Source organism: Trifolium pratense, linkage group LG4 (assembly GCF_020283565.1).
Source record: "Trifolium pratense cultivar HEN17-A07 linkage group LG4, ARS_RC_1.1, whole genome shotgun sequence".
Classification (NCBI taxonomy): domain Eukaryota; kingdom Viridiplantae; phylum Streptophyta; class Magnoliopsida; order Fabales; family Fabaceae; genus Trifolium; species Trifolium pratense.
The window spans coordinates 31,862,436-31,934,524 of NC_060062.1; the positions used below are offsets into that span (position 1 = coordinate 31,862,436).

At 32.8% G+C, this 72,089-nt stretch overlaps 2 protein-coding genes and 1 long non-coding RNA gene across 6 annotated transcripts; all 3 read right to left on the reverse strand.

The window, feature by feature from the left end:
- Positions 1-29,159: 29,159 nt before the first annotated feature.
- LOC123919589 (senescence associated gene 20-like) lies at positions 29,160-30,023 on the reverse strand. The gene has a single exon (XM_045971542.1). The coding sequence runs from the start codon at positions 29,969-29,971 to the stop codon at positions 29,501-29,503; it is 471 nt and encodes a 156-aa protein (XP_045827498.1). The 5' UTR covers positions 29,972-30,023; the 3' UTR covers positions 29,160-29,500.
- Positions 30,024-36,049: 6,026 nt separating this feature from the next.
- On the reverse strand, positions 36,050-55,878 carry LOC123919590 (E3 ubiquitin-protein ligase listerin-like). Of its 4 annotated transcripts, XM_045971543.1 has the most exons (16): positions 55,590-55,878; positions 55,397-55,523; positions 54,042-54,104; positions 52,820-52,897; positions 52,446-52,537; positions 51,756-51,858; positions 50,422-50,574; positions 48,347-48,999; positions 47,754-48,228; positions 46,639-47,168; positions 45,034-45,724; positions 44,042-44,723; positions 38,876-39,909; positions 38,044-38,502; positions 37,175-37,405; positions 36,050-36,879 (listed from the first exon to the last, which is right to left on the reverse strand). In XM_045971543.1, exons 1-16 carry the CDS (start codon positions 55,643-55,645, stop codon positions 36,652-36,654), a joined length of 5,655 nt encoding a protein of 1,884 aa, XP_045827499.1. In that variant the 5' UTR covers positions 55,646-55,878; the 3' UTR covers positions 36,050-36,651. The 4 variants fall into 4 exon arrangements, with proteins under 4 accessions (XP_045827499.1, XP_045827502.1, XP_045827500.1 ...); XM_045971546.1 differs by lacking the exons at positions 52,446-52,537; positions 52,820-52,897; positions 54,042-54,104; positions 55,397-55,523; positions 55,590-55,878 and having other exon boundaries at positions 50,422-50,519; positions 51,766-51,858; XM_045971544.1 differs by lacking the exons at positions 52,446-52,537; positions 52,820-52,897; positions 54,042-54,104; positions 55,397-55,523; positions 55,590-55,878 and having other exon boundaries at positions 51,766-51,858.
- A 10,924-nt stretch (positions 55,879-66,802) lies between these two features.
- On the reverse strand, positions 66,803-70,420 carry LOC123921365. Its single transcript, XR_006814050.1, has 3 exons — positions 69,546-70,420; positions 67,211-69,317; positions 66,803-67,109 (listed from the first exon to the last, which is right to left on the reverse strand). It is a non-coding gene; the product is annotated as an uncharacterized LOC123921365 (long non-coding RNA).
- Positions 70,421-72,089: the final 1,669 nt, after the last annotated feature.

Below are 72,089 nucleotides of genomic sequence, written 5' to 3' on the forward strand. Positions count from 1 at the left end.
GTGAGAGTTTATTTCTCTCTACTGAAGGATGAAGCTAAGTTGGTTATGATTCTGCTGCTGTGTATGCCTCTGATGATTTATGGTAAAGTTTATTTCTTTACCCTGTGCGTTATTTTTATTTGAGGAATTATTTTGGAAGTAACATAGAAGATGTTCTACCTTCCTTCATATTTGTGTGCTCACGTTGACTTGAAGGATTGTATGGTTTTTAAATCTCTCTATGCTAATTAATGGGCTGAAGTTGTTTTAGCCAAAAATTGCCAAAGGGGGAGATTGTTGGATATTTGTGTGTTGGCCTCATTTTGCTAAAACAAATATACAAGCAAGATGTTGGACCAAATGTTTCAACATGTTGGGTACAAAAGATGTTGGACCAAATGTTGTAACATGTTTGGGTACGACAGTCAGATTGCCCAAATCTCGCGCATTTATTACACGTATCTGCTATATATGGAAATCCACTCTACAAACGTGTATATCAAGATTTGATCTGATCAAGGCGTTATCAGTGAAGATATGTTCTTATCAAGACTTAATGGAATGATTCAACACATTGTTTATTTCCTAAAGAGGATCAACTATTTTAGGAAAGTTTTTATTAAGGTCTGATTTGCTTAGCTGGACGTGACTCAAAGACCAGCTGTGTTCTGAAGCTTATCTTGGAAGATCAGGAGCGTGCTAGCTCTGTCTATATAAAGAAGACTCAAGACCATGATTTTATGAACCGAAACCATTGTTCATCAAAGATGTAGTCTTTAGGGTTTCGTGTCTTTAAGCCACTCTCTAGGAGAGTTGGTGTAAGTGAACCACTCGGGTTGTGAGATGGTCACTATGTCCTCACTCAGAAACCTTTAGGTAATGAGTAGAGTATTGTAATATCTCCGAAGCTTTTAAGCAAGGAGATAGTGTTTGTGAGCCTCTCACGTATTGATTTGATACTTGAGTAGGACTGTGTTTTATTGAGTTGTAATGTTTTAAGGTTACTCCTAAGCTTTGAAGTACGGAGTTAACTGTGTGTGATTTACTCGAAGCTTTTAAGCAAGAGTAAAATATGTCACGGTGATTGTCGCCACATTTTATTCAACATTATATGAACAACACAGGTTGTGTTGGCTGTGTGGAAGTGAGATGGGATCTCATGTCTAGGAGTTCCTAGGCAGAAGTTGCATGAGTAGTGTCGAGGTCATAAGGCGTAAACCTAGGATTTGCTGGAGGTCTTAGTGTAAGACGTAAACCGAGGGTTTGCTGGAGGTCTTAGTGTAAGACGTAAATTCAAAGGGTTTGCTGGAGGTCTTAGTGACTAGAGCTATTAGTGGATTTCCTTCCTGGATTGGTATCCCCCAGAGTAGGCAAGTTGGCTGAACTGGGTTAACAATTTCCTGTGCAGTTTATTTACTTGTTGATTTTATTATGTTTCGTAAGATGTTCCCACATTAAGTACGACATTCTCTTTAAGTTGAATGTTGGAACATCTGATCAAACATTATTCCTCAGTATCCGTTTTAATGTTATATGCCTTGCCGTGTTATTCATGTCAGACCAGATGTCTCGACATTCTATACAACATCTGGTTCTGCTATACCAGAATTTCACAAGTGTTGTCCACGATGTTTAGACACTTGTCCTAACATTTGTCTTAACAGAGAGAACAATAAAGCAAGACATTAAAAACAGATACTGAAAAGCATAAACAACACACAGAATTGTTAACCCAGTTCAGCACAACAGCCTACTCTGGGGGCATACCAAGCCAGGGATAAAGTCCACTAAATAGTATCAATTCGGAGCTAAACTCCCCTGTTTACAACTCCTCACTTAATCACTACCCGTGCTATACTTTCTACCTAAGACTCACCTAGGTATGAGGCCCTCCTCAATCCCTCTTCAATCACAGACAGCGATTGGATCAACGGAACAATTCTGAACAAAGTAGAAGACACACTTCCATGAAATTACCACCTAGCCAACGACTAAGTTCACAATTTGGAGTTGCTTAAAAGCTTCCTCCAAGTACAATAATCAACTCATTACCTACAGGTTTCTGAGTGAGGACATAGTGACAATCTCACAACCCGAGTGGTTCACTTTACACCAACTCTCCTAGAGAGTGGCTCAAAGACATGAAACCCTAAAAGACTACATCTTTGATATTCTATTTTTGCTTCAAGTTTCGGTGTATAAAACAGGGTTAGCAGCACCCTTTATATAGCACAGCCTCGTGGGCTTTTCACAATGCTTCAGCTCCAAGAAATCTTCTAGAGGAAAAATATATTTTTACTAAATCTTTTTTTGCATCAAAATATTCCTCCCATAAATATATTTGTTGTAAATATATTTTAAAATTAAATCTTCTAATCTTCTTGAAGCACAAAGATTTATTTGAAATAAATCTTTTATGTTTTCTGCAGCAATCTTCACAAGATATCTTTTTGAAACAAATATTATATTTTCTAAAAGTTATTTTATTCCTTTAGAAAATTGAACTAGGGTTCGGCTGCCTTCAGAAACAAAGACCACGTGCGCCTTGTTGTGTAAGAAACCACGAAATAATTCTTCAATCAAATCTTCGAAAGATTGAATGTAAAATAATAAACCAGCTGGCGCGCAATCAGACACGCAGGTGTTGTTCCAATGTGTACGTACATCTGTCTCAACACATGATATATGCACATATGTCTCAACACTTGGCTAAAAGATGTTTTTGCAAAATGTAGCCAACATACAAAAACCCAACAACAATAATTAGCATACATAATATAACATGTTAGAACCCTCAAAGCCATTAAAATTTCAAAACAACAAAGTGTTGTGCTGTCACGATAGCTGAGCGAGCCGTAGCGAGATGTAGCGATCAACAACGGAATATTTCAGTCATCTGGCAAGGTCTAGCGAGCTACTGTCGCTGAGCGACCATCTAGCGAGCAGTAGCGACCGTACCTAAAACAGGGTACTCAACATCGCGATTTTGAGCTCAAATCGACCCAACACCCCATTTTTTATGTTCCAGATCCATAAAAATGATGTTTTCACATATATATCACACACATAAACATGAAAGTACAATTTATTTCGTAGATCTACATCAAACACATCAAAATCATGAGATTTATACACTTTTACTCAAAAACTCATAAACACACATGTTCTTGACAAACATCTACAAATTTCCTCATTAAACCCCACAAATTCGTTCATACTATTTGTTAAGAGTTTATGAAACCTGTTTGGATCAACAATTTCACTTTTATTAAGAAAAGTCATCCCAAAACCCAAAACAAAAATGAGTGTAGAGAGTTTGGGAATGGAAGAATCAACATCCTCCCCTCTCCATAATCACTCAAGAATATGTAATATAACTCTCTTACCTAGATTCGACGAGATCTCGATGATTTGCTCTTGAAATCTCTACCCAAGCTTTGCCCTAGCTCCCTTGAAGCTCTCCCTTCTCTCTTCATTCTCTATCAAGACCAAATAATGGTCTCACTCTCTCTAACTTGGGCTTAAATAGCGCCCCCCACTCAAGAGACAAGGTCCATTGGGCCTCAAGCACAATTGCTCGGTCTAACTCGCGTTAACTCTCACTAACTCGCTTAATAACTAAAGCTCTCGATAAATAACTATTCGCCACTAACTTAATTAAAAGTCATCGCAACAATTTAATTAAACACTTAAATAGCGAATAATAAAAATCGGGTCGTTACAACTCTCCCCCACTTAAAAGATTTTCGCCCTCGAAAATTACGTGACTAAAACAACTCCGGATAACTCCTTATCCATTTTCCAACAAGACACTCCAAACGCTACACAAAACTAGTTTTGACAAAATTAGTTTATCCCATCCAACACAATTTTTCTCTATTATCAACAAGAGATCAAGGACGGCCAGTTCCTCAATTTGTCGATAGATAGTCAACAATCATGATATCGGCACAAACTATTTTTATCAAACCGCTAAAACGTCTACTTCGCACGAAACAGCTCGGGGAGGTATAACTTTCTCCCCCACTTATCGCAAACTCACCCACACTCTCCTACTAGAACTTCCGGTGCTTACACCTAACAGTTCTATCATTTTCTAAACATATTCTTCTCAAGAAGAAACTAGTATCGACGGCGTTTATACGCACGTCGCATACAAGGTGTAAAACAAAAACACGATACCTAAACATGTACACATAGATATTCAAGTAGCATACATCTACAAATCCTATTTGAGGAATGATAAACATCGCTTAATAAAGAATTCTAAAACTTCAACAATTCACATACGCATATTATGCAAAGCACAACACATGTCAGACCTATTTTAGAATTCACTTTCTATTACTAATTCCTATTCTTAGAAAAGTAGCATAGTCTCCTACTATAACTCACATAAAATAAAAGGAATAAATCAAGTTTCATGGCAACAATCTAGTACATGTTATCAACAAAACATATATACCAACACATACTAGAATGAGCTAATATTCTACTCTTCTTACTCTCATGAAAAATTAGTTTTCACATACATCAAAAGAAAATAATTTCATATTTTCAACAAGATCCACAAAAGGACATGCATACGGATACGCATAAACCCTACTACAATAGTTCAATTAACTATTAGCGTCATCAACATATTCAAGTCTTATTTGAATCTACGTTGCATAAAAATAAATTTCAATTCATTCTACACAATTTATGTTGTTAACAAAACAACCACTACATTCACATTTAATTTAGTCACAAACAAACACAAGAAGACAAGAATCTCACATTCAAGCAACTTAGCACAAAACATCAAGTATCATTAATCAACAAGAATGCCATCACATCATGTTATAAGCGTTTAATCCCACTTAGAACATCAGCGAATAAAATTCGGGTTTGGCTTCCTCGCTTAGCGAGAGCTAGCGAGCTCCTGGCGATACAAGTCAGAAACTTTCCCAGGATTTAGCGATACTCACCGAGACTCAGAAAGGTTCATCCATCACCTAGCGAGCACGTCCAAAACTTGGGTGCTCTGCTACAGTTTTGAACTTACGCTCACTAAAATCTCGTTTTCTCGACTCAACGATCCATAAAATCCAAAGCTTCAAGCATAAAATATCATCAATGTCTAACATCCATATTTATCTTCTATACTAACATGAATGCACATTCATCATCAATTACACACAATTATATCATGTTATAATTCACTCAACATCATTGAACACAAAACAACACAAGAAAAATGAATATTGCATAGCAACAATTCATATTCACATACACCTGTCATGCAAGAAATAATTAGCTCAACATGAGAATTCACATGGTACCATAAGGTAACCAAAACATGCGTAAAACATTTACCAAGTTCATTAAGAACACCACGTAGTCATCTACTATGACTCACACGAACAACCCAAGATACTAGTAATAATCTAGCACATGTTATAAACAAAGCATGTAACAAACACATACTAGGATCCATTAACATCTTACTCTTCTCACGTTCTTGAAAAAATAATTTTCACTTCCTCAAATGAAAATAATTTTATATTTTCCACATAATCTTCATCATTTTATTATTTTAATTGGTTATCTAACGTCAATATCATCTTCACATGCAGTTTTATATCATGTTGGATCGTCACATGCTGTTTTATATCATATCGAATCTTCACATGCAGTTTTTTATTATGTCAGATCGTCACATGCAGTTTTATATCATGCTGGATCGTCACATGCAGTTTTATATCATGCCAGATCTTCACATACAGTTTTATATCATGTTGAATCGTCACGTGTAGTTTTATATCATGCCGGATCTTCAACAATACATAAACAAACCACAACAACCGAATTTAAACCACACAAAGGTTAAAAATTTAAGCATTCACAACTATTATAAACATAAAAGTATAGCATTCACATCAAACACTCAACAAAAGAATGGATAACTTAATTCAATTCACATTACCTACGGTTCATGAATAAACAACACTAAGTAAATTCATAAAAGAAACACTTCAGAACTCATCATTGTTTATGAAACTATAAATTCATAAATCAACACCAATTAAAACACATGTCTCATGAATTAAGTAAAACAACATGTCCACAAAATTCATGAAACTTATCATACATTTGCAAGATAGATAATTAGTGACTAAGGTCAAGTGTTTCTACAACATTTAATTCACAAGAAGTTATGACTTACAGACAAACACGACTGACACACAACGCTTATTAGGCCTGACTGCACATACCTGCTCTGATCGACACATAACACACACAGTCTGAAGACAACGGGGCTCTGATACCAATTGTAACACCCTAACCCATTATTTAGGTAACTATAACTTTATATAAAAAAACATAAAATCTTTTTCTCAAAGTTCGCAATGGAAAATCACATTTTAATTTATAAGATGTTGGTTCAAGGTATTACACTCCTCACTACAATAATGATACTAATGTATTTAGTAAAACCGTGTTTATACAAAATAAATCCTCTTTATGAAAAGGTACATTTTTTCCAAATAAATACAATAAGTCCTAAAGACTCTATACACTAAGTACACCATTTTCCCTTGTCACAATCAGAGCGGAGCTTCACCGAAGACTCGACATCGATAAACACATAACCTGTGAAATCTGGTCTCAAACCAGTCAAATACACAAAACGGAGGGTTAGATAACATAATCAAATATACAGTGTAAGTAAACAATACTTAAACACTACAATCGAACATCAATCCATCAAATAACAATTAGCACACTTAGCCAAAATATGCGTCACATACCAATTATCACATAATTGCACATATATCCTAATGCATTCTAATGCTTCAATTTCATGCTATGTCACCCTAGACATATCTAATGCATGTGGCACCATTTATTCATTTATTTTCGGATACATAATCCATACAGTTCTAAGTCATTTAGGACACTACTCGTGTTCAGATTTAAGTCATGGCGGACTCTGCATTGTTCAGATTTAAGTCATGACGGACTCTGCTCATTTATTAAGACACATCAACAGATAGATTTAACACTAAGCTCGTCAATTATAAATGTGGAACACTATCCAACATTTCGTCTTTATTATAGATAACACTATACCTAATATTCGTCTTTGATATTTAAACAAACATCATTAAAACCATCAACAATCATCAACATCATAATTATTCCTATTAATAATTATCTTCTCATTAAAATATTCATTGCACAATCCAAATAGGATACACACACATAATTCAATTGCATACATCATCACAAAAGCATATGATTAAATCATGTTACCAACACATATTCATCATTATCACAATCATATTTATTCTCTAAGATTACTCAATTAATCTCATACAACATGTTCATTATCCATATTATAAGCATATATGTCTATTACAATAATTAACATACATAATATAACATGATTGAACCTTCAATGCCATTAAAATTTCAAAACAGCAAGGTGTTGTGCTGTCACGGTGGGTGAGCGAGCCGTAGCGACAGGTAGCGACCAACAACAGAATATTTCAGTCATCTGGCGAGGTCTAGCGAGCTACGGTTGCTGAGCGACCATCTAGAGAGCAGTAGCGACCGTACCTGAAACAGGGTACTCAACATTGCGATTTTGAGCTCAAATTGACCCAAAACCCCATTTTTGATGTTCCAGATCCATAAAAACGATGTTTTCACATATATATCACACACATAAACATGAAAGTACAATTTATTTCGTAGATCTACATCAAAGACATCAAAATCATGAGATATATACACTTTTACTCAAAAACTCATAAACACACATGTTCTTGACAAACATCTACAAATTTCCTCATTAAACCCCACAAATTCCTTCATACTATTTGTTAAGAGTTTATTAAACATGTTTGGATCAACAATTTCACTTTTATTAAGAAAAGTCATCCCAAAACCCAAAACGAAATTGAGTGTAGAGAGTTTAGGAATGGAGGAATCAACATCCTCCCCTCTCCATAATCACTCAAGAATATGTAATATAACTCTCTTACCTAGATTCTACGAGATCTTGATGATTTGCTCTTGAAATCTCTACCCAAGCTTTGCCCTCGCTCCCTTGAAGCTCTCCCTTCTCTCTTCATTCTCTATCAAGACCAAATAATGGTCTCTCTCTCTCTCTCTCTCTCTCTCTCTCTCTCTCTCTCTCTCTCTCTAACTTGGGCTTATATAGCGCCCCCCACTCAAGACACAAGGCTCATTGTGCCTCAAGCCCAATTGCTTGGTCTAACTCGCGTTAACTCTCACTAACTCTCTTAATAACTAAAGCTCTCGATAAATAACTATTCACCACTAACTTAATTAAAAGTCATCGCAACAATTTAATTAAACACTTAAATAGCGAATAATAAAAATCGGGTCGTTACAAAGTGCACGAAGTATCGTCAAGTAGTAAAAATATCGTCCACAGGGATTGTGTCAATTCACGCAATAACAATCGTATCTAAACACTTATAAAACTTTAAAAACATGATTGGGGGAAAGATTTCTTTTCAAATAGTAACGCAAAATTAAGGCAAATATTGGTAAAATCAAGTAGGAAAATTAGGCTAGATCATAGATAAGTCATCGAATAATGCAATTCCACATAAACAACTTTGATGCAATACAAATTCCTCAAGTATTACGATAAGGCTAAATTTGGTGATAAACTCCAATTTCTTGATTAGGTCATCCACACCATTGAACTTAGATTCCCAATTTCTTAGTAGAACTTATGATCAATGGAGGAATTAAGCTTGTTAACCTATGAATCACACTAATTCAATCAAGATCTCTCAAGATTAAACTAGTGCTCAATGAATTTCAGTCCAATTCCATTTAATATTCTCATAATAAATGCAATCTAAAATCAATTTCAATTGTGATCAATAGTGAAAAGCATTAAACTCACAATTCATTGAATAATACTTGAAATGAGGAATTTATTACATCAAAAGAAAGTTACAAAAGGAATTAAATTCCTAATCTAGATCCAACCTTGAAGCTTTTAGTTCTTCATGTCAATTTGAGCTTTCTCCATCACAAGCTTATGTAGAGAAGGATCCATGGAGGAATTAGCGGAAGAATTCGTCCACAACACCAACAAGAATGGGATTAACTGCTCTAAGTACTCAAAAATCCAATTCTCAGTAAAAATTCTGAACCTCTCAACAGGTGCAAGAACCAGTCTTTTATACTTTTTCCTTTCCGATCTGCACATCATGCATCCCCGACCTTTGCATCATGCTCCTGCTGACGTGTCGTCCACCCATTGGTCCAAATCAGAGAACACCACTTCCTTCATCTCCTGCGCATCATGCGCCGAATACCTGCGCATCGTGCGCAAATTCCCGAGGCAACCCTCAACTTAAGCCTTTCTAGCGCATCGTGCGCCACTTCCAGAGACAAAATGGTCTTCCTTGGTTCCTGTCGCATCATGCGCCACTTTCTTGCGCATCGTGCCACTTCCAGAGACAAAACTCCTATTTTCTTCAAATATCTTGTCTTGCAAGTAACCTTAACTTAACCCTCATTTTTCCTTCACTTTAGGTTCCAAAGGCTTCCAATTTGCTTTAATCTTACTCAAATCAACTTAAATTGACAAGTAATGACGCGAGTTTATCAGTTTTGTTCAGATTTACATATCTGCTTCATCCAAATTCTGTGTAAATTCAATGACTTTAGCGTCTTCAATATTTAATATCTGGAGGAAGACTATTTCGGACATTTAAATTTTTTCATATCAATTGTAGACTTTATCAATAGGCCTATCTATGTTATTAACTCGGGTATTGTAAAAAAAAAGGGCTAATGCCCAGCTGATGTACTTATTTTTATTTATTTTTGGGTTATAAAAGAGGGCTAATGCCCGCCTGATGTACTTATTTTATTAGTATATGAATTTAAGATTATTACAAAAGGTTAGTGTTAGTGCTTAAAATTATTAAAAATTATAACTACCGTCAGACAATATTTTTTAGAAATAAATTAGTGTAACAAGACAATGAACCATATTCATAAATAATCCATTGTAAATTATTAAAAATTCTAATGGTGGTTGATAATATTTGTTAGAAATAAAAATTCACGGAGGACGTAGTTTCAGCAAGTGATAACCTTGATCACGTTGAGCAAGATGGAGAATTGGATGAGGAGACAATGCATTCTTTGGCTTTGGTTGCTCTTCCAAATTCAAATGTCAACAGAGTTGAGGTTGTAGAAATCGTAGAGGAAAGTTTGCCTAAAGAAGTTATTCCTAATCAACCCAATAATAATGTTTTTTCGTTACATTCAGATTCTCACGATGACCAGGGTGAGTTGGACATATATGATAATGGTTCTTTTAATAATAGTCAATTTATTTCTAGCCCGGTGGTCAATAGTGTGGAGAAAGGTACAGTTAGCAGTGAACCCAATGCTAACAGTCCAGTGATGTCCAACAACTTGAATTTATCTTAAGAAAGGGGAATGGGTTGCAAGCCAGTATCTAAGGGAGTCATGGGATGCACTAATTCCATAGGTAATTCTAAGCTGAATCCTATTCTGGAGCCTATTGTTTGTGTTGCGCAGGGAGGGTTTTAAAAACAACCCGAAGAAAAAAAACAATGGTTTGATTAAGGAGAATAACATAATTCATCATCGCCCCCCTTTGTATGACACTAGTAGAAATAAAACTTCTACTGGTTTATCTGCTAAAGGTCTCGAGGTTAAGAACAACAAGTGCACGCGTAATCCTGTTGGAAAAATTAAGAAACCAAATATTACTTCCAACTCTGTTTATTCAGCAGGCACAGTACTTTGTTGTAGCTCCTTGCAATCGTCAGATATTAGAAATTATAACAGGGTGTTTTTAAAGAATAGAGAAAAGGAAGTTATGTCAAAAATTTGGAAGGGGGCCAGAGACTTAGGTGTAAGAGGATAGGAAGATGAAGATGTTTGTATTCACCACATTCACAATAATGAAAGAAGAGATGAGGATGGTAGAATTCTAAGGGCGCAACAGAAAAAGAGTGCCAAATGAAGATAGTATCCTTGAATATGAGAGGGTGGGGGGGAGGGGGGGGGGGGGGGGGGGGAGTGCTAAGAGGAGGAAGTTGAGTCAGTTTCTCAAAAAATGTATGTTTGATTTATGTATGTTACAAGAAACAAAGAGAGCACATTTTGATGATTCTATGATTCATATATAATTTGTGGGGGCATCAAGATGTTCACTGGGCGGCAAAGGAGGCAGTAGGACCATCTGGAGGTATTTTAACAATCTGGAACTCTGACTTATTCAAATTGCTCAATATATTTTATGGTGACGGTTTTGTGGGGCTTTGAGTTGATTGGGAGGGTATGAGGGTGAACATTGTTAATGTGTACTCTCCTTGTAATTTAGCGGGCAAAAGAAAATTATGGGAAGACTTATTGAATCTTAAAAGAGGTGATAGTGGTGAATGGTGTATTGGTGGTGATTTTAACGCTATTCTTCATTTATCCGAAAGAAAAGGAAGTAGTGTTGCTACAAGGAGGAGTGAGGTTAACTTTTTCAGAGAGTTTGTGGATGACATGGAGCTTATTGATATACCTGTGCTGGGAAAGAAGTTTTCCTGGTTTAGCCCAGACGGTATAGCTATGAGCCGCTTAGACAGGTTCTTGTTATTAGAGGGCTTCTTGAAGAAGAATGGTGTTAAGGGGCAATGGATCGGAGACCGTGATATATCTGATCATTGTCCAGTTTGGCTCCTCATCTCGTCGTGTAATTAGGGCCCTAAACCTTTTAGGGTGATAAACGGTTGGTTAGAACATCCAGAGTCTAATGGTTTTGTGGAATCAGCATGGAAAAGTTACGATATTAGCGGTAAAAAAGCTTTTGTCTTGAAAGAAAAACTAAAACTTCTTAGAGAGAGTCTAAAGAAGTGGAACAAGGAGGTGTTTGGTTATTTGGATCTAAACATAGAGAAGACAGTCTCCGATATTAATGAATTTGAAGGCCTTCTTTCAAGTACTAATGGGGATGTTGATTACCTTATGTTAGAGGGCCTAAATAAGGATTTTTGGAAGCAACTTCATTTTAAGGATAGCTTACTTAAACAGAAGTCCAGATCAAAGTAGATTAAAGAAGGGGATTCTAATACCAAAATTTTTCATCGGACTTTAAAGGGTAGAAGGAGGAATAACCAACTAGTGGCGTTGAGAGATGGTGACAAATGGGTTCAAGGGGTCGATGAGATCAAGTCTTTTGTAAAAAATTATTTTGCTAATAACTTCACCGAAGAATGGCGTAACCTTCCTACTCTAGATGGGCTTTCGTTTAACTCCTTGTCGGAAGCAGATAATTCTTCTTTATTATCTCCCTTTTCGGTTGAGGAAGTTAGAGAGTTTGTGTGGAATAGTGATGGCAATAAGTGTTCGGGTCCTGATGGGTTTAACTTTAACTTCTTGAAGACTTGTTAGGACATCCTAAAAACAGATGTTATGGAGTTTCTGAACGAATTTCACAGTAGTGCTTCCCTTCCAAAGGCGATCACTGCATCTTTCTTGACACTAGTACCAAAAAAGGACCATCCTCAAATATTATCAGATTATAGACCCATTTTCCTTGTTGGTTGTTTGTATAAAATCCTTTCAAAGGTGTTGGCGGCTCGTCTAAAAAAAGTTATCGGTAAATTGATCTCAGATTGTCAAACGGCCTTTGTTCCTAATCGTCAGATTCTGGATGGAGTTTTGGTAGTGAATGAACTGATTGATTTTGCCAAGAGAAGAAAAGACAACTGTTTATTATTGAGGGTAGATTTTGAGAGGGCGTACGATACGGTAAATTGGAATTTTTTGGAGTATATGATGCGGAGAATGGGATTTGCACAGAGGTGGCTGAAGTGGATGAGAGCTTGTATTTTTACTAGCTCAATGTCTGTGCTTGTAAATGGTAGTCCTACGGCGGATTTTGTTGTTGGTAAAGGGCTGAGACAAGGGGATCCGTTATCTCCCTTTCTTTTCTTGATAGTTGCGGAAGGTCTCACTCGCTTAATGCAGAAGGCTGTTGACAATGGCAAATATCATGGTTTTAAAGTTCGTGATGACTTACAGTTTCACACTCTCCAATTTGCAGATGATACAGTTCTTGTGGGTGAAGGAAAGTGGGAGAATTTGTGGTCGCTTAAAACTGTGTTGAGAAGTTTCGAATTAGTATCGGGACTGAAGGTTAATTTTTACAAAAGTAAGCTCTATGGCATTAATCTTGATGATAATTTTTTGTCTGCAGCGTCCTCCTTTTTACACTGTGAAGTAGAATCGATCCCTTTTCGTTTTCTAGGAATTACAGTTGGAGCTAACCCAAGGAGAAAGGTCACTTGGAATCCTATAGTGGAAGCTATGAAGAAACGACTTAATACTTGGAGTGGTCGAAATTTATCATTTGGCAGAAGAGTTACACTCATTAATTCGGTACTCTCTAGTCTCCCATTATATTTTTTCTCTTTTTTTAAGGTACCGGTGTGTGTGTTACAAGAATTGATTAGTATCCAAAGGAGAATTCTTTGGGGAGGATGTTCTGATATTAAGAAAATTTGTTGGGTTAGTTGGGACATAATTTGCCTCCCAAAAGATAAAGGTGGTTTGGGTATAAAGAATCTAAATTATTTCAACCAAGCTTTACTTTGTAAATGGAAGTGGAGAGGTTTGTGTGATCATAATACCTTATGGACCAAACTATTAGAGCATAGATATGGGAGCTTGGCTGATAATTTTTTGCACTCTAATCTTAGCAATGTCAAAGGTCAATCTTTGTGGTGGCGTGATATTATGAAGATTGGGGGTATTGAGAATGATGCGTGGTTCAGGACTAATGTGAGCAATGGCGCAGATAGCAGACGATGGGGGCTTACTCAATCAGGTATTTTTTCGGTGAATTCGACTGACGAGTTCCTTCACTCTCGTAAAGTTGTTGTGGCTATTGATGAAAATGTAGTGAAAGCTTTACAACAATTATGGTTAAATGATGTTTCATCCAAAGTAAGCATTTTTGGATGGAGGTTATTATTATCAAGGCTTCCAAATCGAATGGCCTTGGCAAGAAAATCTATCCTTGTTAATCTCCATGAGCAATGTTGCTTTTTTTGTTTTGAAGAAGAAGATGAATTATCTCATCTGCTCTTTAATTGCTTTTTTTCTCAAAAGTTGTGGAAGCGGATTTTTAAATGGATGAATGTGGATTTCATCTCTTTTGATTACGGGTGGAAACATTTTTCCTCTTTTGGAGCTTTATTGAAAAATAAGAAATATGAAAAAGCTCGTCACGTTATTTGGTTGGTTCCACTTGGTGTATATGGCGTGCGCGTAACAATGTGATTTTTAGAGGAGAAGCTATTAATTGGAAAGCATTAGAAGACAAGATTATTTATATTTCATGGTTTTGGTTTATAGGTAAAATAGCTAGTAAGTCTTCTTGTGTTTTTTCATATTGGTGTAAGGATCCATTAAAATACAATATTAGCATGTAATGGTTACTATAAGAATTGTAAGGGTTGAGTACCCCTTATACTCCTTATAATTCAATTTTTGCTTATAAAAAAAAAAAATATACTTTTTTTTTTTACAAATCTTTTTTTTTTGAAAGGCAAAAATGATATATATATATATATATATATATATATATATATATATATATATATATATATATATATATATATATATATATATATATATATATATATGATACTTACTGTATGTATTTATTTTGTTATGCTGAAAAATAGTACATGAATAAAGCGAGGAAATAAAGAGTTGTTATTTACACATAATTTCTTATAATATACAATATCTATTTGTAAATGAACAGTACTTAACTATATAAAGTGATTTTTCCAATTTAAAGGAGTCGGATCCATTCATTTATACACTTTCAAGAACATATTGCAAGAGTACTATGATCTAGCACATTCAGCTACACGATCGACATCACAACAACATTTATTATGATAACATTTGCCATGTGATCCATAGGAATAGGTTAAACATACCATACAACACTCGTAATCGTGATCAAGACAACCCGCCAACCAATCATAACAAACAAGATTTTCGGTCAAATTAATTCCCCCTGCTGATCAAAATTATCATTAAATATCGTATGCGCATTATAATTATGAATACAATAAATATTCAATAAATTTCTTTCAAATGTTGCTCATTGCTTGAATAGAAGCGGTTATATTGAGTTTTGTGAGTTTAACTCACTTGATAGGACATTGTATTATATATATGTAGGGACTGAGGTTTGAATTTTTTTATCCTACTTATTCACCTCAATAATAGAATTATTACTTGACCAACAAAAAAAATGGTTGTATTGCAAAAACAAGAACAACATGGATCTAAGCATATGAAATGATAATTTATTTGATAATAAATTTTCATATTTTCTAAATAATTTAATTTTATTAATAAACTTAAAATATGATATATTTTCTTGAGTGATATAAAATCTAAAATAAACTTGGAGTTGTGAACCTAATAAGCACTAAACAGAAAATTGCTTTTACTGATAACACAAAGTAGACATAGGTGAAATAATATTTAAGAAAAATAATTTATATGCATTTCAAATAAAAAAAATATGAAAAAAAAAAAAATTTGTTCCTGTCTCCTTAGAAATCAAGGACACAGTAGTACAATCCTATAGAACAAATCATGTTCAAGTAAGATCGTAATATGAAAAAAAAAAATATATTGAATATATTTTTTTGAAAGGATATATTGAATATATTTGATAAAATATATATTATCTAAAAAATTTAAGAAACATTAGACATTTGAAATACATAATATATGCATTTTCAAAGAAACGGTTTTTCAAAACAAAAAATATTTTGTATTTCAAATACCATTTCACATACTATCATGATAAAATTCAAGTTTTGGATGTACTAAAAAAAAAAGGAGAATGTTAACTTGTGCCCTTAAGGCACATGTTAAGGAAGCCAAAATAGAAATTATTAAATGCTAATTTGTGCATTTTGACTTTTGAAGCATTAAATTTCTTGATCATTAAATGTTGAATTTCTATTTTGGTATATCTTAACATGTGCCTTAAGGGCACATGTTAACAAGACCCAAAAAAAAAAATTCAAGTTTTGGAGTTATGAAGTTAGTATGTTACCTGAAATTACAATTGAGGCAATGCACAAAATTGCAAAGGTAAAGTAGAGACTTTTGGCATGGATGAACATTTTTCTTTGAAATATTGAAAAGCAACTCCTTCCATTATACTATATAAGGTGGCTAGAGAAGATAATGAAATGTTTGTTTATTTGTTTTTACCAAAGGTAGTTGATTGTATTAAAAATAATAAAGGGTAGAGTGTGACACCCTCCCTCTTTTTCCCAAGATATTCTTAATACGTTTTAGATGTGATGTAATGGTAATATCAAAAGAATACTTTTGTTTAAAATGAACAAAATGATAATATATTTGTGATGCATTAAATTTTATGTTTAATACCTCTAAATTTTTTCTTCGAACTTTGATCTTCAGTTTTCAATTTTAGTCCTTACTTCTTTTCAAAAGTTTGCCTATCATTATTACGACCTTAAAATATCATTAGCTTAATTATTTAATATTTAGTTTAACAATTAAATCTTTAATTTCAAGTTATAGATAAATTAACAAAACTTAAATATCAAATGTTAAATTATTAAACTAATAGTATTTTAAAGTCTTAATAATAACTAGCGGGCCAGACAGGCTCGTTCGGCGCCTGCCTGTGTCTAACTTATGTCCAAAAAAATGTTTTATGTTATGATGAATTTGTTAATAAAAGATTTTTATTGATAAAAAAATAAGGGTATTGTTGGTATTATGAAAAATCGACACCAAAATTATTTGTATTATCTTTTTATATAGTATAGATGTAGTATTAAGTTGGTAACCATTCATTTATAGGCAACTCATTTGCCACTTATTCACATTTTTATGATTTGAATTTATTTTTTACTTTTTAAAATTGATTAGTTAATGGAAGTTGTGAAATTAAGTCAAGGGTAAAATAGGTATATTGAAAAGTTCATCCCAAACTCACCTATCCTTTTTATATATTGTTATAGATGATATGTTTTTTTTTTAAAAAAGTCATTTGAAATATGATATACAAATTTTTGACAAAAAAAAAGTTCGAAGAGATTTTTTAGCGTTACTAAAAATAAAATTGTAAATTTAAAAAGACCAAAATTATATTTAACCTTAAAAGTAAACATAATCGGTGGTTTTACGAAAACAAAACTGATGATGATAAATGGTTTGAATATTCATTTTTTGATAAATTAAGAGCATTTAGATGTCAATTGTCAAGTTAGAGAGAGACATCCAACTATGTTGGCATCGCTATCCCTCCGCGTCCTCCACCTATATCTCATATTATTATTAAAAAAAGAAAAATAACATAATTACAAGGGGGAACTACTAGGCCTTTGTGATATATCACAAAGAACTGAACGTAGTACAATGAAGCATATCAACTCTTTTTTAATCCTAAAAATAGAAGTCCATAGTAATTTAAGGCGAATGCACTTACCGTCAGCACAGAACAATCCACGTACCCACCACTTCATACAGCAAGCAACAAGTTATGATGACTTTTTCAAGCTAAGTAGTCCGAAGTCATGGAATGATTCATATATTGTGATAACCCCGACACTAGTTTGTTAGAAACCAAAGAGCACATAACCAATTGATAGCCAGATCGATGGATGGTCAATCAATAGGACTGAACACCACAAGCCCAATAATTACCAAAAATATCAGCGAAATCGAATAGCACAATGAGCACGGTGAGCATGATTCAGTTATAACAATTAGTTGTAGATTAATAGAGGCTTTGAACGACTCCAATTCGAAAGTGACTCTCAAGTGCTGGCTGAGGCAATTAATTCGTACCAAGAGGCGAGACAACTCAGAATTCTTTCAATCGTTAATGATATTATTCTTATTATGTTATCTTGTGCAAACTTTGAAGTTAAGTTTATTAAGAGACAAGTGAATTTGATTGCTCATATATGCTAGCTAGGGCTGCCAATTCTTAGACTAATTTCTATAAATTTGAAATTATTCCTTTATGTATTGAACTTTTGCTTATTAATGTAATACATTATGTTTATTTCGTTAGAAAGAAAAATAAAGTCGAACTTATGTTTTCTCTCCATCACATGCTTGCGTTTTTTCTCCCGTATGCACCATCTTTGGATGTTCCTAGTAGAAACATCCTTTGAAATCTAGGAAGCTTCACAATATTTCTTTCTATAGGTTAAATATGTTTTTGGTCCCTATAGTTTCCAAGAATTTTTGTTTTAATTCCTGAAGTTTGTTTTCACATTTTTTAGTCCCTGAAGTTTCATCGGCTAATGTTTTTAGTCCCTACTTTTCATTCAACTCGTGTATACTTTCACATTTTTGAATGATTTTTTTATTCATGTTTATAATATTATAAGAACATCTCCGATAAAAATTTAGAATTTTTTGACATAAGATGAATTATTTATGAATTTTTATGTGCAAAAAACTAAAAAATCTATATTTAATTCATCTTTTGATAAAAAAGTTTAAACTTTTGTAACAAATATTCATATAATGTATTAATCATGACCGCAGAAAAAAAAAAAAATTTCAAATGGTACGCACGAGTTGAATGAAAAGTAGGGACTAAAAACATTGACTGATGAAACTTCAGGGACTAAAAAATGTGAAAACAAACTTCATGGACTAAAACAAAAATTCTGGAAAATTATATATAGGGACCAAAAACATATTTACCCTTTCTTTATAATAGTTTATAATTACTAAAAGTAAGAATTCTAAAAGTAAAAATTGATACCTCGGTATTCACATCATCACATGCAACTTCCACATAGCATTTTTGTTCTAGATATAAAAATTCTAAAAATAAAATTTAAAATTGACTAAATTGTTATAATAAACATTACAATAAATTTGTTAATTTCCTGCGGATTTTGCTGCGGAAAAAATCCACATATTCATAAGGATTTTCCTGCAGATTTTGCCACGCTAAGAGTAATTTCCAGCGGATTTGAAGGTATTGGGAAAATCAATGGCGTCTCCGAGTTTTTGGAGGCTCTGTGCGAAATATGAAAGTGGACCTTTAATAAAAAAAAACGTAACTTTTTTTTATAAAAAAACCATCATCGGTTTAAATTGCAAATAATATAAAATTATAATCATTCTTGTAATTAACATAAAAAAGATTCATAGTCTAACAATAACAACAAAATACATTATAGCTACTTTGCTTATAAAAAAAAAATTCTCGCTACTTAAATCGACTCATTCTTGCTGCTATTTTTGAAGCAAATTCATCAATCAAGTCTTCATATTGTATGTCATCCAAGAGATTATTCTCACTTGCTATCAATGCTAAGTAAGCCGTTAAGTCTTTCTTGTAACATGGTAGACCGCAAGTAAGACTTCAGTAATTAAAGAATAATGAGAATTGGGAAACACAATTAAAATAGAAAAATAGTGATTTTACATTGCAAATTTTAGAAACCCTAACTTGTAAAATTTAGTTTTTACCTTTGTTTCAACTTTAATGGAGTTTTTGATAATAGAAGGAAGGAGGTTAACCGACGTTAATGTCGCCGGTGATGGTGGCAGGTCAACGCCTCACACCTGGTGGTGGTGAATTAATGGAGTTTTTGAAAAAGAATACGTAGAACGCATAATAGAACGCAAAACGCAAGAAGATAGGCTTCTCTTGTTTGCTTTATTTTTCCCTTAGGAAAACGGGTTGGGCTGGGTCTTACTGCCTTTACAATATTTTCTAACATAAAAAATTAATTTTTACACCCCCTAACTTACTAATACTACTACCCTATAAAAAAAATTTGTGGCCCTCATTTTTAAGAGACCTTGTGTCACGGCCCATGTCGCACATGGGCCTAGGCCGCCCCTGGGGAAAATTCGCAAATATTTCCAAGGATGTTTCTGCGAATGTATCTGCGGGTTTGCTCTCATTTTCGGCAGAAAATTCTGCAGGAAAGTTTCTTGAGGATTCTAAAAACCGCAGAAAACAATTACCCACGAAGGTTTTTAGGAACCTGATTCCTGCAGATTTTTTGCCCAAATCTGAAGGAAAACGGCAAATTTTTAGTAGTGAAATAAGATAAAAGAAAATGGGTGCTGTGGAATATTAGTCTTGGTTTTCACATAATGTAAGTAATATTTTGAAAAATGGTCATCATATTGGATTTTGAAAAGATAATGGTTAGGCTCTATGTGTGAATTGTTTTCTTTGTTTTATCATTCCTCGCCGCAACAATCTCTTGTTATTGCTAACCAGAGGTAAACTCGTGCGTTGCACGGGTTTGATTAAAATATATAATTAAAATATTTTTATAAATAAAAAATAATAATTGCGATAACTATAATCACATATAGTTAAATAATATATAGATATTATTTTAAAATATGATTATATTTAATATTAGTATATGAGTAAAAAAAAATTGTTTAGAAATATTATATTTTTTATTAATTTATATTGTAGTTTGTTTATATTTTAATGTAATAGATCTCTTATAATATTTCATAAGTTTGAAAGGATGTATCATTTTTTACTTTATTAGTGTAATCATATATAAGATTTTAGTTTTCTTTATATGAGTTGCAATTTTATAGTCAAATGTCACTTTATTTTTTATTTTTGATGTATCCCTTATTTTATCATTTTTAATAAGAGTTGGAGGCATACCTAATTATACTTGTAGACAATATTTCTAATGAGAAATGTTAAAATAAGTTTTGATTATAGAATATGATTCATATATGGTGGCTTTGACTATTTGTTCCACGTGATCTCATTTTTTGAAAATTATGTATCAAATAGTGTATTTGCTTACTACGTTTTATGCAATTTAAGGTTCCAAATAGCTTATCTACTTACTCATATCTCTTTTTGGTGGAGTTTATTCTCACTTATTCGCTTAGTGAAATTTTATTCCAACTTTATTAGTCCCAATTTTTTAGTCTATTGTTTGGTTCACTTTTTTTTTTTTTGCTTGGTCCTTTTGTTTTTGGTTTGTTTTTCTTTTTCTTGGTGAGGTTTGTGTCTCTTCAAAATTATTGTTAGTTTTTGTCCCTCTTATTTAATATTTTCTTGAACATTTATTTTATTTTTCTTATTATATTATATAAACTTGAATATTTGTTGTTGTCAATATATAAGTTTGGACGAAGATTTTATATATTTGAATTTAGGTTTAGTTATTTGGTTAAGGTAAAGAAAGTCTTATAGATGAATAAGATTTAACATGTGGCATCTTCATATTTGCTTAAAAAAATGTCATCTGATTCTTATAAATATTCCACTATTTTATTTTCAGCCGTAACATAAACATTTTTTTAGAATATGTACTTAATTTATCCAAAAAGTAGGTGATTATGTAAATTAAATTAATAATTTTTGAATTATTGGTGAATTTTAGTTGTGTAAATATGTTTAAATATATGTGTGATTATATTTTCTAAATATATGTAAATATATTTTAACATCTGCGGTTTTAATAATTTCTAAAATTTATTTTGACAAATGAGCATCAACAATTTTTATTTAATAATTTTTGCCTTTTTTAAATTTAATTTAGAAAGTTTTAAGTACAATTCTAAGTGGGAGGAAAAAGTATTTAGCACAATTTCTAAACTAACATGTTTTTAGCACAATTCTTTTCATCGATTCATTTTATGGTTGTAAGAATAAGATGGCATGCGTAGATTAAAATATGACCGTCTATTAAAATTCATATATATTCATATTGAACCATCCATATTTAGACAAGTGTTATACGATAAATGCATGAAGATTATATATTTGGACAACCTCTAAGTTAAGTTGAATCAATATAAATTCTTGCATGTATTACAATTATAAGAATCGCATGACTTGAGTGTCAACTACAAAAAAAAACTTATTTTAATTTCTACTTTGTTTTTGTTTCTATATTTCTCTTGATCGAGATCAAGTAGATCACCTACACATTGTAGATAATATAATATTTAAAAATGAGACACATATTTATATTTATAAATTATTTGGATTGTCCTCTTTTAATTGAATGCCTCCAACATCAATATACCCTCGACCTATATAAATTTTAAGGCACTTCAAAATCAATAAATAGAAGTCTCTTTTATCCTCTTCAACTTACTCACATAAAAAAATTAATTATATTCCCATTAATCAACAATTTTTTATACAAATCTTTTACCTTATATAAAATAATAAATGAAAAAGAAAATAAGAAACAAATAAGCTAAAACATTAGACTAATAAAATAATAAATGAAAAAGAAAAGTTGTATAATTACAAACATTATATCAATTAAAAAAATGATGGTTTACAAACTGTCATTAGAGTTAAATACACATCCTTACATGAGGTGTCATTTCATAGGCTTTATAAGGAGCAAGGATACAACGTAAGCAAAAATAGAAGTATGTTTTCTCCTGTTCTCTTCCTTCACATGAAAAAATAGTCATATTCATATTAATCGATTCAACTCAAAGTTTAATTAATCATCGAACAAAACACCGGTTGATATTTAAAAAAATATCCAACCTGAAAAAGAAATATAAAAAATGATTAGAGATGTTCTAAACTCAGAGTAATAGAAAAATTCCAATTTACAAACATATTAATAGACAACTATCACATATTTGCAGGGGCTTCTCCGGGTTTTAGGAGGCTCTGTGCAAAATATAAAAGTGGCCCCTTAATATAAAAAATTTATTTTTTTTTAAAAAACTGTCGATTTAAATTGCGTATAATATAAAAAAAAATATTTGTATTCTTGTAAACATATAGATTATCAATATTAAACCAATTGCATTAAATCAAATGGATAAGAAATACAAAATAATTATCTTTGTATAAAACATCAAAAAGGAACCTCCTAATCTAAGGTTAAATTTTATGCAAAGATTAAAATGGACCAAAACTATATTTACGAGTATAGATAACTAATCTATTGATACTCATATGATATTATATGAACATTAACAATATATAACTATTAGTTTAGGGCCTAAAAATTAATCTATTAATATACATCTGATATTTTATATGTATAAATAATATATAAGTAATATTATAGGACCTCAAAATTTTGAGTTGAGGCTCTCAAAATTTCGAGGCCCTATGCCGTCGCACACCTTGTACATGTGTGCCAGACGCCACTACATATATGTATATCAATTTCTTAATCAATCACATGTAGACATACTTGATATTCTATGAGGTTAGACATCATCACTTATCAAGGACAAAAATCAATATACTTATGATGTAACTATATATATGCACACAATAGCTTTTAAATCAATTCAAGACACTATAATGTGTAACTTTAAGATATGAAAGGTGAAGATGCATAACTTTTTCTCATGGAGATGTTAGACAAAGAAACCATAGAGTTTTTGCCATGATATAGATAAATTAAAATTTTGTTAAATCATAGAAGGTAGACTTTTTGATATGGTGGTGGTGATAATTAGCTTTTGGGTTAACTTTATATAGAGTTTGTGTTTGATAATAAGCTAAATTTACATATTCAATATTAGTGTCTCTCCAAGAATTCTTTGTTTTCAATTGCATTAATATGGAATTGTAACATACAATATATATTTTAATAATATATTGCAATGCAATTAAAACAATAACATGATGCATCATTCCACCTTTCATTGCTTGCAATTCATTTTTGTCTCAATTCAACAACAATAAATTGTGTTAGTTTTTTTTTAATATATTATTATTGTTTATTATTTATTATTAGAGTAACTCTATTATATGAAATATGAAAAGATTTTAATAAAGATTGTAAACTTTTCTTATAGAGTGTCACATCATCACAATACTTGCTTGTGAGCAACTCAACCTTCCTTTTACTAGTAAAAGATATGGGTTACCGGGAGGACAACAACCGGGTGTGGCAGCTGCTTGGGACAAGGGAATGTCTCAAACATCAGAGATAGGAACGGTGGATTCTCGCAACCTCAAGTATTTTTTCGGTGCATTCAACTTATACTTTTCTTCAAAATCGTAAGGTACAGATGATATTAATATGGCTCAATTACATTTTTGGTCCTTATCGTTATTTTAAGTTTTAAGGTAGTCCCTTATCTTTTAAAAGTTTCATGTTAGTGTTTTATCTTTTCTTCCGTAACATTAGTTAGTCCTCCCGTCAAATTTTAGGTTTCAAGTTGGTCCCTTATATTTTAATTTTATTTTTTTTTAATTATAAGAAAATGACATCGAACATGACTAAGACCAAACTTAAGGGACCAACTTGAAACTTTTAACTTAAGAGACCAACTTAAAACCGAAAATAAAGATAAGGGGCCAAAAGTGTAATTAAACTTATTAATATTAATGTGGTGGGAGCTTTGAAAAGATTATGGTTGAACGATACGTTCCTTCCAAGATTAGCATTTTTTGGTGGAGGTTGTTTGCTGGAAAGACTTCCGACTCGTTTGGCTCTAGCTTATAACGGGATCATTGATAATGTCAAATAACCGATTATCCCAAAACCTTAAGGTGTTAGGATAGAGTCATATCAATGGTTTTATATTATTTCTAACACGCCCCCTCACGCAAGAGCCCACTTGGGCTTGAAGCGTGGATAATGGATAGGCCCACCTACCATATGCTTAAATTCCACTTTTTTTTAATTAGAAAGTGAGGGGAGCGGAGATCGAACTCTAGACCACTTGGTCATAGAGGCTCTGATACCATGTCAAATAACCGATTATCCCAAAACCTTAAGGTGTTAGGATAGAGTCATATCAATGGTTTTATATTATTTCTAACAGATAATCCACATGAAATGTGTTGTGCTTTTTGCTTTTTAGAGGTTGAAGATATTAATCATATGTTTTTTAAGTGTGATTTTTCTTTACAAGTTTGGCGAAGAATTAGTGGGTAGACGGGTGTTGATTTTCAACCTCTTGAAGAAGGGTGGAGCGCCTTTAATTTTTTTGGTTTGATGGTGAAAGGCAAAATACGAGCAAAAGTAAGTCACTTGATTTGGTTGTCCACCACGTGATACATTTGGAGATTGAGTATCTTGTTTAAGGGCTCTCTTGCTATTTTTCTTGATTTTGGCTCATTAGTCGAGTTGGTTGTAATTCTAAGTTTAACTTTATGGACCGGTATATTAACCCTTTACATTGCATATACCGCATCTAAGGAATATTCTTTAGAATTGTAAGGATTCACTGCAGCTTACATTTCTTATAATTCAATTGTTGTTTATATAAAATAAAAGAATAATAAAACAAACAGATAGACGCACGAATGGTTTTACCTCATACTATATAAAAAGACATATTTTGATTTACTTTAAACATCAAAACTTATATACACATCAAAATCAGATAAAGATCAATACTTCTAAAATATTAGATGAGGTTTATTTTCATTAATGACTATTTTGAAGAGAGAGTTTTATTGAATAGGGTGAACACTTCGGTATATCTGACAGGTTCAAAAATTACAAAACTTCAGTACACATTTATTTGTGAATCTATTAAAATTATTCACCTAACTAGTATATCATTATATCTAAATAAGATGTGTACGGAGAAATTCAACATTGAATATAGGTTGGAAGTTTTGGAAGTAGTACTCCATTTTGAGGGAAACTTTTGTTCTAGATTTAAGAATGAGTCCAGGAACAGAGTCATCACAAAGCTTACTCTGCCAAATACACCTAAAAGTGGAACCAACAACAACATCTTCTGAATGAAAACCAAGTTTAGTAACAGTAACCGAAGTGTTAACATACTCTCTAACATCAGTAATGATTCCATTATACTATATAAGATAAGATGGCTAGAGAAGACAATGCAAAAAATTGTTTGTTTGTTTTCACCGAAGGTAGTTGATTGAATTAAAAATATAATAAAGGGTAGAGTGTGACACCCTCTTCCCTCTTTTTCCTCATGATATTTTTAATACATAGACTTAAATACAGTTGTATCCCTTTATTTTGATTGAATCGAAATTTTACTTCCCTATTTTAAAATTCTGAATTTTAACTTTTCTATCTTATAATTCTTTGGATTTTACCTCTATAATATTTAACTCATATTTTATTATATTTAACCAATGTTGGACTCCAATGACATACACGCTTAGCATAGTGTTATCAGTAGAGTTTGCAATTGGCAAAACCTATACTTTTTAATTTTCAGTTCACTTAACAAGTGAAATTACTGATTCTATTGGGTGAAATCACCATAACATATGTTGAGATTTACTTAATGTGATTTATGATGTAACTTCTGACTACTTGCATACTACTTGTATGGTAAATATGCCTTAAGGGTCCGTTTGGTGCGCAGGATAGCATAGTGACAGGATAGGATATAAAACAGGATAAGGATAGGATAGGATAACAGCAGGATAACAGTTATACTCAGTTATCATATCCTGTGTTTGGTGCACACAGGATAACAAACATGATAACTATTATATTTTGTTTTTAATACATACTTGCTCATAATAATATGATAAGATATATAACATATTAAATTGACAAAATTACTATTGTAAAACAATTGTTATTTTTTTAAAATTATTTTGTAATACTTTAAATTTTATAAATAAAAAATATAAATAAGTAATCAAATAACTTTATATAATTTAAAATAAAAATCATGAGAAAATAATCAAGTTTAATTTTTTATGAATCATGATCAAATAAATAACTCAATAATATATACATGTTAGATAAGCCAAATAAATATATGATATATCTCATACGTAAATAATAAAACTACTATTGCAAAAGAATTATATTTAATTTTTTATAAAATTTAAATTAATATCCCTATTTGTCAATTTTTTTAATAATCATTTTACTTTAAAATATTGTAATTTTAGTAAAATTTTGATTTTTTTAGAATATATAAATTACAAAATTACCAATATGAGAAAATCACATATATATTTAAAAATTAATTATTTTATTATTTATATTTTATTAATTTTATTTTATGTATTTTAAAATATATTTTATAAAATAAATCAGTAATTTTTTTTTCTTATCCTATCCTGCCGGTAACCCAGCTCAAATTCAGGATAAGAATTATAACTAGAGAGATAGGATAGGATAAGCTTCAGGATTAACTTATCATATCCTGCTGTATCACAAAACACTGGATTGTGGCAGGATATGATACAGTTATCCTATCCTGTCTCTTATCCTGTGCACCAAACGGGCCCTAAACTTCTTGAATGAGATTAAGTATTGAATACGTGTTTATCATATGTGTTTATATGAGTCAAATATTATAGGGGTAGGCAAAATCCAAGGACTTACAAAATAGGAGGGTTAAAATTTCAAATTTTAAAATAGGGGGTAAAATTCTGATTCAATCAAAATAGGGGATAAAACTGCATTTAAACCTAACTTATTAGAAAACGAATTCCAATAAAAATGGTATATATCAAAAGAATACTTTTGTTTCAAATGAATAAAATGATAATATATTTGTGGTCCTCTAAATTATTAAATTTTATGTTGAGTACCTTTAAAAAATTTCTTCGAACTTTGGTCCCTTTAAATTTTCAGTTTTCAAAATTACAAATTAAAAATTTAGAGTTACTAAAAATAAAAACAGTAATTATGGACATAACGGGTGGTTTTATGAAAACAAAACCGGTTATGATAATTGGTTTGAATATTCAATTATAACCATTAGTTGTAGATTAATTATGGATGTGTTTTATGGATGAGCACCATTTTAATGTAAGAGGTGTTGCCTCTTTTTTCCTTGTAATTAACCCTTTGATTCTTTGAAAAATGATGTCATTTTTTTTTAAAATCCAACTTATGTTTTCTCCCTACTTCTTCCTAGTTCCTAGTATGCTCCATCTTTGCATTCCTAGTGGAAACATCCTTTAAAATCTTGGAAGATTGACAATAATCTCATTTCTTTCTATTATAATAGTTTTTTATTACTAAAATCATAATTAGACACTCCTAATCAACTCGGTATTATTCATCATCATTGACATGCCACTTCCACATAGCATTTTTGTTCTAGATATAAAAATTCTAAAAAACACCTATGTCGTTAAAATTCTAAAAAGATAATCGACTAAATTGCTATAATAAAATAAGGTAAGAAGTGGGCGGGGTGGAAGGTTAGTCTTGATTTTCGCATAATGTAAGTATTCCTTCTAGTCCTTATTATAAGAGAAGTTTGGATTTTTAGATTCATTGTAAAACTAATATATTTAGAGTATAATATTGTTCACCTACATTAGTTTTACGATGAATCTAAAAAGGAAAACTTCTCTTATAATAAGGATCGGAGGGAGTAATATTTTGGAAAATGGTCATCATATTAGATTTTGGAAAAGAAGTGGCTAGGTATTCATCGCTGCAACAATCTGTTGTTGTTGGGAGGACAACAGCTGGTGTAGCAGCTGATTGGGATTAGGGAATGTCTCAAACAGCAGAGACAGAGGTTGTTGATCAAATTATCTATTTTTCTTGGTTTTGACTCATAGGTCGAATTAGTTGTAATTCTTCATTTAGTTTTATAGATTTGTGTAATAACCTTTAGATCTTAGGATTGTTGTTGGCTAACGTTCAGCCCCTATGAATAGGGAAGATATAGGAGACGGTGGAATCTTGCAGCCTCGGTTTTTTTTTTTTTTTTTTTTTTTTTCTTTTTTAGCATTCAACTTATACTTTTCTTCAAAATCGTAAGGTTCAGATGACAAAGATGGCAACTCTCTTGCCAATTTATCTTCGCTTGTGGATCAAATTATTTATTTTTCTTGGTTTTGACTCATAGGTTGAATTGGTTGTAATTCTTCGTTTAGCTTTATAGACTGGTGTAATAACCCTTTAGATCTTAGGAATGTTCTTTTAAATTGTAAGGATCGACTACACCTTACGTTTCTTAAAATTCAGTTTTTGTTTAATAATAATAATAATAATAATAATAATAATAATAATAAAAGACGCACAAATGGTTTTTTACCTAATATATTAAAAGATATATTTTGATTTACTTTTCCTTCAAAAAAAAAATATTTTGATTTACTTTAAACATCAAAACTTACATACACATCAAAAACAAATAAAGATCAATTCTATTAGATGGGGCTTTATTTCTATTAATCATTATTTTGAAGAGAAAATCGTACTTATTAAAAGACTAAAAATTAGAGTTTCAAATTAAACGGTTCTATTGAAAATGGTAAATATTTCAGTATACATTTTATTTGAATATGTACCGGTACAACGTTGATGTGGATAATTCTGACATGTTCAAAAATTAATAAACCTCATTACACATCTTATTTGTGAATTTATCAGAATTATTCACCCCAGTGTTATACTGATACATATCTAAATAAGATGTTTACCGAGAAATTCAACATTGAATATAGATTGGAAGTTTTGGAAGTAGTACTCCATTTTGAGGGAAACTTGTTCTAGATTGTAAGAATAAGTCCAGGAACAGAATCATCACAAAGCTTACTTTGCCAAATACACCTAAAAGTTGAACCAACAACAACATCTTCTGAATGAAAACCAAGTTTAGTAACACTAACTGAAGTGTTAACATACTCTCTAACCTCAGTAATGATTCCATTAGAAATAGACCATGCATGTACCCACCATACCATGTTTTTTTCATCATATCCTTCAGCAACAATAATTGATCCAAATCCAATTATTAGATTAGGAACTAATGATTTTTGAGATGATGATGATGATGATGATGATGAGCCTGTGAGTAAAGAGACTAAATAGTGACGATGACATGGAGGACCATGGAACCACCATTCTAAATCAGATGCAAGAAGTTGTTGCATTGTGTTTGTGTCTTTGGAAACTAAGGCTTTGTATAGGTCAGTTACTAGTTTTTTGTTGTGGTCCTCTTTCTCTATTATAGTCTTCATGTCTTGGTTTCAAAGATTTGGAATTTCAAAAGATATTTGTAATTTATGAGAATATAAGAATGATAGAAATGAATGATGGGGTGTGGAGGTGGAGGGTGTTCTTATATTGGTTTGGAGGTGAGATGAGTCATAGGGACATATCAATTAAGATATTTTGGTCCGTTTGTTTTGGACTTTATTAAGAAAAAATCTATTTTTCTCTTAAAAATATTCATTTTATCATTTTGATATATAGTGTTTGTTATAGATTTTTAAAAAAATCATTTTGTAAAACAAATTATTTTTAACACCAAAATGAAAAGCTATTCCTTTTTTTTTTTTTAACAGCATGAAAAGCTATTCCTAATAGCTTTTCAAGAATTTTTTTTTTTTTAAACTAAGGAATCTAAATGTAGGAGTTTCCCATTTAAAAAAGAATGATGTTTTTTATAGTAAACAAATGGAAAGTAGCTTTAGATTTTTTTAAAAATCTCTAAAAAAGAATTTTTAAATTTTTTCAAAATAAAATTACTTTTTTTTAAAGCTTAAACAAACACACCCTTTATGAATGAATTAATTAATTAATTTATTCCACTACTATTCTGCACCATTTCTGCACCATTTCAAATACATGGTATGGTAAGGTTTACATGTATAAATGAATGGTTCATTAAAAATAGTGAAATTTATGGTAAGTTTGATCTACTAAAAAATAAGGGATTGAATTTGACAAATTTAGTTGTACTGTGTTTAATTTTAAAGCTGTTCTTGGTACGGGACAAATTGGGGGTCTAGTGACTAGACAAAAACTGAAATTCTTGTCCTTGACTGAGGCTGAACTACGGGACAACTTTTTCCAGTGGTTATAAATATATTAAATGAAATATACAAAACTCAATTTGATTTGAGTAAGAAAAAATGATAAATAATATGAAGCATGTTGTTGAGATATATATTTAGATGGTTCCAAAATTCAAACCATCAAGGATTGATTGAGTACCGAAATAAGCAAATATCACTTTCAAAGAAATCAAAGGACTTTATTTCATGCAATGTCCTGGAGCACAAGACTTTATTTATTTTGGTATTAATCTTCTAGCTTTTAGGAGAATAGGTTTCGAATAAATTAGAATTCAACTGTGAGATAAGTAAATTCTAACTAAGAATTAGTTTTATCAAAAATCGAACTCGAGTTCTCTCAAACGAATCATCCTAGTGAAAGTTTATTAATAACCAATTGAACACAATATCGTAGTTTACCACAAGACTTTATTTGTGAGTTGGTTTTTAGAGAGATTTGGAGCACTAAATTTATATTTTGATATATAAATATTTTAGAAAAATAGAAACAACACATGATAAATATATCAAAGTCTATATATATCAAAGTCTATAATTTGAGTACTAGTCCTTTAATTATTTCCTGAATTTTGCAAATTGTTTCCTATATTTTTCAAATTTTATATATTGGTTCATATTTTTCTATATTTTGAAATTGATCCCTCAACTTTTTGACATGTCAAATTTGATAAGTTTTTGAAATTCACATTTCGATAACTTTTCATTTTATACTTTTATCTTAAAACTTTTAAAGTTTATAAATATATCCCAACAATGTCTAAGAATGAACATTTTATTTTTTATTTTTATATAACCCATCGTAATTATGATTTTTGACTCACAGTTTGCACTCCAAGGTATCACCATGACTTAGGTTCTTTGAAATCACTATATGACTAATCCTCGAGTTGGAAACAAAACATCTGTTTTTTTTTTTTAATCAAAGCTATGCTGCCTCCCAATTGAATGGCTCCATGAATCGTACCCTGTTTCTTTTTTTTGAGAGAGGTCATGTTTGTCAATTCTTCCAACACTATGTTAATAGAAATGAAGGAAATTCAATTGAAGCTAGCTTTTGAATTATATAGAACTCTAATTTTCTTTTAGATTTTTTAATTACTTCATCCAAGCACATTCTAAGAATTTTATAGGTGATGCATTCTAGACCCATTGTTCTTCCTAGCACTCCTACGATTCTCCAACAAGTATTATTATAGAGTCCTGCTTCGACTTAGTTGGGGCATAGTTGGAGTGTGATCCTAGTGTGACTTATCGTCGATCACTACTCTATCCATCTCTTCTCTTCAATCTGACCACAACCGACTACAACTCTAGCCATTGGCCCATTGCCCATCACTTGCATTGGTCTTCGATCACCTCTGATCACCAATTTAACTACCAACGACTACCACTCTGAACCACTACGACATCCGTCTGCTGTCAACTACCACGTAATTTCAACTACTATTATTAAATTTACTACTAAATAAATACATTATATTTCTGAAATATTTATTTATATGTTTGAAATTAATTATAGTTTTTGAAAATTTTCAAAACTTAAAACAGAAAATCATCCGAATATGAGGCCTACTACTATTAGTATATTAATATTCAATCTAATGATAGTTGACCTACTAGGATTATCAATGCCTGCTGCATAAAGAAACCCTATGATTAAACATAAAATGCATCACTTTCATAAAACATGGTGTAATGCATCACTTTCATTTCATTTTCATCCCAATGAAAACATAAAATGCAACAAAAAAATATCTCACAATGGATTCAATATAAAAGATTATCTTAGGCTACTTAATTCATATTAAATATAATTTTGATTAAAGAAGCTTTAGGGATCATGAGATCGTGGTTGATTTCCTACCATAAGATATATGTACACACCGACCTAAACAAGAATGAACCAATTAAAAGAGCTCTAATTGGTCTCAAAACTTCACCTGAAAAAAATAGAGAAGTCATAATCGGGGTGCATTATATTCTCCTCTAATTCTCGTTGGTAATATATATATATTTTTGTTTTTTCTTATGGGATTTCTCCTTTTTTGTTATCACATTTGGCAAGCAATAACTTCTAATGAGTTTTCCTTTATTAATTTAGTGCTGTGAAAAATATTGCATTTCAAAGTCCCACCGAAGACTTTATAATTTTCAACAACAAAAAAAAAAAAACAAGTACTTATAATGCACCAAATAATAGATTAACAGGTAGAAAAAAGAAAACCAAGGACTTATAATCCACAAATAATAGATTACCAGGTAGAAATCATCAACTAAGTTATTAGCCTAAAGTGGTTAATGAGTATCACCAAATAATATATCGTTCGAAAAAACCCGAGTTCGATTAACTACTAACATTGGTTGTTTCAAAAAATAATAATAAAGATTTGTCCAATTGACAAATATTTTATTTGCAATCTTAAATTCTATCGATTCTACGGTTCTCGTGCTAAATCGAGTTAAATATCCATTTTTGAGTTATTCGATTAAACTCTATATAAAATTTCTTAAATTCACATGTTTTTAACTACTTGAATGATTTTACTTTTAAAAACTTCCTCAACAAGTTTTGAAGAGAAACAAAACAACAAGTTAGGAAACATTTTTAGTTCCATAAGAAGTGAAAATGTGATCCCTTTAAACCCTAAGATGACCACGACACTATGTGATTTTGATAGAGAGTTGAAGCTCTATCAAGCTACACTATTAATCTTCTATCAGATTTTGTCGCTGACGCAACATGAATTCAAGTTTGGTGTATGCGAGATTACTCTTCATTTTTTCTTCTTTCTGAAAGTGTGTTCAAACTTCAAATGTTACTTCTATTGATTTCTCCTTCTACTAATTTTTGTTTCTTTTAGTTAATAATTTGTTCAAAATTTCAACCGGTCAAATGTTAAAAAGTAAGTGGTCCGGTTCTTCAATACTAGTTTCCCTTTCTCTGAATTTTGTTTCTTTGGTTAATAATTGTATTCAAACTTCAAATGGCAAATGTTAAAAAGTAAGTGTGGTACCATTTTTGCTCAAACTTTACATGTTAATGTGTTATATGATGAATAGTTGAATTAGAAACTAATGGTATGATTTTTGGTATATTTTTCATTTAAAATTAAGTTGAAATTTTGAAATAGATGCTAATATAAATTAAATTATACAAATTTACGAATTGAATTTATGTTTTAATTCCATCTAAACAAAGCGAGTTGAAGTTAAAATTCATTAACATTAGTTAAAAATCATGAAGAAAATTGTCTTATTTAGGCCTTTTGAGATATAATTTGTGACTGGTGAGTATGTTTTTGATGTAATATTGATTCCATTAAAATTTAATCATAATTTTTTTTTTCCACCTCTGGTTCTTAGGGGAATGGGGCCCTAATAGTCTAGAGTTTGGGACGAGTTATGACATCAAGTGGTCCTAGTCCCCTCCCAAATGTAGTTGCGGGGGATCGAACCGTGTTCTTCCCTACCAAGTTCAGCATCAATCACAAAACCAACTAACATTTGCTTCATAAATCTTTCTTTCATGCAATTGTGAGTAAATTTTTGCATCAGCATCAAAAGTTAATTATACCTAACGGAGTGCCCACCAAAACATGAAGAATTGCGCGTGGTGCATTACACGTCACATTGCATGAATGTGTGGCTCTAGTTTTATAGTATTGGTCCAATTTAATAGAATTTAGGTATGCATGATCTTAGTTTTTATGTTGCTATAGACAAAAATCCTCAAGAATCATATTCATTTGTGCACTTCCCTTCCCACTAAAATGCCTTTGGTTCTATTACTTTCCTTTGAGGAGAGGATTTATTATTATTATTATTATTATTATACTTTTTTTAAAGTCAAAATATATTATAAATAGATTATATTAGCTCTTACAAAAAAATAACTTATAATTGGTTATTGTGTCATTTTCTCCACTGAATAGAGAAACGGAAATCTAAGTCAACATTATACATGCACATTGACTAACCATTTCAAATCTGAGAGGTCACTTGGTTGAGATCTTCAATCCAAAGATACTCAGTTCGAAACCTGGAAGCTTGCCTAGAAGGACTAACCATTTCAAACCAATTATTATAAAACAAAGAGAGTCAACGGTACATCGTTTGAAATGGGCAATGGCATTGTAACAAGGATCGATTTAGATCTGCATCTGTAGCTCATCAGAAATATGGCAAGATCCATGTAAGACTCAAGGTCAAGATATTTTCTCTTTAGGCCCCCCATGATTCTTTTTCACCCTCTGGATTTTACTTTTTTGCCCTTCAATAAAAACTTCGGTTTCTACGAATCGAATTTTTTTTGCCTTGAAAACAAAATTCGGTTTCTGTTAACCGAAATTTCCCTGAATTTGAACTAGAAAAAACTTCGATTTCTGCGAACCGAAGTTTTTATCAAGGGCAAAATTGGAATATTGAGGGGTATAAAAGATACATGGGGGCCCGGAGAGAAAATATCCAAGGTCAATGGCTAATGAATTCTGCTCTTTAGGTTCTCTTAGTTGCAACAAGGACCCCAAAATTTATTTTTTACCTTTAAATCCAGTTCATAACTTACACTCCAAACTTGATGTTGGTTCGGAACGTAGCTTCCAGACCAATTTCACATTGAACCAATGGCAATATGAAATTTAGGTTAAAAGAAGAACATCACTATCTTGTTTGTAGGTTGTAGTTAAAGACCTTCCCATTCCTATCGTTCAACTATAGTTCGAAAACCTTGTCTCAATCTCTCACACCAGAGTTCAAAAACTTAAAGAGCTAGAAACCTATGGATTTGTCTGACAAAGCTTTCTCCCAAGAGATTTCGACACGTTTTGAGAAGCAGAAGAACCTTACCCTTTTGAATGTTTAGAAACAGCTTCACAGAGTGATAATGAAGTTTATGGTAGAAATTTCGGTGCTTGAAGTGTTGCAAATTTTCTATATTAAAAAGAAAACAAAGATGTGTAAAAAATTAAATTAAAAAAAAAAAAAGCAAATTAGATAAAGCAACAGAAGATAAATTCTGAATTGTGTTCATGTGAAATTGGTTAGGAAGTTAAATTCCGAACCAACATCAAATTCGGAACGGGTAAAAAACGGAATTTTAGAGCGCATGAGAACAACTTTGTGGCTAAAGAGGAAATTTCAAGGCTAATAATAGTATAGGCATTTTTTGAGATATCGTGTTTTAATCTAACTCAATTTGTTAAGAGTAAGACCCACGTAAATTACACCTCAACCATAATGTGCTAAAAATTGTGTTAACATTTCTATTCATTAAGAGTATGTTCTTCGCTATAATCATATGGTTAATATAGATACTTCCCATACAGATGTATAATAACTATTCTTATTCTTACTAGGGCAATTTTCAAATTATTACATGATCAATAATAACGCTGATATACAACATTCTTGCTGAGATAACCTCCTATCATCAGAACTGACCTTTTCTAAGCACACACAAAAATTTGCATAACTAACTTCTACAACCACCAAGAGAGATCTAAATCGAGAAGATAAATTGATTAGTAAAAGGAATTGGATCTTTCACCTCAAATAGAAACTATGACATACCAATGTCATTGTTGCAAAACTGCTGCCCAGTTTCCTTTTTAGTTTCAAGGAGTGGAGCTGTCTGCTTCCCGTGAAGCATAACCGAGAAAAGCTGGAAATCATTCAAGTTTTTTTCATGAACCAGTAGTAATTTGTAAGCCAGCATTGATTCGCAAACATTGTAATGATTCTCATTTATCAGCACATTCTCACCATGCACTAATAATTTCAGTGGTAGATAACTCTATCAAGCAAAATTGGTAGTTTTCAATCATTCAGATTCAGGTGCAACCTCAGAACGGAGATTGACACAAGGGGCAAGATGATTTGTGAGATGTTGAAAACCATTTATAGAGGCAAGCAGAATGAAATTTGTGTTTGCATGTCCTGCAAGCAAGGCGGGGAAGGCCATGATTTGTGGTGTGGATGACACTGTAACAGATTGGACACTCCTCAACACCTTCAAATTCTTTATCAAAATTGCGCTTCCAAATTCCAATAGCTTCTGCTAAAGCACCATTCTGCAGGAACAGCAAAGAAATTGTTAACTTTATCAAGAATGTGATCTAATGGTCGTTAATTCTGACATTTGTATTTTCTACTGCATTTCACAAAATAAGTGCATAGCGTTCAGCAACAGAAAAATAAAGTCAATGTCATTCAGATATACATAAATTAATGACTCACTACATACTGAAAAGAGTAATTTATATCTTAACTTTTAACTCGAAAAGGGTTCTTACACATCTAGGTATTGTACAAAAGTGGGCAGCAGAAGCCAATGGCAAAATATAATACTGAGCTATAAGAAGTTACCTGATTACGAACAAATAGCATCATTGACATCAACCATTTCCTTTGCTTGATCTCACTAATTCCAAGGCTCCTAGTGCAATCAACATCTACAGGCCTTAGTGGATAAGATGCAGGGAGACGGATGACTAGATCCATTCCTGTTTCGTCCTTGGTGTAAGTAGCAACAACCTCATTTGCTGATTTACTTACACTAACTGAGAAATTCTCATCACGAAAGTTGGCTTTCTTAATCTGCATTCGAGACAATATACACATCCATATTAGAACGGGACTGTGACTAAATTAACTGCATTAAAACTTTTTCCTCACTAGGTGAGGACAGTTGCATGGATTAGATAATGTCAACTGTTTGAGCTAAAAGCAACTCTTAGAAGTCCTTTTCAGTAATTACATGCTGAACCGGCTAAAAACAAGTTCTCAGTAACTATAACAATGATTATCAGTAATTTACAGCATAAAATCAGGTTGGTAGTTGAACTTTAAGAAACAATTAACAAAAACAAATTTTCAGTCCTTGCAAATGTCACAGTTAACGCAAATGAGGCAGTAAAATCATACGCTGTTAGATGTGGACAACTAACAAATTAATAAATATACATAAGAATCAGTAGCAGGGGAACTGCTTCAATCATGAGTTGATGTCTAATAATGCAAAGCTTTGTCTTTATCACAATACAACATGATATGGCAGTAGTGACCTGACTATTGCACTAAAATGTTCAATTAATTTATGTTTTTTATCTCATTTCCCTCTCCCCTTCACCAAATAAGTACTGATTATATTGTGCAACATAACAGAATCTAACAGTTCAACAAAAAAAGAAAAAAAAAACTATACATTTTTACGTGGACATGAAACTACACAATACCTGGGACAATTCATTTGCAATGAGAGGAGGGCTACAGCAAGTCCTTGTAAAGGATTCAATGGCAGTTGATGTGTTGCGGTCACGCAAATCATTATACCAGCCACGGACATAAGCAGGAAGAACATGAAGCATCAAGCCATATATTGCTCCAGCAAGTGCTGAAAGTTTCTCCGAGTCAATAGGCCAAAGAGATTCCACAGAGAACAAGAGTGAACCAGTTGTGGTAGCTTGGGTCGCAGCGCTTGCAGCTTTTGTTAAGCCACCAGAAAGCTCTGGGTCTTTCTTCTTCAGACTCTGAATCATAGAAATCTCCACAGGAATATGTTGAAAAAGGCAATCTAAAATAACTGGAGTAGCAGAATCTTGAATGTACTGGATCAGTCTCTCCCTGTCAGATGATGATGAAGGTAACGACCATAGACGTGATATCAACAAAGACCAAGCAAGGAAGACATTTACCTGCAATAATTTTTGTAGACCATTAGTGCCCCAATGGAAAGGAGAACATAAAAATGTTTGGCATATTGGTAGGTAATCTCTTCGTTAGCTAGGTAGAGTTAGTCAGTCAGTAAGTTAGGGGGTGTTAGATGAGAAACTGTAAATAATAGGACATATTAGAGTGTCTTCGGTTTTATAAGGAAATCAGAGCGGAAAAGAATCAGGTCTTTCATGAAAATGATATCAGTTTTCCTTACAAAACCGAGATACTCTTTGTAATCCCTCCTATTATTGATAGCTTCTCGCCTCACACCCCTAACTAGCTCACTAGTTAACTAACTAACTAAGACATTACCTATCATGTAAGCTATGTTTCCAAATTAAGTATTCTTACTCTTTGATCCGCAAGTAAGTCCATTTCAAGAACCTCATGAGGTGTCCTTTCAACCATGTAAGATATTTCCTCTTTCAAACAGACCTTTTCTTCTATTGACGCGTCGAAACGGCTGGAATCCTGGTCACTAGCTGCATTTATGTCTGCGTTGAAAGGACTATCTTCAAGAACAGACATGCTTAAAACAGGTTCAGTTGAGAGAACAAAATATGCAGCAAACTGCAACAAAGGAATTGGCCTAGAAGTAAAAAGTATAGCATACAATGAGCTAATAGCTCCTTTGCTTAGTCCCCAAAATGAAATTGATTTCACTGCTCTATCTCTAGCCTGTGAAGAGGAATTAAGAACAGCAGAAGCTATGAATTCCCAAAATGATGTATGTGTAACCCGTGACGACGCAATAACTGATGCAGCTTCTTTGCAGTATGCATTTGCCATAGCCTCAGATAAACCGGTACAAAAGAGTAAGCGTAGTATACCTTCTATGATCCGATCTTTAGCAGAATCCAACTTCTCTGTTTTCATTGTATTTAAATCATCCCCGTTTTCAGTTTGTTGATGCTTATAATGCTTAAGGAAAAGTGAAAAGGATAAAAGGGCATTTTGAGAAATCTTTAAGGGAAAAGGATCTGAAATCGAAATAATTTTCTCAATTTTTGTACACGTTACATCTGAATTACCAGATGATACATCAACTAAACCATTGACATTTTCCGCTACATCCTCCATCATAACAACTACTGATTGAATCCAAGACCTTAGGTTAGACAACAGAAAGTCCCAATCGTCTTCATTAAATTCATTCCAGCAATAACCTACTGAAACAACCATAAGTTTTGACAGCAGCATCTGCACTACTGGAAGCTGGTTAGTCATTGCAGACCCTCCGGCAACAAGTCTCTGTTTCAGGAATAATTCATATAAAAGTTTCCTCTCATCAGGGCTGATACTTCTCGCTGGCTTTAATGCTTGTGGACCACCCATTGCGCTGAAAGGATAACAGGCAATTACCAACTGAAGCCAACCTTCCATATCTACAAGAGCCATGACCAAGTTCATTAATACCATATAGTATGCACAATTGATTGCAAGAAACTTCTTGAATAAAAAATTATGTTGATAAATGTTTTTAACCGAAATGAACTATTTGCACTATCAAATAAGCACAAGCCATCAATGCAAACACAAACACAAATAATTTTAGTTGAACCTTCTATACCTACTGATAAAAAATGAAAATTCAGGACTCTGATGAGTTAGCATGTGTAGTGTGTTAGGACCTCAAATGAGAGTGTAGGCCCAAATAGTTAATTGGACAGTTAGTTGCACAAATCCATTAAGTGGAGAGTGATATTATCCAAATATAAGGAGAGGTAAATAATGGCGTGGCAGCGAGTCTGAGGGAATGATGTGATCAGGTTTGTTATAAGAAGGAGAATGAGAGAGAGGGAAGGAAGGGCATTCAGTATTTTCTCAGTTTAGGAACCGAAAGGTTTTGGCAGAGAGAATTAACTTTCTCTGAGGAGCTTAGCACTGGGATTATAGGTATTTAATCTCTGTAATATTTTCCTTTTAAGCATTAATAATACTTTTCTATTTTCTCTAAAATTTGGTTTCTAACAAATGGTCCCACCTGCCGGATTATCGACAGAGAGCCAGTGTGAGATGGAGATGGAAGAGTCGTACAATTTCATGGATGAATGGTTGCCAGAATTTGTGGGTGAAGACCCAATGGGGTGGATCGTTACAGCAGAAAGGATCATTGATGAGCAGAAAATTTATTCCTCCGACAAGGTGCAATGGGCCTTCATGAGAATGGAAGGGGTAGCTATGATGTGAGTCATGGTGTCTGTAGAACTTAGATGCTGATTGGAAAACATTTTCCATAGCTTTGGTGAGAAGATTTGGAAAGAGGACTTAGCTCTGGTGCAAATTGCAATGAATCGATGACTGAGTTTGATGTAGCACCTAAGAAGATAGAAGCAGATCGCACAAGAATAAGTGTCACGGAGAGTCATACAATGGTGGTTGATACACCGCAGCCGTCGGGTTCATCAGTTAAGGAGCTTCCCAAGCCGAAGCCACCGGATCGAGACGCTTCTTAGTACGGGGATGCGATTTCGACCAAGCCACCACCAGAACTGTCGGAACCGCTATCGGAACTACCATGGACCTGTTAGAGCCTCCATACTCCGACTCAGTTGTTACGGTTCCGTCGCAACCAAAACCACCGGATCCAAATCTGCACATCGTGGTCGGAGTGATTCACCAAACGTGGAACCCAGGGATTTCTGTACATCCACGATCAGAGGAATCACTGTGGGAGGAGATGATGAACGAATCACCATGGAAGCAACCATCGAGAAAGCCGATGCAGTTGAAGAAGGCGAGTTTACGAAAGAGGCATGTGGGTTGTTCTTATATCACAATCATACCACCAGCCAAGCCACCGGACGAAGAATTGCCGCCAACCGCCATCGTCGAAGACTCTCGGTTGAAGGAACTTGCGAATCTGAGGAGGAACAAGGGGCAATCTCGGTAATCCGTAAGTTGCATACTTGTCTTATTCTATTGGGCCAGGCCCAAACTAATCTTAGTGACTGGGTCCAAGAGAAAAAACAATGGAGGTTGCATAGTTGTCTACTGAAGCTAATTTTGGAACTAATGTGTCAACCCAAATTGAGGTTAGAGAATTGGAGCTAATTTTTAAACTAACGTGTCAAACCCAAATTAAAGCTAAGGAGATAGATAAGAAACTATTTGAATACGTGGCAGCTAGTTCTGAAAGAAAAATAGGAGTATTAGTTTCATTTACAAGGATGTCCACATTAGTGCATGCGGCAATGAAAATAGGTTTTGTTCCTATTCTAATTCCTAATCATTCTTTTGACATAATGATGGGTATTCATGCTGCCAGAGAGCTAAGTAAACCATATGTTGTTGTATCTATTGGAGTTGGAAAATCTACTACAGTAAATAAAATTGATTGTTGCTTCCTACAACCCAAGTTTAAAGTCATGGTAAATGCTTGTGACCCATTTCAACTAGGAGTTGTTAAGCAGTTGCTGACACGTGCACTTAGACTTCAAACTCCCATATTAGCTAAGCATTATGAAAATGAGGATACTGATGTCACAAAAGAAGCCTCAGTGGATGATTCAAATATGTTTCTAATTCATACATCAAGTCATTTGCAAAATAATGAACCATTGTTGAGAGCACTGCCAAAGTGGGTTTACTGCAATCTTGTCTTGGTCTCATTTGTGGGGGAGACATTAGTCTATAAGGATGCAGTTGAGAAACACTCTCCTGCCTCAATTGAATTTAAGAAGTGGCAAATAGTAGACCTTGGATTCCTTCTAATAGATGAAGAAATGGTCAATGAGCTTCCTATAAAGGTGAAGAATGGTGACACTTATATGTTGTATTGTCCTTCTCATTGTTCATATTACTCTCTTTGCATCAATGGTGTTGAGTGTTTAGATCATTGGTGTCCTTGGGTAGGCCAATGCATGGAATCGAAGAACATCTGCCGCACCCTTTGGTTTGTTTCTTCAGCAAATATTATACGTACTTATGTGTGCTCCACCTCAATTTTCTACATCAAGGTTTTGAGGTATTGTTATTATTGGAAGGTGAGGAAGCCAATGAAAGAATCTTGTGCAACTGAGATGTTAGTTCTTGCTATCATTGGAATGAATAGGAAAAGGGATATAGTATCCTCACTAGTATCTTTTCATATAGACTTTTTTTTTTTTATGGAGGATATATCAAGTTGATTTATTATGTTGCTGGAAAATTCTATAACCAATGCTTTTGTCACACTGCTGGGTAATACAGGAGTCACAGCATTTGATATACTGAAGGCTTCAAATGCACTTGTTTTCTTAATGGGAGTTGGGGTTGATAATACAGTGGCTTATTGGAATTTGGAAGTAAGTAATTGCAAGTTGTCACCCAGATGTAGTGGAAGTGAAGCTATGCAGAGAGCTTAGTGGTTTGAAGTTGACTCATCAATCTCCCAACAATGGGATCCTGGGGGGAAATGCTTGATTTCCAATTACTATTACAAAGGGAAAGTTTTTGGTCAGTTTAGAGGGTTGACACAAGAGGTTTTTAACCTGCCAGTGTTGGTATTTCTCATATTAAGATTCTTGTTGGTGGACGACACAACAATTTATCTACTCATGTTGATGCAATCTGTTGATGAGGTGGCCTTAGATACAGTTGATATTTCAAACGAACTTGTTATTTTCTTTGACCCAGCTGAGAGTGATGGAGGATTACACACTTTGCAAATAAAAGAGAATATCTGTAGGTTGCTTCCCAAATGCAGCACTGTGTGGAGAGTTCAAGTGTTTGAAGACGGACCATCCAACTCCCAACAGTGGGATCCAGGTGGGAGGAACATGTTTTTCAGTAACTATTGCAAAAGGAGAGCTTATGGAAGAAACAATACTACTCTCAAGTTCTCATTACAGTGCCGTGCCGTGCCGAAGAGTAGTTGTGGAAGAACGATATGGGAGGAGGAAGTTAATGTTAGAAGTCAGGTGTCTAAACTCAGACTTGAGGACAAGTCTTTATTTCAAGGGGGAGGTATTGTTAGGACCTCAAATGAGAGTGTAGGCCCAAATAGTTAATTGGACAGTTAGTTGCACAAATCCGTTTAAGTGGAGAGTGATATTATCAAAATATAAGGAGAGGTAAATAATGATGTGGCAGTGAGTGTGAGGAAATGATGTGATCAGGTTTGTTATAAGAAGGAGAATGAGAGAGAGGGAAGGGCATTCAGTATTTTCTCAGTTTAGGAAACGAAAGGTTTTGGCAGAGAGAGAATTATCTTTCTCTGAGGAGCTTAGCTCTGGGATTATAGGGATTTAATCTCTGTAATATTTTCCTTTTAATCATTAATAATACTTTTCTATTTTCTCTAAAATTTGGTTCCTAACATAGTGTTTAAAAAAAATGAATACAAAATTATGTTAAAAAAGTTTTTTAAACGAAATGAGATATTTGCAATATTTCAAATAAGCACAAGCCATAAATGCAAACACAAATACCCAGGAATTTTAGTTAATTTTAGTTAAACCTTCTATACCTGCTGATAAAAAATGAACTCAGGAATTAGCATGTAGCGTGTTCAATTTTAAAGAAAGAGGAATTTACCTTGTCCTGTTTTCCATGTGACCAAAGGTGGAAGCTTTAGAGCCCTCTCAAGCCAGTCTATAATGATGTTTTGCACAAAGTTTTCTTCTATAGAACAAGGTTGAACATCTTTACCAGGCTGTACATATCCATAAAATGGTTCTAGAAGTACACTAATAAGCAAAGGAAGAATCTTAAGACAATTTGTATTTACTTCTTCACCAATAAAGAGTTTATTCACAAGAAGTTCAATAAGATATGATGCCTTCTTAATCCCCCATATGTTCTCTTTGAACAAAGTAGACAGAAAGGAAATAAGCGCTCTTAAGAACGGTTCTTCAATTCCTTCCATTTCATCAGCTGGAACTGGCCACATACTCACAGAACCCTTTGTGCTATCACCTTCATAAATGAGAGAACCATCAAGCAAGATGCTCAATACGCCATCTAACAGGCTTTCGTGGAGAGAATCACTTTTTTTGGCATATGCACTCAGTGAAGGTAAGAAAGAAGACATAGCACCGTTTTCTGGCCATCTCCATGTGCACAGAATTTCAGCAGCTAGCCATGCAGATGATGCAATCACTTGATTTCTTTCGAGCATAGGTGAATCAGACATTGCACACCCAGCAAAAACTCTATCTATTCCAATTTTTTGGATTAGCTTGTTAATTAGAGCAACGAATTTCTGGTGTCCTGGAGCCTGCAGACAGTAAAAACTGCAGATTAGAAGTACTACTTTGTTTTCTTTATATATTCGGCAGGATCTTCAACTACATCTTATATGTCTGAATTATAATATATCATATAAGCAAGTTATCACTTGTTCCATCTGTAACATACTATCTAATATTGGATAAAGCATTAAAAAATGCAGATTATCTGGCTGGTAAAGCCTACGACAGGTCACTCACTTACCAATATTGACATTGATATCCCAATATAAATAGCAACATAAACCAAAATAACATACTCTACTTTACATACTATCAAATAACCAAATGTGTGAATACCTTTGTTGAGCTGAATTTTTGCACTACAAACACAGGCCATCTTTCATCTTTGCTCAGCAGCTGATGCAGAAGATTGAGTTCATCACTTTCATCCACACAGACACGCTCAAGAACTTCAAGCACCCATGTACAGCATAATGATGTGATTCCATCATTAACAAGTCTATCTTCAACAAAAATTGCAGACTTGACTGACTGAATTAAGAAATTCAACATCCTCCGGCAGTTATCTCTGCATAAGCTTTTTAAAAAGTGGCCATTTATCTTGTTATGGAAAGCACACACATATTCCCCAAATGATTGTCGGTCTTTGGCTTTGGTCATTGATTTGTCATCAAGTGAATATTCCAAAGCTTTACTTAAATTACACTCCCACTCAATGACAAATATTGCTGATAAAATTCCTGATACAATTCCACCTTCCCTATCAAGTGTCTTCAGGCAAAAGAAACTACCATCGAGTATCTCAAGAGAGAACTTGGCCATCTCAACAATGTTGAGAGAACTATCATGGTCTACAGAGATTTCTGCATCATTGCTTAACACAAAAGCTGCATCATGAACCCATGAAAAAGACGAATCCTGTATAAAACTGACTAACTTCCTCAGAATCTCCTCATAGATGAGGTTCAATGCATTTCTGGACAGAAAAGGAATAGATCTTCCTTCTGTTAAACCACCAAGAAGGGAGCTGCATATAAAAAGTTTTAAGGTCAGAGTCAAGACCACTCAAGCCAATTAATCTTATATACAGCTTCGCATAGTGCTCTCCTTAAATAGCTAAATATGCCTTTTATTTTTAATAACCTATTAAGAGTCCCACACATTGGAGTATAGATGGTCTGAAGATATGTTTATAAGTGGGGGCGATCCTCACATTACAAGTTGGTTTTGTAGGCTTGAGTTAGGCCCAACCCAAAATTCTAAGATATCAAAGCCTCCTCTAAGATCCATTGGGCCACCTACAATCAGGTTTCTGCTATCGGGCCACCCACCATTTATATCCACGCACCAAGCACAATAGTGTTGGGCGTGAGGGAGTGTGTTAAAAGTCCCACATTGAACAATAGATGGCCTGAAGATATCTTTATAAGTGGGACCAATCTTCACCTAACAAGCCAGTTTTGTAGGGTTGCGTTAGGCCCAACCCAAAATTCTAAGATAACCCTTACCAGATCAGACTTGAACATGCTATGGCTTTCAAACAGACAGAAAACCCCCAAAAAACTTCAGATCCGTCAAACTCAAATTTGAGGTGTTACGGCTTTCTAACAGCCTAAAAAAACAGTACTATGACAAAACAACCCCAAAAACAGAACGAGATTTCCCTAATACAACAATATATGTAAGTTGTTACCAACTTGATGCCTTCCATTTCTAGCTGACTTTTTCGATTTCTTTTCTTGCTGTATCCATATTCAGACTGTCCCATGCATGCAAGGCATGGGGACTAAGATTAATTTATACATGAAGAAAACCGAACTTAAATCAGAAAGAAGACAGATGAGTATATTACATTGTTGAAATTAAGTTTCAACAGGTGACAAATTCATAGTATAAGACATTTTCTGCATGAATTCATATGAAAAATCTTTGTTGACATACCATATTAACTGCACATGAGAAGTGCTATGTGGAGGCAGAGAATGAGAAACAGTGATAGCACATGATTCCAGACATTCATGATGCCAATCTTCAGCATTAGTCCCTGGTCTATAACTGGAACCATCTCTCGCCTTCCTCTTCATACTCTCGTCCCTTGCTTTTTCCAGGAGCATGGCCAACATTGCTGCTTGGTCAGAGTTTACCAAACCTGCCGGGCATCCAGAATTATTTTGGCTAATCACATAATTGACGATGAAAGACCATTGTTCTGAGAAATGCTCATCATCCAGCAAGGCCAACAGCAAATCTAAACGAGCATTGGTCGAGAAACTATTTGGCTGCAGACACCAAGGGACAAAAGTGTTCTTGAAGATTTGCAGAAAGTCTTCAGCTTCTAATAATTCATCCCCACCATATGAAAGCTGATTAGTACAGTGCCCTCTTTTCTGATTGAAAACTTCTTGGACCATTTTCTGTGGTCCAAATATTGAAACAGCAACGGATAGAAGTTTCACAGTATCTGGTGAATCCTGATATTTAAAACCAGGTGAGTAAGGAAGAACTCGGTAGAAAACATCCATTTATTCTTTTAAAACAATCATCCAAATAATAAAAAATTAAAAAATAACATAAGCCTATGCAACAGTCACCCCCTTTTTATTAACAGGCTAAATCTACAACAGAGTTGACAGCTTAATTAATTCCCTTAAATTGATGATATACTTTATGCATAGAATCAGTCTCTTGTTGAGGACCAAAAAAGTTTTTGGTATACCACCTTTGTCAAGATATTGTAAATTACTTGTGTTAAAAAACCTAAGACATAATCACCAAGTGTGAAAAAGAGACTGATTAAGTGATTCTACAATAGCAAAACCTTTTCCCACTCCATATGCATAATTAAGATATAAATGGTTATACCAGAAGATAATTACAATGTGAGCATGTAGGAACCGGAACTCTAAATTGACAAAGATAAATATATTGACGAATATGCTCCATAATACAGGTGTCAATACCAAAATTTTCACAATCAACCCAATAATTAATATCAGTATATCACATAAAAAATTACAAACATAGTGGCAAACAAGTTTGTAGTAATATCAACTTACAGAAGACCTAATGAATGAGAAAGACTTTGCCAGCATCGGTCCAACAATATAGGCCAAGGGCCAAGTTGCACCATTCATTACTGCATGTTGCTCCAGCAATAACATGAACAATATGATTTGTTCAACAATCTCCACATTGCCTGCTTGCTGAAGGACACTCATACAATTATCTTCAATTTCCACAGTAAAAACAGATAGCAGATTGCTATCTAATATATGAATGCCTAAAAGGATTTCAACAAAGCACTTTCCCAACTCTTGCAAATAGGGCTTTGAGCATTTCGTATTTAGCATATCCGCTTTCTTGCTATGAGAAACATTTTTCTCGGATGAATCTGATTCTTTTCCTGTGTTGATTATATCATAACCTTTGGAGCTTCCAGTTGTAAGAAAATCCCGCCATATAAGCTTTACTACGATATTATCAACGAGAGTAACTCGAAAATGACTGATTGAGTCCTCTCCATCATTATATCTAATACAATTAGAAGACAGTTTGGTTACAGGAAGAAAAAAAAATGAATATAGGGCAGACATAGGCATGGAGTAAATGAATCCAAATATAGGCAACTATTAAAAGGAAAAATATGTACCTTGAAGCATTTTTCAAGGACCAATGAAAACATTCTTTGAATGCCTGAAAAAATGCTAGTCTATCTGCTGATAGAAAAGTTTTCCTTCCCACCCACAAGTTTTTGAAAAACTCGAGAAAAAACTTATCCCCTGAAACAGCCTTAGGAGGCACGCTGTCTAAAAATAAAACCAAAGCTGGGTATGAGACCTGTTGGGAACCAAAGCACCCATTCCTAAGAAAATTCCAAAAGGGATTCAATATGTTTTTCTGAACGTTTAAGGAACTCCAGCCCCCTGGGAATCTTCTAGAAAAAAGTAATATTACATCCCACATTGAGGGATGACAACTTGGATCCTTCTCGTTGAAAGCACCAAGAATTGCACCCGCAAGACTTTTTATATTTCCTTCAGTAATAGCATGTGGCATATTTTTTATGAAGCTCTTCAATACAGTATAGGTAGCAGAACGTATAGTAGGTCTTTGAGACTTCAAAAAATCTAGGAAGTGCTTATGATCGGTTAACAGTTTTTCACCAAAAGAAACAGCAGCCACCCTGGCCTTTGAAGCATGTTTTGGTTCAGTAGTTGTATTCTCAAAAGCAGGTTGCTCTTGTTGCGGGAAAATTAAAACATCAAGAAGAGCGGCCAATGCCAATAATGTTGATGATATGACCTGTAAGACCAAAATAAAGGATAAATTTCATGAATTAAAAGTACATCGTTCAAAAAGAATATTTGAACAAGTAGGATACATCACACGCTGAATTATTAAACTGTAACCAAAGATAAGGCTATCTGGGTTGAAGATGGACCATGTAATAAACCCAAGAGAGTTTGGGCTAAATATTGGGTCAAATCAACCAAGGCACAAAGGTAAAGAGAGTGTAATCATGAAGTAAGACTGGTACTAGTGGCAAACAAAAGGAAGGGGAGTCTGTTATGCTGAATGGCTGTTCTAAAGGGCAATGGAAGGTTTGAAATATAGAGGCATGGAATGCAAAGGAAAGTTTGTGATGAAATTTGGCCATGGACTTGATATCCCTTAGCTCTGTGAGTTTAGAATTTTGCTCACTGTTCTCTCTTTACAAAGTATTTTATGTATTGTTTGGCAGTGAATTTCATTGTTATACTGCAGCTAGTGTATGACAGAATATTTTGGGTTCTGCATTGCATCAACATAACAGCCAAGCAAACCAGGTACTACATAGCCAAGACGATGGGCAGCAAAGTACAGACCATAAACCATCCATTCCATATTACTATTTACTTATGTGCCAATAAAGTTTAATCCAAGTAGAGGACAAAAGCTAGTAACTAAAGTAGGTTATAATTGAATCCCACATGGACACAACAAGGGAACTGTGTTTAACAAGCTTAATGCAGCTATAGTAAATTTAGTTTATGCCAAAGATAGTAACTAAAGTAGGTTATAATTGAATCCCGCATGGACACAACAGGGGAACTGTGTTTAACAAGCTTAATGCAGCTACAGTAATTTTAGTTTATGCCAGAGGAGTTCAATGAAAATAAAGTCAAGTAATTTCTTTCCATTTCTAGGTAAACCTTTTTCTCCTGTGACACTAGGATAATATGAATATATGACACATTAGAGAAAAAGATAATATAAAAAACTTAAAACTAGCTATATGCACAATATTAGTTTCTTGGGTTAAATATGAATTCCGTCCATCCATTTTTTTATTTTAGAAAATTTTTAATCCCTGCCTTTTATAAAAATGGGGTCTTTTAGTCTCTCATTTTTTAAAAACTGGGTACTATTATTCCCTCTAAAAGCACCCCGTTTTTATAAAATGAGTGACTAGTGACTACAAAAGGACAAAAAAATTTATAGGGACAAGCATGAAAGATTCATCATTTTATTGGAGCTAAACATATTTAACCTAGTTTGTAGTAATTATGTATCCCGTGCTACCATGAAGTAATAGCTATTCAAACCCAGAGCAAGATTTCAATCACTATTTTAAAATCCTTTCATACCAATATAAGACATCCTACAATCATGATTTACCATATAGAACACAATAAATTCAAGACTTTGATTTACAAGTATATTAAAGTGATTTTCATTCTATACCTGCTGGTACATCTCTTCTAACTCATCCTTGGCTACAGCTTTGTCAGACAAACTTTGTGGCGTGAGCTTTAGGTTTTCTTCTAAATACATAAATATTTCTGTTGTGCATAAAATCAAAGCATCAAGTCTTTTTTCCTGAGCTGGAAAGATAGCCTAATACATATTCAAACAAAGGATTAAAACAAAAATCACATGTGGCACAAATTTGACAAACTTATGCAGGTACAAGCATAAAGCTGCCATCAGAGAATATACTGAGGCAGTCCTGTACACTGAGAATAAATGTTACAATACAGGAAAATGCAATTGAGTACAACATATTTAAAATTTTAGAGATACTGCGACCGAAAATGACTCCTGCATATTTCAATTTAAGTGTAATAATAAGTTGGTGAAACTTTACTTTCTTTTCTGGTACATTATCACTGTACTTTTGAAACATAACCAGGTAGTATAACAAAAACGTTAGTAGAAGAGGACCAGAGAATACAAAGCAATTTTACAAATTTCTATATCACACTGAAGTTTCCAAAACGAAAAACCTTTTCCAACAATGTTTTAGGATATAGAATAACAGGGAGTTAGTTAAGGAAGTTAGTCAATTTATTAGTCAGAAAGTATCATGTATAAATGGGAGCACGCGTGAATAGAGGAGGATCATTATCGAGTATTTTAAAATTTAAGTGAATAGAGCATTGGCTCTGTTGTAGAAGGGAGAACCCTTGGAGGAGAGTTTTCTCTCCTATTCTCTTATTTTCTCAATAAAAGTATTCGTACTATTCATTCTATTACCCGGAATCCTAACACAATCTCAGGATTCTGTCATGATTTTCAGCATTCAAAATATGAGCATTCCTAACACAGGTCTGCATGGGAAAAACATGCATAAGCCTTCGAGATGTATTATTTATGATATGATGATAATGAACTCAAGTAAAAAAATTAGAGGATTTTATTGACGTAACTTGGGGCAACTACTATTTGTTCCAAAGCTTACATTTACAATTAAAAATAATTTTTCCAGATGGTTCATCCTTATGCTGATATCACAAACTAACACAATATCTCAAAGGATCCCAGTGAAAAAGTAAGGCTTGTTTGTGGATTGGCATTGGACATGTCTCCGCCTAACATATCACTAGTAGCATAAGACTATGATGGTAGAAATTGAAGGTCATTCTCTGATGTCCATGTTATGACTCTTCGTATATATTGTACTCTCTGATGTTAAACGCACGAATTCCATCACATGTTTTGTCTCTTTTCCTTCTCAACACCAATAATTAATAGAAATCATTTAAAATAGAACGTAAGATAAAATTAATATAGCAAACCTGCAAAGACCTTTTTGCTGCCTGAGAAACTTCAGAAGCTGGATCAAATTGTGCAAACCACCATGGTCCCATCAAAGTCTTTAAATGCGGAGCTAAATCTCTCCTGAGAAGGGTGTGGGAAGTGAAGTCAACAACAAGTCACCGACTAAATGAATTTAATTCACTCATTCATGGAATATTAAGACTTCAGAAGGATCAGGTTTAGAACCAAAAACATATTAAACCCATAAATAATTTTAATTCAATAAAATTAAGATATGCTCAAAACCAGTTGAATAGGTAGGTAGGTAGGTACATGTTAAAAACAGCTCTTTAATGTATGTATATTTGGTAGACTAAAATATCCAAGCCTGGTGGAAACTGGAATCATGCTTTGTTTATTATTGGGTGGAATAGAATGTAGACACCAATTTCCAAAAGATATTTGGCTTCTACATACGCTATTGATGCAAGTAACTTATAAGTTATTACCAATCAGAAAATTGAATGGTAAGAGTTCAAACTTCAAATGTTATGATTGGGGAGCATGTTTTGATATAGAACCTAGGAATGAATCAGCAAAACTTACATGGTAGGGGAAGCAACAACAACTTATCAAATTCCCAAGTGTTCAAAAACTTAAAATTATACAGTGGCAAATGCAAGAAAGAAACATGAATAAATGTTCATTAGAATAGGTCAAGTTCTAACCCAACAGAAGTTACAAGTGTGGTCATGGTATCGTGAGTAGCCCGCCTAACCTCCCTGTTGTAGTCCAGCAACAGCTTTTTATATTCAAACGCCTACACGAAAACAAATTAAATGATCGAGTATATTAAATAAGTATATTCAAAAATTGAGACAAGACCATTTATGAACTACTAGACCATTAGAGGGGGAATAAAACTCTTCTGTTTTATATATGGGAAAAACGAAAATTGCCATTGAAAAGAACAACTTATTCAACGGTCAACACATAGATGTTCCTCATATGAAGGGAAAGAGACCTAATGCAGGAAATACAGAGACAAGCATGTAATCTAATACATATAAATAACTATACAGTATATATTAAAAACACATACCCATTGAGGAATAATTGGAACAATTTCTTTTGCTGACTTTTGCTGAAGCAGCGAAGATAAAGCTGACAACGCCTTAAGCTGTTAAAAAATATTATATAAAAAAAAAATTGTAAATAAAAAGCTAATGAGATAAATAAGAGAAGAGATCCACGACCAGGCAAAATGATTGCAATCATTGATTAATTTATTGCAAAACTACTAGTAGAAACAGTAAATGTATGGAGTCGCGACTCATGGCAGTCACAGACTGAAAAACATAAGGAGGAAGAAATCAACTATACATTGTGAAGCTCAGCTATGATGCCCTAATGATAAATTATATAAATGAAATATATGGACAAAAAGGTACAGCCTAGAAACTTATAAATCACAGTTAAAAAATATACGAAATAAAAGGAAGATTGCACAACAGATTTTAGTGTTAAAAACGGTGCCCCAAAGCTTGGGCAAAGGTGACAAATCGAACCGTCAGAAACTGGTTATCAACCTGTTGGATTATGTCCATACTTCAAGAGCTAAGTAAATTCATGATAGTACAGGTGCATTAGCATGACCAAAGACACTCCTGAGAAAAGAACAGCGATGCAAATCCTGCCTATCGGGCAACTAAACATACATCCAACATACCACATGTATGCATATCTGTGATTTCCAGCACCTTGTCTTATTATATACAATGCAAAGTGCCGAGATATAATCACCACAGTATTTGAACAAGCTTCACAAAAACTCAGCAAACCTCCGTTTTTAATTAAGAAAGTGGCATCATCATGTTCCCAGAAAACAAAAATTTAAAAATGACAAATGGGGCCCGTTTGGATTTGGCTTATTTTTGAGCTTATGAAAATAACTTATGCAAATAATACATAAGTTTTCACTAACAAAAATTGTATCTTTATAAACTATTTTCTCATAAACTACCTTGGAAAACTTACAATAATACATAAAAGCTTATTTATTTGCATAAGCTCAAATATTAAGTCAATCCAAACGGGCCAATGGTTGATGATTCTCAATTCAACTTAAGCATGCATCTATTCAACACTCATAATCTACGATTACTGGTTATTAAAAGCACGAATTTACAAACATAAAGCAGATTTGAACACGATGTATCAGAAGAGGAATAGATACAAAGATCATAATAAGTGGAACTTGAGCTTGTGCCATATGTACATATATATGACTTCTCAAATTCTTATCGAGATTGATCCAAAATTACCTTAGTGGTGGAATCCTTCCTGCCTAGCCTCTTCAAGTGAACCGCAATTTCACCATCAACATCCTGCGTGTGCACGAAAGTAACAAACAATACCACACATTGAGGCGAGACATAAAAAAATTTATGAGAAAGAAATATTAACACTCTAGCCAGCTTCAACAGCTCAAGTCAAAGTGGAAAACAGTTTCATGGCATAAAAACCCAGACAAACAAAGGAACACATGAAAGATAGTTAATTCCTATGTAGCGCCAAACACTTGAGATCAAAGTTGTGCCTTGGTGTCCGACACTACAGACACTGTCACATGTAAGAGAAAGTCCTGTGTGGTGATCACAACCCCAAATAAACATCATTTGGGCACATACGCATGAAAAAAGCTAGAAGAGGACAAAGTTAAATGATGTGTATTTTTATGTGTGTCCAAATTATATTTATTTGGGTTGTGACCATACAAGTAATCTTCCACGATTACATTACATTCAATCACTTTTATTTTCTTAAATTATTACTAGTGTTTATGTGTCAGTGTCATGTCTAGTTTCTCTATTTCATAGGTTATTAGGTTGATTCAAGCAGATAAAGATTATCTACCTTTGGTAACTTTGTCTCTATATTTCTCATAGCCAATAATTCTCTCTCATCTAAATAACTCATTTTAATCATTTATCTATCTCCTAAATACACCAAAGTCCCCAAATAGTAAAGGGACAATCCATTTCCAATTCAAGCTCATTCTTGTCAAGAAACACGTGTAAGTAGCAGCAACAGTGTCATGCTAGTAAGTTAATCTATTTACTATCTAAGCCCTATTTGGATAAACAGCTTATTTGCAACTTAGCACAAGTGCTTATCATGATAACCACTTATGTATAAAGCTTACATAAGATATTTCTATAACAAAAGATAAAATAAGGTTAATTTTTTTAGCTTTGTGTTAACCCTCCGGTTCTCAGGGAATGGGGCACTGGTAATCATGAATTCGGCTGCGAAGTAAGTATCTGGCCAAGAATTGTTCCTCCCCAGAGCCACCACTTGAGCCCAATTACTTGGTTAAGTTAATTGCTTTGGTATACGTTATAAGTTGTTTTCATAAGCTAATTTGGAGAACTTACAAAAATAAGCTGAAAAAAACTTATAAAAAATGTCATAAGCTGTTTTCATAAGTTTTACAAAACAGTCTCACAAAACTTATTCAAGTAGATAAAGCTCAGATACTCAGAGATACGTCAATTGAAACATGACCCTAGTTATGAACACAAAACTATACCTAATTATATTAAAAATAAACTTATGAAACAAAATCATACCAATTTACATTAAATAAATAAAAATTAATGGAATCAAGAACACTTACAGCCAAAGGGAGAGAATCTTCGGTTGAAGGAGAAGGATCAAGACGCGAGCTACCGACAAAACCACCGAATCCAACGGAGGCAGCGGCGGCGGAGGAAGGAGCTGAAGATAAAAGCGATGCGGCAAGACTGCGAAGGAGAAAAAATCGATAAGATGATTAGGGATTGAGGAAAGGAGAGGATTGTTGATTTTACCTGCTGCTTGAAGGACGTGCTTTGGTTCTAGCACCTTCTCCTTTTTGTCTACCCATTCTTGTTGTTTGGTGTATAGAGAAAGTGTTGAGATGTGGCGGTGCTGCACGACTGTGTCAGCTGCGGGAGCTTTAGCTTGTTGTAGGGAAACACCCGAGTTTTGTTCTACAGTTCTACTTGTTGTGGACGATCGTTTGGGTGAGTCAAAATTAAGAATTGCGTTTAACAAATAAAGCCATAGTCTATCATATGTCTTACTGTTATAAACTAATGTAAATAAGAACAATAGTATAGATGAAGAAGAGAGAAAAGAGAGAAATAATAGTGTATGTTATTCACCATTAGGATTAGGGTTACAATATAGTGATACATAGTATCTATATATAGGTAAACATATTGGGCCAATTACATGGGCCAGGACATCCACTAATAATATTCATAACACTCCCCCTTGGATGTCCATCGAGGATATGCCTCATTAAAACCTTTACTAGAAAAAACCCGGTGGGAAAAAATTCTAGTGAAGGAAAAAGAGTACAACATCCTTTGTGTTTGAACTGCCTCATTAAAAACCTTACCAGGAAAACCCAATGGGACAAAAACATGGTTAAGGGAAAAAGAGTGCAGAACACAATTATATCTCCCCCTCATGAAGACAATTATATATGAGACGAATAAAAGCAATTAATCTTCAATATAGTTGATCAGAAGCTTTACTTGATGATGACTTTGTAGAAAGACTTGATTCTTCTTCTTTAATATAATCTTCTCTTAATTAGCTGTTGATGCAGTATTATCTTCTTCAAATTTCTTGTAAGTGTAGAATCACAAACTTCAACAAAACCACACTCTGAACTTTCTGAATGTAGTGTTAAAACTTCCACATAATCGGATGATATTGTTGTATCTCTAAGATACAAATTATATACTTGACTTTGCTCCAATATCTTTGAGTTTATTGATACCATCACATACATAATTAGCAAAATGTAATAGTGTTCTCAATTGAACTAAAATATGGTCCTTCAAGACCAATTCAAGTAAGTGATCATTTTCTTGAGACATGAAATGATCTTTGTTCACATCAAGTGACAATAAATTATATTTGTTAATATCAAATATATTTCATTTCAAACTTTTCTTTAATCAATAGATTTCAAGAACTCTTCGAGAATTTATGTCATCATATAACAAATTCATTTCCAAAGTGACTTATTCATTTCATTAAGTCATCTCTTCGATAGTTTGAAATGTATGTCTCGTGGAAATTAAATTCTTCATTGGAGTTTTATATAATCCACGCTAACAAGTGACATATAAACATAGCGTAACACATTTTTCAAATAAATTGAATCTTCCATGTGTTAACAACCTTAATCAAGTAAGAGAAGAATTTTGATTTCAGTTCAGGTGAATATTTCTCTTCACAATCAATAGCAAACTTTTACCAATATGCTTGAATAAAAAAATCAAGCTTTTAATGTTTGTATTGCAACATTTTCTATTCACAAGAAAATTAATTCGTATCTCATCATGTTTTACATCTTCAGGTGTATGGAATGCTGGTCCAAAAATCTTCACTTTGCAAAGTGACTTTAATTACATAGCAATTGCGTTTTCATTTAGACAATCATTGTCTATAATTCTCAATAGAATTTATTTCATGATCCTCATTAACTCCTTTCACAAATAGCGCCATATTATATATAAAATATCGTCAACGTTGACTTCCTTTCGGTTCCATCATATTCCATTCGTGACATAATTTTCATTCATGACATAATTCGTCGAGATCTCTTTATTATCATAAATTTCAGATACCTGAGAAGTTCTTCTGGAACTTATAACTCAATTATGTCAAAATACTCTTTTGACAGTTTCATATCCTCACTTGGGTCATCTTTCTTTTTAGCTCATTTTCTTATTTGAGGATTTTTTTTCCTCATTGGAACCGATTGATCTACCACGCTTCAGGGTGGTTAAAATTCATTTGCAATATAAGACTGTCCATTAGGGACATCCATTTTGATCGGAGCATTAGCAGCTGATAGTTGATTTCATAAACTTTGCAAATGATTTATCTTTTGAACTTCTTATTCAAACTATTTTATATGAGGATCAATGTGAGATAATAACATTAATTTATTTCAAGTGATTCATTTGAACTTCTGGTTCATATTTTTCAGCTGCTTATTCTCCCCCCTAATATTGGGAAAATTAATTCATCACTTGAAAATCAGCCTACATGGCTGTAAATAATTCTCCAATTTTTTGGCTCAAGGTGATTTATAATAGATGGAGATTCATATCAAATACATTTTCCCAATATTCTTTAAGAACCGTTTAAATGCATTCTATTGGAGCAATTGCACATACACAACACATCCAAAAATGCTTATATGGGAATCATGTTTATAAACAAAGTTCAAATTGTAAATTAGGGGAGAACTTTATAATAACTAGTTGGCTTGATGCGAATTAGTATCTCAATATACATGTTTGAATGTTCCCAAAATATAAATTAGAAGTTATGATCTCATAAGTATCAGTCATGTAATTAACTTTAGACGTCTAAAGAATGAATCTTAAGTCCATTTTTTTTTGTATGAACATACTACCGGATGTTTCATAGTAATTTCAATTGACATACGATACTTATCACATATTTTCTAAGAATTTAGAAAATGAGATCTTAGCAAAACTATTTGAGAAAATAATCTCACAAACTTCTGGTTGTGAGTAAATATGCATGTGACCAATTTAGTTGATGCATCAATTCAAGTCACAAAATGTCTAAATGGTCCGGATTCTCAAATTATCAATTTCTTTTGGGAATTAGTAACCAATAAAAATTATTAGAATGAAGGAACTTCGGGCCCTTCAATATATATTTATAGTTTTTTTTTCGCATCATAATAAATCCGGGATGACCCAACCGGTATTGCCAACAATAAATTTAATATAATTTGTAAACTTCTGGTTTACAATAATTTGTACTTCAATTGCACTATTATATATAAAAGTGCAGTATAAACTTCTGGTTTATAACTTTTTCATTACACTTAATTTATCCAAAATATGTGTAGTAAATTAGTAATATATAGAGATATTCAACATCTCTTCATTTCTTGTTTCCATATTGATATTCATATATGAATGACAAGAAGATTATACTTATGCAATCAATTGGTCTGCAAATCAACATCTCCCTTATTATTGGGCTGAATTGTTACTATTGTCATTTATGTCCGTTTAAAAACGTTTCATCATATTAGCGAGTGAGTGCCTTTACCAATCATTGGTACATTTATATAAATGAGCTCCAAGCAAACTTCAGGTTGCCACTCGAATTCTTCCTTACAAATGGAGTCAATAAATTTTGATGACTTTACAAGTCATCTCAAATAGCCACAAATCAACGGCAAACCAATATATAATAATAAAAAAAACTCTTATAATAAATCAATGTAAGGATAATTTAATACTCAATTGTCTTTATAGTTCCTCAAAATAATAATTTCAATAACAGTTTGCAAGTGAGTATTCAAATAACAAGACAATATAAAATTTACAAAATATTTACAAATATTCATATAAATAACATTTGGTGTAATAACTAACAAAATTGAGCCTAAAATAAATTTCCAAATAGAATACTTTAACAAAATAATTAACATTAGTGTTACAACTTTTAAAGTAAAAGAGAGTTTCTCATATAATATTTTAGGCTCAAATTGTCAGATTATATAGTTTAAAATTATATATGATTCTCAATTCTCACATTCAATCAACACCAAATATTTAAAAATTTCACAAAATAAATTCAAATCCCATAAACCAATGATATGATATTAATATCTAACAAATATTCTTGAATTCTTGAATTGAATATAAAAAAAATATTCCGGGTATAAATTATAATTAAATTTATTTCCAAAAGAAAAAAGATATGATTAAAGTATGAATTATAATTTTATTTCCAAAAGAAGAAAAAATATCAATTAAATTGATTTATTATGGAAGAAAAATATTTTCTTAATAAGACACAATTCATACCTTAAGCATTGTAGTAGCAGAATTAATTCATAATAACACATAGTACAAAGTTATCGTATAAAATAAAATGAATAAAGTATTAAGTCATGCACACCTTTTATTTTAGTAACATTCAAACTTAGTATATGAAAGTAACAAGAAACATCACAATTGTCAAAAATAATGTAAATAAATAATACCTTAATTCATGATTTAAAAGGTCAAGTTGATTTCATCTTGCAAAAATCCCAAAAGTAATAGGTAGTATCACAATTACAAAAATTTGGCTAATAGAAATCACAAAAGAAATTAAACGATATGATATTTCAATTGATATTTGAAAATTTGTCAAATCAACTAATTTTATTTTCAAAACAAATCATTTAATTTCAAATGAATCAATCATAATACTTCCTTAACAGATAATGTAATAAATTGAAAACAATAAAAGAAAGAAATAAAAGACATTCAATTGTTTTCAATAAGATTGATTGACCAAATTAACATATGAATGACATATGAAAAATCAATATGAAGATTTGTCTTAATTTATAATTTAGAAATAAAAGGCATTCAATGTTATATTTGGAAATAGTATTAAATATGAAGATTTGTCTTAATTTAGAATTTTTAACGGAAAAATCAATACGGCCATTGACCTTGTTTTTAAGGTTATATTACTGCAGACCGTAAAAACAAACAGTGCGATTCATGCTACATGAATTCTGTGAAATTTACTTAGCAATTGAATTTTACAATTTTATCCATTGAGTTCTTCAGGAACTATATAATAAATCACTATCAATTTACAATCCTTCAAGGATGTAGGAATATTGAATTCATCTAGAATTCATTGAAGAGAAAAAAAAGTTGTTTTATTAGTTCTTCAGGAACTATATAACACATAAAAGTATTTTGATGTGCAATCCATTAGGGATGCATGGTGATAAATGGTGATATTTCGTAAGTTCTTCAAGAACAAAATTAATTGTTTTCTAAGTTCTTCGGGAACTAAGATTATGAATTCTTCGGGAATTCATGTATTAAATGTCTAAGTTCTTCAGGAACTAAGAATAGGTTCTTTAGGAACCAAGATTATGAATTCTTCGGGAATTCATGTATTAACTTTCTAGGTTCTTCAGGAACCAAGATTATGAATTCTTAAATATGTTTATGTTCTTTTGGATGATCAAAGTGTCGATGTTTCACCATACAGGTGTCGGTCACGAAGCATAATGATGCTTCACCAGACTATTGTCGGTCACGAAACTCAAACAATATCAAACATCCAAAATACATATTATAAATAAATAAATAATTGATCAACATTTTATGTAATATTAATGATCAAAGTGTTATGCTTCACCATACAAATGTCGGATATCACGAAGCGTAAACAACATTGAATCAATTAAATACATAAAGAAATGATGCTTATTTATTTAATTTTAATTATTATTATTTGATCTTTATAAGTATACAAGGTTCAAACGATTCATAATCATATAATAATCAAAAATAAAAACTACTTGTGATTTCATAAAAATAGAATAAGAATTGCGTACCTCAGTTGGTAAGCTCGTGCTGATAACGTGTTATAAACTAATGTAAATAAGAACAATAGTATAGATGAAGAAGAGAGAAAAGAGAGAAATAATAGTGTATGTTATTCACCATTAGGATTAGGGTTACAATATAGTGATACATAGTATCTATATATAGGTAAACATATTGGGCCAATTACATGGGCCAGGACATCCACTAATAATATTCATAACACTTACAATAAAATAAAAATACTGCAAAAAAAAAAAATTTTAAAATTTAAAAAAAAATTAAAAGTTAATAGACAAATAATCCTGAAATTACAAATATTGTTAAATACTCCTCTAAAATTGTTTAAAATGTCAAATATCCCTTAAAATTGTGTTTCGTCTATCAAATTATTCATTACCTTTATTTACTCTGTTAGTGGTGATGATTATGTGTATGTTTGGTTTAGCGGTGACTAGAATTGAGTTTGGTAGAATTGAGTTTGACAGAATTGATTTTAGTTAAAGTGAGTTGAACTAAATTGATTTATGTTTGGATAGATTTATATAAAAGTGATTCTCATCAATTCATGTTGTTTGGATAATTTAAAATAAGAAGTGCTTTTAAGGTGCAAATTACCAAAAGGGTCATAGTACATAAAATAAAATCACACCACCCTTTTATTTTTACTAGACCATTCCCTATGTTAAAGCCCAATAGTTTTGTGAATTTTCAAACAAAAAGACCCAACCCACTCTCAATACAGTCACGTGTCTCCCTCTCTCAATGGCACCCACACCACCCACTCTCCATTTCCAGAAAATTCTTTAGTTTTATACCTCCAAATCTACATCTCTCATTCTACAGTTTTCTTCTTGATCATCTCTCAATGCTCTTCTCATATCACACAAATCTTCTCAATGTTCCATAAGCATTTTTTGTCAATATCTCATCTGCCTTTTCCCTCGGATCATTGTCGAGTTTCTACAGTGGAATACAGATCTGTATTGCATGAAAAAAATGCAGAAGGAAGAGATGAAAAAAATTGCAGGAGGAAGAAGTGAAAAAAGGTGCTGCAAGGAGAAGCAGGAAGAAGAAGAATAGAAGTTAATGATGGCAATTTTGAAGGGCAATAAAGGAATATGTGTAACTGTTTTCCAATATTTAATGAATCACCTACCAGACGCGATTTGCCATCAACGCAGAAGCTAGGAATATCAGCTTCCCTTTTAAACGTACGTTTAGTGGTTCCCAACGCGTAACCAAACATATACTATGCATATGTGGCACTTGTCAATGTGACTTTGTTCTTGGGTAGAGCTGTCAATTTTAAGGGTAAAACTAATTTGGGTCCTAATCCCAATATAGAAGGGGTCTAAACTATGTAAACATAATGAGCACAAAATATACTAAGCCCTAAATAGACTAGGCCCCATAAATTAAAAGCAGGCCCTAAGGCCCATAATAGGCCCCAAAAAGGGTTAAATGTCTCTGTAGTTCAGGGAAAAAATTTCAGGGACTAAAAAATGTGGAAAAAAAAGTATGGACTAAAAATATTGACGGAAAAAACTTCAGGTACTAAAAAGTGAAAAAAATTTCAGGGACTAAAATGAAAATTCTGAAAAACTATAAGGACCAAAAACATATTTAACCCAAAAAAAAACTTGAAAATTACATAAAAAGAGAGGGGAAAAGTAAGGGAGTTGGAGAGAGGGAGAGATAGCAAGAGAGAACAATTGCAACAATTTTAAGAGATTTATTTTTGTCACCCAACCCATTCTCCCACGCGTCCTATGAATTTATCAAAATACCCTCGTCCGCTATTTAAGTAGCGGACGACATTTTTAAAAAAATTTCATTTTTATAACGTCAACTACTTAAGTAACGGAAGGGTAAAAAGGAAAAGGTGTATGGTGCGTGAGTAATCAGTAGTGTGACAAAAGAAGATCTTCAATTTTAACCACAACCTTGTAGAATATTCAAATTAGCCCGAGAGAAAGGGGATTTAGGGAGAGAGATAGGGAAGAGATATGTTGTTATTATTGCAAATGATTGCTGTTGTTTCCAATTTTTTCTCTTTACTCTTCTTCAGATCAAATCTTATATTTGAATTCAAGTTGTTGATGTTGTTGCACAAGTTTCCGCGAAGCTTAATTTTTATGAGAACATGTTCAACACATATTTGAATAATCAAAGCATATAATTTTATTATCTTTAAACTACACAGTTGAAAACCATCTTGAAGACAAAAAATAACAGGTGTCAACCTCACATGCAACTAGAGCAAAATCCTATGTGGACAAGAGACCGAAATTGATACTACTTTTGGGCAATATATTGAATTATTCTTTCCCTTGTCTCATGTGTTGCGAAATTGAGTCAAATAGGTAGAGTCCGTGACAAATCGGCCCAGCAAATAAGCCCAAACGAAATACCAAAAGAAAAGTTGTATGCATCGTTTGCCAAGAAACAAAGACATGTCAACATCTATGTTTGACCTTCAACTCCTTCTTTTGGTAAATAAGGTTTGTTTATACTTGAAAAAAAAAAAAAACTCTCTCATATCTGATTAATATAACATCTCCCTCTTCCCCATGCCAAACCGGATTTGAAAAAAATACATAAACTTACAGCTATTCTAACCTTTTCCCTAACCACAACCTAATTTGTGTTATATAATTTTCTTTGTTTTTACATGAACCATTCCCCAAAGTTGAAATCTTTCCCTATCCATGGGTTCATTAATCCAATTTGAAACAACTTTAACACAAATCTCTGAGAATACAAGGCATGCTTCAAACAATTAGATAACAAAAGTCAAATATCAACTCAAATCTCAAAGGTAATCCCAAAATTGAAAACTTCAATATCATCTATTTTTCAATTGTTTATTGAAATTAGGGTTTTTGACTTTTGATATTTAAAGGGGTCTTGGGCCAAGAGGCTTATCATGACAACGTACAAATATATTAGTAGCAGGACGTATGTTTGTCAAAGAATGTATTCTTATGACCTAAATAGTAGTTAAACAAAAACGCAAATGGATATATATATATATATATATATATATATATATATATATATATATATATATATATATATATATATATATATATATATATATATATATATATATATATATATATATATATTCAAATCTTTACAAATTGTTGATGTCATCTAGTCCAGATCTATAACAAAATAAAGTATTTACAAAATACCAATTAAATTGTTGAGAATTTTAATTTATGTAGCCAGCAATATCTCCAAGGGCATCTCTAATGGCTTTATCAAGCCCAGGAGGTTTATCATGACAAATTACAAACATATATATTCTAGGAGTGTGAACTTTACTATGCCTATAATTCATGAACCTATTGTACTAGTAGTACTTTGTAATGTATATAGTGGTCCATCAGAATCAAAAGAAAGAAACAAAACCTTGTTTTCTTGGTTCTCTAGACTTGTGGGTGTAATCTCACCAATCTCTTTTCATAACAAATACTCCGATAAGCAAAGAAGAAGGTTTACACGCAATGTTGTTAGTTGGTTATGGACAACATATGGGCCAAGATATTTGGATCTTGATGAACTTGCACGGGGTTTGTTTTGGCAACGAAGGTATTTTTATTTGAAAAAAAAACACTTGTATTTATAGGCTGACGTGGGATTCTCATATCTCTCATTTATCCGATTATAGATGATGAATACTATCAGGGCCCGTTTGGTGCGCAAGATAGGATAATGACAAGATATGATATACAACAGAATAGTGATAGGATAGAATATCAGCAGGATAACAGTTATCCTATCCTGTGTTTGGTACACACATGATAACAAACATGATAACTAATACATCATATTTTTAATACATATTTGTTCATACCAATATGATAAGATACATAACATATTTAAATGACAAAGTTACCCTTATAAAACAATTGTTATTTTTTAAAAATTATATTGTAATACTTTGAATTTTATAAATAAAAATATAAATAACTAATCAAATAACTTCAAATTTTAAATACAAATCATGAGAAAATAAACAAATTAAGTTTTTTATATGAATCATGATCAAATAAATAATTCAATTATACATGTTACATAAGCTATATAAATATAAGATATATCTCATATGTAAATAATAAAACTACCATTACAAAAGAATTATATTTAAGTTGTTATTAAATTTAAATTAATATTCCTATTTTGCAATTTTTTAATAATTATTTTACTTTAAAATATTGTAATTTTAGGAGAATTTTGATTTTATAAATTATATAAATTACAAAATTACCCTTGTGAGAAAATCACACACACACACACACACACACACACACATATATATATATATATATATATATAAATTAATTATTTTATTATTAATTTACTATCAAATTATTTTATTATTTATATTTTATTAATTTTTAGTTTTTTATTTTAAAATATATTTTATAGAATAAATCAACAATTTTTTCTTATCTTATCCTGCTGGTAACCCAGCTCAAATTCAGAATAAAGATTTTAACTAGAGAAACAGGATAGGATAAGCTTCAGGATTAACTTATCATATCCTGTCGTGTCACCAAACACTGGATTGAGACAGAATATGATACAGTTATCATATCCCGTCTCTTATCATGTACACCAAACAGACCCTCAACAGTTAGCAAAACTTCAAACACATACACATAAAAACTAAGCATTTACTATTATTTTCTTAGCAAGTCAGTAGGAACCCATATTACTACTCCATCTATTTCAAAATGATAGAAAAATAGTTTTCGAGCATATTATCACAAGTAATCTTTTTTTTTTTTTTGAAGAAGCTAAAGAATAACATTAAAATAAGCACAAGATATGTCTATAAAAAAGATACAAAGTGTTTAATCCAAACCGGTTCATATGTCTAGGAAACATACATCCACAGGGGAAAGGTCTATGAGAAATCGCTAGCCATGCCACAAAACAACTTGATTTTTGAAGTTGTTTTTTTTTAAAAAATGAAGTTTGTTCTTTTTTTTTTTACGATAAGAAAGTTTATTCCTTCCTTATTATATTCAGATTTAAACAGAATTTATTACCAATAATAAATTAATAATGATTCATTGAAGATTTAAAATTCTATAGATAAGATGAGTACGTGTAATTGTTAAAAATTTCAAGTGCAAACTAAAAGAACAGATCTGAGTTATCTTCATCCAACTCCTCTACCAATAATAAGGTGTACCAATGTTCATAGTGATTGAAATGAAACGTTTATGTATAGACAGTAAAAACATACAAACCATGTAAGATAGCCTTGAGGATTGAGGTGCAAAAAGAAAAGACTTTCGGTATAATCAAACTAAGATCTTTCAAAAAGACCAAAGTAAAACTCCTTCATTGAACCGAAACTATGCATTACATTTGCAGACTATACATTAAAGTAATTTTTTGATAACATACCTTAACTGTATTGTATATTTTATTTTTTAAAGTTTGGATTTTATCATCGTATCTATATCCTGAGAGAGCATAGAAATACTCCTAAACCAGTGGAATGCATTACCCAAAAGCATAAGCAGGATAAAGTATATCAGCATTTAAAATATGAGCATTCCTAACACAAGTCAGCATGGGAAAAACATGCATAAGCCTTCGAGATGTATTATTTAAGATATGATGATAATGAACTCAAAGTAAAAAAATTAGAGGATTTTATTGACGTAACTTATGGCAACTACTATTGGTTCCAAAGCTTACATTCACAATGAAATATATCAAATATCAAAGAAAAGAAATTTTCCAGATGGTTCACCCTTATGCTGATATCACAAACTAACACGATATCTCAAAGGATCCCAGTGAAAATAAGGCTTGTTTGTGGATTGGCATTGGACTTGTAAAGACTAAAGAGGGTAGCTGTAGCCTGTAAGTCCATGTTATGACTCTTCGTATAGATTGTATTCTCTGATGATAAAGCATGAATTCCATTACATATTTCGTCTCTTTTCCTTCTCAACACCAACAATGAATAGAAATCATTTAAAATAGAATGTAATAAAGCAAACCTGCAAAGACCTTTTTGCTGCCTGAGAAACTTCAGAAGCTGGATCAAATTGTGCAAACCACCCTGGTCCCATCAAAGTCTTTAAATCTGGAGCTAAATCTCTCCTGAGAAGGTTGTGGGAAGTGAAGTCAACAACAGGTCTCCGACTATATGAATTTAATTCACTCATTCATGCTATATTAATACTTCAGAAGGATCAGGTTTCAAACCAAAAACATATTTAATCCATAAATAATTTTAATTCAATAAAATTAAGATATGCTCAAAACCAGTTTTTTTGAAGAAGCAAAAACTTTTATTAAAAGTGAATAATGCACAAGTGGTGCAAATTCACAAAACCAAAAAAAACCACCTGATACAATGAAGATCAGCAAAACATCCCAAACGAAGGCATGACAACAAATTCCTATACACTACAATTCTACAAAGGCTAAGCACAAACCCAAGGCCTTTACAATCAAATGAGAGATACAGAAAGCCACTCAATACAGATTCAACAACACAAAGGCAAAACACTAAAACGGCCGAAAAACAAGGAAGAAACCAAACTTGACGAGAACTAGCAAAATCGCTACAACAGCTCGGTTCACAATTAACACATCAAAACAAATACACCTTAGGATCTCGCGTCAAGCCACAAACGAACACTCAGGCTGCAGAAGCAAAGCTTCCAACTCGAGATAACAGGGCGAAGACATTATGAGATGCAACTAAAGCGCAAAATTTTGACGAGTAATTGCAAACAGTCAGCTCCACTAACACCCCTTCTTCAACCCTGCACTTGAAAAATCACCAGGTGGCCATTAACCATCAGTTTCTAATACATGGGCATAGAAGGACATTCAAACAACTCACTCCAAGGTCTGCAGTAAGTAAAATCCTTTACCACCGACCTGTTTAAAGCTGCACAAACAGAAAAGCAACACAGCAAAAAACAGTTTTGGAAGACCAACAATTCTAGCAAAAACAGTTTAACTGTGAAGCATATGTAGCAAACCATTTGATGGCAGAAAACAAACATTCTATTCCAAAATATTGAGAACATCCCTTGAGTCTAACAACCATTTCTGTAAAAGGGATCATTGATTATTGTCTGTACACTCCCATACATGCATGCTAAAGGATCATTAATCCACTGGAAAAGAGGAAAAATAAAACCTTTATGACAATTTTTTAATATTCTCCAAGCCAAAACCTTTGCCTCTTCTACAACTTTTCACCCATTAAAACCTTCATGGTTGAAAACTACTGTGTTCCTAGCTTTCCAAGTTGCAAATATATTTGCAAACCAAATCACCCCTAACATTTCTTGTATTTTCTTGTCACCTACCACTAATCCTTTGAACATTTATGATCAACCCCCCCTTCTATAAATGCAGTTGAGATTCCCAACCACTTTCAAAGACTCTTACCATGATAGATATCATCGGACAGTTGAAGAACATATGTATAGCACGTTCCTCGCATCCACACCCCCACCCACACAAAGAAATGAGGAGTTTAAATTTACACCTCTCAACCTAAGATTATCCTTCGTTGGGAGTCTATCATACAATACTCATGATATCATGATCACACTCAAAACCAGTTGAATAGGTACATGTTAAAAACAGTTCTTTAATGTATGTATATTTGGTAGACTAAAATGTCCAAGCCTGGTGGAAACTGGGATAATGCTTATTGGGTGGAATAGAATGTAGACACCAATTTCCAAAAGATATTTGGCTTCTTCATACGCTATTGAAGCAGGTAACTTATAAGTTATTTCCAATCAGAAAATTGAATGGGATGAGTTCAAACATCAAATATTATGATTGGTGAGCATGTCTTGATAGAAAACCATAGGCATGAATCAGCAAAACTTCCATGGTAGGGGAAGAATGAATAAATTTATTCATAAAATAAATCAACAAAAACTTATCAAATTTCCAAGTGTTCAAATACTTAAAATTATACAGTAACAAATGCAAGAAAGAAACATGAATAAATGTTCATTAGAATAGGTCAAGTTCTAACCCAACAGAAGTGACAAGTGTGGTCATGGTATCATGAGTAGCCCGCCTAACCTCCCTATTGTAGTCCAGCAACAGCTTTTTATATTCAAATGCCTACATGAGAACAAATTAAATGATTGAGTATATTAAATAAGTATATGAAAAAATTGAGACAGGACCATTTAAGAACTACTAGACCATTAGAGGGGGAATAAAACTGGTTTATATATGCATGGGAAAGAATATATCACAACTGCAATAGAATGCATTACCCTCAAACGTAAGCGGGATAAAATATATCACAAATTTAATAGCAGAAACTGGCCTTTGGAAATTCCTTACCTAGTCAAGACAGCTTTCAAAAGAACAATCATCACGATGTTAAACAGAATCACCAACAATGGGGGGCTGCAGAAACTAAAAATGAAACTATTGAAATTCACAGCTTTCAGAAAACAACCATCATGATTCGAGTTTAATAAAACCCACTGCAGTTTTCTAACATTATTAAAACAAGTAGATGGATTAAAAAATCACTGTAAAAACAGATAATTTGAACTCTTAAGCATCGCATATATCCATATTGAACAGATGCATAAAAACCATACTACCGAAAACCTTTCCTCATGTCCTGCTACTCATCATATCTGCAAATTGCAAGTGTTTTCTGTCAACATTATGCATAGCTAAAGCACCCCCAAACCATTAAAAAAATTCTTATGAAGCCTTAGAAGATAAAAGAATACAACATTCAAAGAACAAACGAATAACAGACTCATCCTCGCAAATATGCCCGAAGGCAAATAGGAGAACTGGAGAGCAGATCCTGTCCTATTAATGTTTTCATTAAACAATAAAATAAAAAGACAAAAAGACAAAGTGTGAATGGTGAGGATGTGAACTGCTCCCTCTGCAGTTTATTTTCAAATTGAGAGGATCTGCTCTCGGAGAACTGAGACTAATAATCCCTCTCTTGATAAGGTTATCCTTGATAAGGATTCTGTTTTGTAACAGCTCCACACAAACGATGAGACATTCCAGATTTTGATTATATGCAGAAAGTACTGAATAAAAAATCCCAATGCCTCCACCCTCCAAACTCATCTATTTACATTAATTTTAATATTCTCCATGCATAAGTTTCTGCGCTCTTCTTCCCACTGAAAAACCCTTCCCCATTGAATGCAATTTTGCCACTCCTATATAGAGAACTTCAGTACAAGGTGTACCAGAGTTCAAAGAGATTGAAATTAAAAGTTTATGTATAGACAGTAAGAACATACAAACCATGTAAGATAGCCTTGAGGACTGAGGTGCTAAAAGAAAAGACTTCGGGTACAATCTTTCAACAAGACCAAAGTATAACTCCGTCATTGAGCAATATGAACTGCATCAACAAAAGTATGCATTACACTTGCAGACTATGCATTCCAGTAAATATATTCCACTTGTTCATCAATGCTACATGATTCCATCACCCATGTCCATGACATCAAAGTTAAGGTCTCTGATATCATCATACAAACTACACTTGTGCATCATGAGCTTTATACAATGCCTTCCTACTCAAAGCATCTGCCACCACATTTGCTTTGGTACTTCAGATCGAAGCCGAAATCCATCTCCTCTGTCTCACAAAGTGGATTCTCATTCCAGTCAAAATACTGTAAATTAACATATATCAGCTATGTAATTGTCTGAAATCAAAACTTTTTCGTGCAGCTTTAAGTTACAAATACATGTAACCGGATAAATAAGTTGCAAATGAATGTTCTTGTCAATGATACTATTTCCTTCCATTCAAAAATATTACAAACAAAGCCACAATAAGAGAATGGTCTATGATACCGGGAAAGATTGTCAGGCGAAACTTACCCTGAAGGACATATATTTGGTTAAGCTTGTACATCAGGCTACTCTTCATAGAAGTATAAATCAAAAATCTTTGTAATCCAATTAAATGTAATGCTCATTAAATTAATATAGATTATAGAAAATCTCCCTTTATATAGTCAATCATGTTTAATCATGTGATACACAGGGCCGGCCATTGGGTCAAGCAACCAAAGATAGGGCTTTAGGCCCCAACATATTTTTTAAATTATCAAAGTAATTAGGGCCTCAAAAAAAAAGTATCTGTTAATAATATACTACTCCGTCCCATAATATAAGCAAAAAAAAAAATTGGAATATGCAAAGTAGCCTAGTTGGCTACACATGCTTCTTTTTAGCGTGAGGTAACAGCATCAATTAATGAGCATCGATTATATAATGACCTTGATGAAGAGCATGTTCTAACTATACTATATAATAATGAGCTTGACTTATCAAAACTGACGACATTATTTTATAAGGAAAAATATGCAATTATACTCATTAATTGAAAAATCAATTACTCAAATTTAAATAATGAGCGGAGTTGCTTATTTTTTGCCGCTATGACATACTTATGACTCATAAGTTATAAGGGTCTGTGATTACAGTAACAATTGCAATCGCATTGCAATCCTTGACATTGCAAAGAACCAAGGTCGAATATGACCAATGCAGCCTCAATTGCAGTTGTATTGTCGGCAACATAAAAAACTGCATGCTGCGACCCCAAATTGCAGACCCTTGATACTTATGGAATGACACTACGCGAAACACAACCTCCCTCCTCTGTAGACCGTAATGGTATAGAAATACCAGTTAACTTCATCAGCAGAATTCTTAGCAGCCGTAGTTTTTTTTTATATAAGATAAAGTTTAAGTGTGTTGAGTCTCAGGGACTCATTACGGTTAGGAGAAAAAACACAGCAGACAATAGTTGTGATTAGCAGCAGCCACAGTTTAATCCTTACAGATAAGTAATGTAATATTTAAAAACACAGATACATAGTTTAC

Coding starts and splice junctions, on each gene's coding strand:
- LOC123919589 (XM_045971542.1), bottom strand. CDS start 29,971: ATGAAGACTATAATAGAGAAAGAGGACCACAACAAAAAACTAGTAACT.
- LOC123919590 (XM_045971543.1), bottom strand. CDS start 55,645: ATGGGTAGACAAAAAGGAGAAGGTGCTAGAACCAAAGCACGTCCTTCA. Junction 48,229..48,346: donor TCCTTGAAAAATGCTTCAAG/GTACATATTTTT, acceptor TAATTGTATTAG/ATATAATGATGGAGAGGACT. Junction 47,169..47,753: donor TCTCATTCATTAGGTCTTCT/GTAAGTTGATAT, acceptor TTTAAATATCAG/GATTCACCAGATACTGTGAA.